Source organism: Diceros bicornis, chromosome 20 (genome assembly GCF_020826845.1).
Source record: "Diceros bicornis minor isolate mBicDic1 chromosome 20, mDicBic1.mat.cur, whole genome shotgun sequence".
NCBI classification, from domain to species: domain Eukaryota; kingdom Metazoa; phylum Chordata; class Mammalia; order Perissodactyla; family Rhinocerotidae; genus Diceros; species Diceros bicornis.
The window spans coordinates 5,970,993-6,040,219 of NC_080759.1; the positions used below are offsets into that span (position 1 = coordinate 5,970,993).

At 52.3% G+C, this 69,227-nt stretch overlaps 2 protein-coding genes across 8 annotated transcripts; both read left to right on the forward strand.

Moving 5' to 3' along the window:
* Nucleotides 1–8,988: 8,988 nt before the first annotated feature.
* On the forward strand, nt 8,989–38,238 carry PGPEP1 (pyroglutamyl-peptidase I). Of its 7 annotated transcripts, none has more exons than XM_058563774.1 (6): nt 8,999–9,076; nt 11,073–11,125; nt 26,532–26,648; nt 28,640–28,743; nt 35,919–36,151; nt 37,919–38,006. In XM_058563774.1, the coding sequence occupies exons 1-5, from the start codon at nt 9,043–9,045 to the stop codon at nt 36,127–36,129; spliced, it is 519 nt and encodes a 172-aa protein (XP_058419757.1). In that variant the 5' UTR covers nt 8,999–9,042; the 3' UTR covers nt 36,130–36,151; nt 37,919–38,006. The 7 variants fall into 7 exon arrangements, with proteins under 7 accessions (XP_058419761.1, XP_058419757.1, XP_058419755.1 ...); XM_058563777.1 differs by lacking the exons at nt 8,999–9,076; nt 11,073–11,125; nt 28,640–28,743 and adding exons at nt 12,845–12,898; nt 13,467–13,638; nt 14,150–14,200 and having other exon boundaries at nt 37,919–38,238; XM_058563772.1 differs by lacking the exon at nt 28,640–28,743 and having other exon boundaries at nt 37,919–38,238.
* Nucleotides 38,239–60,088: 21,850 nt separating this feature from the next.
* GDF15 (growth differentiation factor 15) lies at nt 60,089–68,979 on the forward strand. Its single transcript, XM_058563441.1, has 4 exons — nt 60,089–60,240; nt 61,499–61,768; nt 66,587–66,876; nt 68,079–68,979. Exons 1-4 carry the CDS (start codon nt 60,089–60,091, stop codon nt 68,720–68,722), a joined length of 1,356 nt encoding a protein of 451 aa, XP_058419424.1. The 3' UTR covers nt 68,723–68,979.
* Nucleotides 68,980–69,227: the final 248 nt, after the last annotated feature.

Below are 69,227 nucleotides of genomic sequence, written 5' to 3' on the forward strand. Positions count from 1 at the left end.
ATGTCAGGAGGTCATTAATAACAGTGTACCGATGTCAGTTTCTTAGTTGTGACAGATGCGCCCTGAGAATGTAAGACGTTCACATTCAGGGAAGCTGGGTGAGGAGCTTAGAAGACTCTCTGTATGGTCTTTGCAACTTTTCTGTAGATCTGAACTATTCTAATATAGAAAGCTTATTTTAAAAAATCACACGGGGGCCGGCCCGGTGGCGCAAGCGGCTAAGTGCGCGCGCTCCGCTGCGGCGGCCCAGGGGTTCGCTGGTTCGGATCCCGGGCGCGCACCGACGCCCTGCTTGGCAAGCCATGCTGTGGCGGCGTCCCATGTAAAGTGGAGGAAGATGGGCACAGATGTTAGCCCAGGGCCGTCTTCCTCAGCGAAAAAAAGGGAGGATTGGCGGATGTTAGCACAGGGCTGATCTCCTCACAAAAAAAAAAAAAAAAAAAAAAAAAATCACATGACGTACATGCTACATGTAAGACATGTTATGATGTTATGTTAGAGATGCATTGTACAAAATAATTGTGAGGAGGAGGAAGAGGAGGATGGGGATGGAGCCGTTTATGTGGGCTGAGGGCTCAGTTCCTCCTTGAACTCCGACATCTAACCTGTGAGACGCTTCCAGGGTTTTCCTCCACGTGACAGGCGGGGAAACTGAGGCACCACACATGCATCCCCATTAGTACCAGACTCTGGGTGTCAGATGCTCTGGCGGCACAAATGCCACCCGGGGAGACACGGGGGGCTGGGCTGGGCTACTCGGAGGTTAAGATTTCTCTTCCTAAATTTTGGTTTCTGCTGTTTTAAGCTGCAGGTGGAAACCCCCCTCAACGATGTCCACAGCCCCTGAGGATTGCTGCAGCCAACTGCAAAAGGAGGCAAGAAACAAAGAAAACTGCTAGAAAATTGTGTATCTCCTTTCAATCCAGCAAAGTACGCTCCTGCGTCCTGTGGAACATAAACCGATGTTTTTTCCCTGTAAGGTATAGAAATCTAAGTTCTTTTTTTTTTTTTTTTTGTGAGATTAGCCCTGTGCTAACATCTGCCAATCCTCCTCTTTTTTTTTTTTTTTTATTTATTTATTTTTTTTATTTATTTATTTTTTTTTTTGTGAGGAGATCAGCCCTGAGCTAACATCCGCCAATCCTCCTCCTTTTTTGCTGAGGAAGACGGCCCTGGGCTAACATCGGTGCCCATCTTCCTCCACTTTATATGGGACGCCGCCACAGCATGGCTTACCAAGCAGTGCGTCGGTGCGCGCCCGGGATCCGAACCAGCGAACCCCGGGCCGCCGCAGCGGAGCGCGCGCACTTAACCACTTGCGCCACCGGGCCGGCCCCCCTCCTCTTTTTTTTTTTGCTGAGGAAGACTGGCCCTGGGCTAACATCCATGCCCATCTTCCTCCACTTTATATGGGACACCGCAACAGCATGGCTTGCCAAGCAGTGCGTCGGTGCGTGCCCGGGATCCGAACCGGGGAACCCCGGGCCACCACAGTGGAGCACGCGCGCTTAAACGCTTGCGCCACCGGGCCGGCCCCTCTAAGTTCTTTGTTGAATATTGTGGATGGTAAAATATAATTTTGGATCTGAAACAAGTAACATCATAATGACATTCCTAACTAGAATTAGTATGTCCGTTTTTGTATCTTTATGCTGTATTTTAACGCTTTGTATTACTTAGCTTTTTTTTTGCTTTGGTTAAAAATAGCTCAAGTAGGGGCCGGCCCGGTGGCGCAAGCGGTTAAGTGCGCGCGCTCCGCTGCGGCGGCCCGGGGTTCGCTGGTTCGGATCCCGGGCGCGCACCGACGCACTGCTTGGTAAGCCATGCTGTGGCGGCGTCCCATATAAAGTGGAGGAAGATAGGCACAGATGTTAGCCCAGGGCCGTCTTCCTCAGCAAAAAAAAAGAGGAGAATTGGCAGATGTTAGCTCAGGGCTGATCTCCTCACAAAAAAAAAAAAAAAAAAATAGCTCAAGTAGATAAGTGGTCCCACTCATGAAAGACCGTGTACAGAAGGGTAAATAAAACGTGTCCAGGGAGTTGTCTTTTAGGCAAAAGAAAAGGGAGGGTGCCGAGGGTACAAACTCAGAACAAAAGTTTCCTGCCCGGCTGTGGGGAACAGGTTCAATGCCTTAGACATCTCCCCACAGAATCCTCAGGACTGTGGCCAGCTGGATCACCTCAGGGGTGCCGTCACTGCTCATCTTTGCCAAGCCTCCCTTTCTGTCCCCATCCTGGGCCTGGCTTGCTGATCGACATGTCTCCAGCCTTGGGGACACTCTGTTGAGGCCGGAGCCCCAGAGGCCACTGGGGAGGTTTTCCCAAGGACTTCCAGGTGTCTGTCTGTGTCTCTTCGGAGAAGCTAGACACCCAGACACCTTCAGGGGTCAAAGCCTCAGGCTCGGGGCATCGAGTGAGTCCTTCTTCCCTCCAGGAGACCGAGAGCCCCGGTGGGCCTGTCCTGGCCACTGGCAGCCTGACTGAAACAAAACACCATTTGTACTTTGGCCAGCACGCTCCTGGGGCGCAGGAGCCGAGGAACAGAGTATGGTTGTTTCAGCGGAGGACGGGGTGGTGGTTGGGGCCTCGACTTTGTTTTCATCTCCCAGAGTCAGAAGCAGCAGAGACTCCCCAGGAGGAGCGTGGAGAAGCTCATCCATCGTCCGCCGCGCTCTGCAGCGCAAGTTCCTTAGCTGGACACAGGGCCTGCTTGACCCAGCACTGTCCCCACCCCCACACATCCCCACTGCCAGCGCATGGATTGAGCACCTACTGTATGGAAGCCAAGTGCAGCCTCAACGTTCTTGCTGCCTGTGTGTGTGCGTGTGCGCGTGTGCGCGTGTGCGCGTGTACGTGTGTGCGTGTGAGGGGGGGAGGGCAAGGCAGTGGAGTTGTAAGGCCGGGGCAGGATGTGTGCTCAGGAGCCCTCCGCAGTGGCTGATCACCAAAAGCGCCTCCTCCATCTTTTTTTTTAATTTTGTGTGAGGAAGATCAGCCCTGAGCTAACATCTGCCAGTCCTCTTTTTGCTGAGGAAGACTGGCTCTGGGCTAACTTCTGTGCACATCCTCCTCCACTTTATATGGGACGCCGCCACAGCATGGCCCGACAAGTGGTGCGTCGGTGCGCGCCCAGGATCCCAACCGGCGAACCCCGGGCTGCCGCAGCAGAGCATGCACACTTAAGTGCTATGCCACGGGGCTGGCCCCCATCGCCCCCTCCATCTTTTAGCCTCAGCTCCCTAAAGGACTCGAACATCTCGAGACCACCTGGAGGAAAAAGAGGCATTCACCCTTTTAAAGGCGCCTGTCTGCCCAGATGTCCCTCTGCCTAACTCGGCCAGAAGACCCATCCAGTCCCCCAGGGGGGCCCGGTGTACCCTGACAGAGCCAAAAGGAAGGAGCCCCGAGAGGGAGCCGTGTGGTCCCCATGGGCTCCCATTCTCCCTGCCTCCCTCCCAAGGCCCCCTCAGTGGCAGCTGGCGATACTCAGAGAGCCTGGAGACCCGCCTGAAGAGGCGCACGGTGCTCGGCTCGCCGTGGTGGCGGGCCCCCAAACTCCCAGTGCTGTCGGGGTGGGAGCCCACAGAAAAATGCAGCTCCCCGCCACCCCCAAGCCAACCTCCAGCATGGTTGGTTTTGCTCTACTCAGCACATTTATTGAGCACTGACTGTGTGCTGGGCCCTGTGTGAGCAGTGACCTAGTCAGACGGGGTCCTGGCCCTCCCAGGGCTCACAGTCCAGAGGGAAGGGCAGTGGACAGCTACATGGTTGCATGAATACACGTGAAATTACCGCAGTGAGGCGTGTTAGGAGAGATTGGAGATGACATTGAGGGAGGGCACATGGAAGGGACTGGATACACTGGGTGTTTGTTGATTGACTAAGCAATACATCATGCTCATCTTTCCATGTGCAAACACATGGGCCCATTCTGTTGAAAAATGAAAAGATGCCCTATGAAGACATTCTGTGTGACCACATTGTTTTCTATGCAAATACTCTTTTTTTTTTCCTGAGGAAGATTCACCTTGAGCTAACATCCAAGCTGATCTTCCTGTATTTTTCAGTATGTGGGCTCCCAGCACAGCAGGGCTGCTAACAGAGGGGTGTAGGTCTGTGCCTGGAACGGAACCCGGGCCGCAGACGGAGACTGCACTGAACTTACCCACTGGGCCACTGGGGCCAGCCCCAGCATACTCTTCGTTCTAGACTTCACCCTCCGCACCAGGACTCCCTGGGGCCCCAGCACTCTCCGACTCCCGTTTCACAGATGAGGAAGCTGAGGCTGGGATGGGAATGTGACTCATCTGTGGGCGGGTCAGAGCAGCACAGGAAAAGCCAGGCAGAACCTGAACCCAGCTAGCTGGCTCCAACCATCGTGTTTTCTGTCCTCCATTCTCACCCTAAGAAAATTGCATAAAAATTTTAAAAGGAACAGTTCTTTTTTTTTTTGCTTGAGGAAGATTCGCCTTGAGCTAACATCTGTGCCCATCCTCCTCTATTTTGTGTGTGGGTTGCCGCCACAGCGTGGCTGCTGACGAGTGGTGTAGGCCCGAGCCTGGGACTGAGCCTGGGCCACCGAAGTGGAGCGCACCAAACTTAACCACTAGGCCGCAGGGCCAGCCCTGGAACAACTCTTTACAAGTGAATTTTTTTACAACTCTGGGAAATAAGGTGTGGTCCATTACATAGTACCAATGTCGATCTACTGGTTTTGACAGTGGTTTAGTGAGATAGACCATTTCACTGGGGGAAGCTGAGTTAAGGGTCCAGGGAAACTCTGTACTATTTTTGCAATTTTGTGTCAGTCTTAATTAAACTATTTCAAAATGAGAAGTTATAAAAGTCGAGTGGCCAAAAGAATTGAAAGCAGGGTTTCAAAGGGATACTTGTGCACCCACGTTCATAGCAGCTCTATTCATAATAGTCAAAAGGAGGAAGCAACCCAAGCGTCCACTGGTGGATAAATGGATAAACAAAATGTGGTCCATCCATACAGTGGAATATTATTCAGCCTTAAAAAGGAAGGAAATTCTGACACATATGACATGGATGAACTTTGAGGATGTTATGCTCAGAGAGACAAGCCAGTCACAAAAGGACAAATATTGCATGATTCCACTTATAAGAGGTGCCTAGAGTCATCAGATTCTCAAGGACAGAAAGTAGAATGGAGGGTGCCAGGGGCTGGGGGAGGGGGATGGCAAATTGTTGTTTAATAGGGACAGAGTTTCAGTTTTTTGACATGAAAAGAGATCTGGAGATGGATGGTGGTGATGGTTGAACAATAAGGTGAATGTCCTTAACACCACTGAACTGGACACTTACAAATGGTAAATTTTGTGTTGTGTATTTTGCCACAATTGAAAAACCCTCTAGTGGCGTGGGGTTTTTTTCTTTTTCTTTCTTTCTTTCTTTCTTTTTCTTTCTTTCTTTCCTTCCTTCTTTCTTTCCTTCTTCTTTCTTTCTTTCTTTCTTTCCTTCTTTCCTTCCTTCTTTCCTTCTTTCCTTCCTTCTTTCCTTCTTTCCTTCTTTCCTCCTTCCTTCCTTCCTTCCTTCCTTCCTTCCTTCCTTCCTTCCTTCCTTCCTTTCTTTGGTGAGGAAGATTGGCCCTGAGCTAACATCTGTTGCCAATCTCCCTCTTTTTGCTTGAGGAAGATTGTCGCTGGGCTAACATCTGTGACAGTCTTCCTCTATTTTGTATATGGGATGCCGCCACAGCGTGGCTTGATGAGTGGTGTGTAGGTCTGCACCCAGGATCTGAACCTCTGAACCCTGGGCCGCCAAAGCAGAGTGCATGAACTTAACCACTATGCCACTGGGCTGGTCCCCACTAGTGGCATCTTTGAAAAAGGAAAATGTCCATATCATATTTATTTCTGAGTTGTTGATGTATGTACATGGCACAAGATGTGTTGGGGTTGTCTCCCCTCCATCCTCACTTTCACACACTCCCATGCGGGTTTCCTCCCTGGAGGCCCCAGTGTTATCAATTTCTTGCTTTTCCTTCCTGAGATATTTTCTGCATTTGCAAACACATTTGTGTGTGTCTTTCTTTCGCTTACATTTGTTTTTCATTCCATAAACGCTTCCACACTTTTTTTTTAGTGATAAAATACACATAACATAAAACTTACCACTTAAGCCATTTTAAAGTATACAATTCAGTGGCATTAAATACATTCATCATGTTGTGCAACCATCACCTCTATCTAGTTCCGGAACATTTTCATTACCCAAAAAGGAAACCCTGTCCCCATGAGCAATCACTCCCCATCCCCCCACCCCCAGCCCCTGGCAACCACTAATCTGCTTTCACTAATCTATTAATCTACAGGATTTGCCTGTTCTGGACGTTTCATATAAATGGGATCACACACTATTTGTCCTTTTGTGTCTGGCTTCTCTCACTCAGCGTGAGGTTTTGAGGTTCATCCACGTTGTAGCGTGTGTCAGAGCTTCGTTCCTGTTTATGGCTGAGTACTATTCCATTGTGTGGATGGACCGCATTTTGTTTGTCCACTCATCCATCAATATCATCCATTGATGGACATTTGTTTTTTCCAACCTTTTGGCGTTTGTGAACAGTGCTGTCATGAACATTCACGTGCAAGTATTTGTTTGAACACCTACTTTCAATTATTTGGGGTTTATACCTAGGAGTGGAGTTTCTGGGGCCTATGGTAACTTGGTTTAACTTCTTGAGGAGCTGCCAAACTTTTGCACAGCAGGGGCACCACTTTATTGCACTTGGCTTGCCAGTGTAACCATCTTGCTTTTTTTTTTTAAGAGCCCTCCCCCCGCCACCGCAAGCTGCGTTGTTGATGACACTGTTGCTCCTCCTGGAGCACACATCTTGGCAGCTCGTTTTCTGAGTCTGCTTGTGCCCAGTACTGCTGCAAATCCTAGCCCCTCCCATGTGTGACTTGGGACATGTGGCTTAGCCGCTCTGGGCCTCAGTTTCCTCACTTGCAAAATGGGATAAGAATAGTTCCTCCCTCAAGGGTTTTGTGACATTAAAAAAGAGGACCCCAGGGGGCCAGCCCGGTGGCACGGCAGTTAAGTGCGCGCGCTCCGCTTCAGCAGCCCGGGGTTCACAGGCCCGGATCCGGGGCGCGCACCGACGCACTGCTTGTCAAGCCATGCTGTGGCGGCGTCCTGTATAAAGTAGAGGAAGATTAGCATCGGATGTTAGCCCAGGGCCAGTCTTCCTCAGGAGAAAAAAAGAAAGAGGACCCCAGTGATGGGCTTAAACAGGGCCGGCATGTGGTTTGGGCTCCTAGTGAACTCGAGCCTTTACTCCCAGTCTCTCTCGGCAGAAGCGTGTGACTCAGTTTCTCCCATCACTGCCGACTCTGGGCATTACCAGCTTCTCCCCTTTCTTCCAGTGCAAAGAGGGACAAACGAAACCGGCTGTGGCTTCCCTCTTTCTCTGCCTCCAGCTTCCAGCAACACGCGCCCTTTGCACCAGACACTTATTACACGTTTGAGCTATAAAACCTGATTCGTGGTAAGATTTTTGTTCTGTTCTCTTCTCCCACTTGGCGTGGGTCTCGCGCCCACGGCCGGCCCAGGCCGGCTCTCAGATTTTCTGAATTCTACCTGAAGCTGCCAGAGACCAAAATAGCGGCTGAGTGTGTGACCTCCGCTCTGAGCTTGTAAACAGGGCTCAGGCCAGTCCCGAGAACTCTGCCCTGGGTGTTCTGAGGCCTGCGCCCAAGGCAGATGACTCTTCCTCAGCACCCTGGCTAGTTGGGGGCCACGGCTGCCTGGAACGTGTTGTCACTAACCCAAGTCCAACGTCCAGCCCTGTTTCTGAGGATATGGCCAGAAACTCAACTCTACTTTTCTGGCTGTTTTTGGAGGAATTCCGGCCTCTGATTAACTTTGGTGGGGGACCAATTGTGTGCCAGGCACGTAGTGGGTGTAGGGAAATGACTGTAATGGAGCACACTCTCTGCCCTGGGAGTCCTAACCCCTATGTCAGAGGAAATGGGAAACAAACCAGAACAGCAGCGCTTCTACAGTAACGATTTCTGAACATGATTGCTGCTATTAGAGGATGAAACAAGGAAATGAGACGGATCTGCTGGGAGTAGGGGCAGGGAACAGTGTGGATTTCAGCCCGGGGTGGGGGGCAAGGAGGGCCCCAAGAGCTGGTGACAGTCAGGGAGGGCCCCTAGAAGGAGGTGAGCTTCCAGCTGAGCCCTGCAAGAGGAGCAGCAGCTAGGTTTGCATGTTCCAGGCAGCGAGAACAGCGAGTGCAAAGGCCCTGAGGTGGGACTGTGTGAGGCCCTTGGAAGACAGCCAGGGTTGGAGCAGGGTGAGTGTTGGGGAAATGGAGAGACGGGAGGCTGAGGTCTCTGGGGCCACATCGGCCTCCTTGGCAAAATAGGAGCCCGCAGAGAACCTTCGACACCTCCCAACTGTGGGTGCCAGCTTTTCACCTATTTGGTTCCCCCTCAACCTCCTGGCCTGAATGCTGCTTCTGCGACCCCAGGAGGCTCCAGCTGAGTGGCCTTCCGAACCTCGCCCTCCTCAGCCTCAGTTTCCTCATCTGTAAAACGGGGTGAGTAATGGAGCCTTGCTCACAGGGAGGTGCCCCCCCAGATAATTCACAGCAGTGCTCATACAGCAGGCGCGCAGTGAACACTTGCAGAATAAATGGCTCGTCCCCAGCGCCCGACTCAGTGAGTTCAAGCGGCCACACCCTAGAGGACGAGTTGTCCCCATCTTACAGGTGGGGAAACTGAGGCTGGAGGGCGGGGAGCCGGGCGCTCCTGGATCAAGCATCGCATTCGGGGCGCGCACCCAGCGTCCCGGGCCCGGGGGCGCGCACGCCGAGCGGCCGGGGCGGGGCGGGGCGGGGCCGGGGCGGGGCGGGGCGGGGCGGGGCCGGGGCGGGGCGGGGCCGGGGCGGGGCGGGGCCGGGGCCGGGGCGGGGCGGGGCCGGGGCGGGGCCGGGGCGGGGCCGGCGGCCAGAAGGCGGCGGCGGACGCTCCAGAGCCGGCAGCGCGGATCTGAGGCGCAGCCGGAGCGCGCCATGGAGCGGCCCAGGAAGGCGGTGGTGGTGACGGGTACGCGGGCGGCGCGCTGATGGCGGCCGCGGGCAGGGGCGGGGCGGGCGGCCGGAGGCGGCGGGCCGGGAGGGGCGAGCGCTAGAAGTCGTCCCAGGTTTGGACGATGTCACCGCCCGCGGGAGCCCAGCTCGGGCCGCGCCGCCGAGAGAGTGGAGAACGGGGCGCCCCTGTGGCCCCAGTGTCAGGGGTCGGGGCAGGCAGGGGCGTGGGGTCCGGGCAAGTGGCCCGCGCGGAGCAGGCCCCTCTGGCGTCCTTCCTTCCCCGGGTGGGGACATTGACCCTCCGGGCACCTGTCTGTTCTGGCTGCCCGACCGGCGGGCTGGACTGGACTCCTCCTCCCTGGCCCCCCGAGGTCGGGCCTGTCCCCACCCTCGGCCCCAGGGGACAAAGGCCGATTTGCGGGCAGGAAGCGCCTCGCTGACAAATGAACATCATGCCAGCCACTGCTCCGCGAGCCCTGGCTAATGGGGGCTGCTCCCCGCAGGCAAGGACAGGCGGAGGTCGGGGGACCTGAGGTGTGCGGCCGCGCCCCCGCTTCTCCCAGGGACTGTCTCGGTCAAGATCTTATCTGCCCGGGCTGGTGACCCGCCCCGCTTTCACCAACTCCCCGAAACTAACTGAAACGAACTGTTCCTCCTCGCGGAGGCTCCGCCTCAGGGCCACGTGGGTGTCAACTTCCGCCGGCCTCTGCTTGGGGGGGGTCATTTTGACTCTGTCTGCAGGGGTCAGAGTGGGAACTCCAGCTAAGGTTCACACAGGTGTTTTGTGGGCCCAGGAGGATGGGGCTGGTCCTGGAATTCCCAGGAAGATGGAAGAAGCTGCTCACCTGCCTAACAGGTGTGTGTAATTGGGCGGGAATCCCTGCCCCCTGCAGCCCCCCTGTGTATCTGGTTATTTATTACTCTGGTGCTGAGGATGTGGACAGCCACCCGACTGGGCATCTTCCTTGCATGAGCTCATTACATCTTCACTGTTTCCATTTTGCAAAAGGGGAAACTGAGGCTCATAGAGGTCCCCCTGTTTGTAAGTGGCTGAGCTGGGACTCATACTTAGTCTATGCAGGAGGAAGGAGGAAGCGGAGAGGTCCTGACCCTACTGGGGGCCTCTTGCTGTTCCAGGGCACAGCATCCCTCCCAGGGCCTTGACACCACTTGGGACCCTCAGCCCAGCAGGAGTGGCCCACGCTTCCATGGCAGCCTGTCTGGGAGATGTTTATGTTTTAGGCAGGGTGATAGGATGATTAGAAGAGGGAAGCTGTGGACTCTCCCAGGTCTGAGTTCGAATCCCTGCTGTTCCATCTTCTTGCTGTGTGACCTTGGGCAGCTGGCTTTCACCTCTCTGTGCCTCAGTTCCTGCTTCTGTGAAATGGACCCAGGAAACACCCTTGCCTGAAAGGGAATGCAGTGAGGCTGAATGCCACCGTGCACGCAGACCACTTAGCACATCCTCCGGTAACTGTCTCTGTTTGTAAGGGGGCCTGGAGTTTGAGCAAGTGGAGAGGAGGGTGGTGGGATTGTGTCCGGACAGCCTGGCCTCGGAGATACCCACATGCATCCCTCGAGGTCATTCCTCATTCAGTGGTGATTCACGGAATGCCTACGGCCCCGCATTTCCAGAGTTGGGAGAGGCCCCACACAGACAGTGATAAAATAATTGTAGGTTGGGTCAAGGATAGTGGAAGAATCGAGAAGGGAACAGGCCAGCCTTTTCTGGGGTAAAAGGAGGCCACTGGCCCCTTGCCCGGCAGGAAGGTCAGGTGAAGGTGAGGACAAGCACGGACCCACAGCTTCAGTTAGGAGCAGACAAGTGTGCTGGGGGGCTCTGAAGGGCCACTGGGTGTGCCCCAGCACTCGGGACCAGGCACTGACGTTGTCCTGGGTGGCAGCTGCTCCCTCAGCTCCCTGCTCCGTCCTCGGGTGGAGGTCGCGGCCTGGCCCTGGGCAGGCTGGGAAGGGCCACTCTGAGTGACACGCTGCCCTTGCTGTTTCCTCAGGGTTTGGCCCTTTTGGGGAACACACGGTGAACGCCAGCTGGATTGCAGTCCAGGTAACTCGAATCAGGAGGGCAGGGATCCGGCTCCGGCCTGGGCTCCCCTGGAAATATTTGGCACCAAAGAGAAGAAGGCATCTCCAAGGACATCTCCTGTGAAGCTTCCTGTGAAGCACTGAAGTCTGATGTCGGCATCTCCCCAGAGTGTAGCCACCATAGCCAGTGTTTGTTGAGTGCCAGCTCTGTGCTCTGAATTTGCCTAACCACCCTCGCAGGATTAGGAGCAGTTATTCTTGTGCCCACTTTATGGATGTGGAAACTGAGGCACGGAGAGAGTGTTCTGAGGTCACACAGCCAGGAAACAGAAGTGGCATTGCCTCAGAAGTGTCCCATGCCCCAGCCAGGTTTGGGGGGACCAGGCAGGGATACTGGGGGATGTATTAACCTTGTAGAGGGGGTTTAGTGACCCTCATTGCTGCCTTTTGGCGGCTGGGGGAGAAGAAGGCTGCATATTGGGGGGGAGGGGGAGGATCTTTACCGCTGTCCTGAGCAGGGTGTCCACCTGCAAAGCCTTCCAGTTTCTTTGTCAGATGGGGCATTTGGAGGGACAGACTGGGAACAATGGGTGGAGAGAAACGTTTTCTCCTGTGTAAATCAGATCTGCAGAGACCGGAGCCGAACTCACGTTAATCTGAGCCCATTAGCCGCTTGATTTAAAGCATCCCCTGCTTTCCACTGCAGAGCCCTGAATTTGGAGAAAAATCCAAGTTGACACCTCAACATGTCACCCATATTTGCCCCCTCCTTGTTATCACCTCTACTCCAGACCTCAAAGTCTTCGCCGCTTTCCTTTTTTTTTTTTTTTTTTTTTCCAATTTTCACCCCACTTTGCAAGCGGGCCAGAGGGCCGGGTCCCGGGACCCTGCAGATGGGCGCGTGTCCGAGGCGCTGCTGCAGTGCCCGCACCCCAGAGCCCCAGACAAAAAGGAAGCAGCGCGTTTCTGAGGACGTGTGTGTCTGGCTTTGTGGGAGCTTCAGACAGCAGCCTTCACGGGGCTGAGTGGACACAAAGCCGTGTGTCTGAATTCCTGGGCCCCAGACACTATGATCTGCATCTAAATAGGAGAAAAATCAATTAAACAATCTTTGGAAATCCCTGCGAGCTTTGGGACGCGTCAGCGGAGGAGAGCAGCTTTTCATCATGCTGCCGGAGGGGAGATGTCTCTTAGATTTTAGTCGCCCATCTCTCCAGACCTCTGAAGACCTTCAACTTCTTCCTCAAGTTACGAAACAAGAAGAGAGGATCCTCCACCATTCTGCAGCTAAGGACGCCAACCTCCCCAGATCTGATTGTTTCCGTTTTTAAGAAAACGGGAGGCGCACGTACATCCTGCGCGGAGCTCAGGAATTTTGCGCATGTGCACCTTCGCATCACCCGCGTCCAGATCGCGATCTAGAACATTCCTAGCCCTTCCCCGTTGTTCCTGGCTGCAGAAGCCCCTTGTGCTCCTTCCAAGCCTCCCACCCCCAGGTGTAAACCTTTCTGCCAACTCGATCGCTGCCATAGGTGTTTCACCTGTTCTAGAACTTGGCGTCCGAGGAGTGGCGCTCGGGCGGGTGCCGTCTGCAGGGGCCGCCGCGGTTGCTCGGTGCTCTTTAGCTGCCCTGGATGAAACCAATTTGCCCGTGAAAAGGGTGTAGCCATTGGATGGATCGAATCCATCCCTCAAGAAAATAGCCTCGGAGCGTTCCTGGTGTGCTCCGGGACGGGTGGCAGGAGGAGTTGATGTGTGTCACCTCAGGCTGAAGATGAGTGTTTTGTTCCGCAGAGTGAGTAGTGGTTACTTCCTGTCCCAACTGACTTTTCAGAAGTTGTCATCTGTGGAAGGAAGCCCTCCTCCTCTCCAGGACAGCTACCTTCTGTCTTCATCTCTTTGTCTCTTTTCTGCCTGTTTCTCTCTTTCAGTTTCTCTTGGCTTCTCTGGGTCTCTCGCAATCTGTCTCTCTCTCTCCTCCTCTTTCCATCTCTCTCTCCATCTCTGCATTTCCTCTGTCTCTCTCCCTTCTGTCTCTGTCTCTCTCGCTGTTTCTCTTGGCCTCTCTGAAAGTCTCTTGGGCTCTCCCCATCTCTCTCCTTCTATCTCCCTTCTTTTGCCATCTTTCTCTCTGCATCTCTAGGTGTCTCTCTTCTCTTTTATCTGACCCATCATGCCCTGAGTGAACCTGTGCCCCAGCGAAGAGTGAACTGGTTCCCACCGGCCACAATTGGAAGGTGGGAGTTCTGGGATGGAGGGGCGACCCCCACCCCTTCCTATTTCCCCAGGACAGCGCTGCTCCTCGGCACCTCTCACAGGAGGGACTGTTTTTTGCGTGTCTCATGATGTCTCGTCTCCCTCAGGTCTTGGGTGGTGGGTGTGCGGTGCTGCAGGTCTCTTCCTAGAAGACCCAGGTGGATGTCGAGGGGCGGGACCCCCTTGGCTCAGGGCCATCCGGAGCATTCCCTGCCCTATCAGGGTGAGGAGGAGCCGAGTCACAGGTCCTGGTGACACCAAGGGACAATTACTGCCACAGTGAGTCTAGACAGACCTGCTAAGGATATTAACCGGAGAACAAAAGGGGTCTTTGTTGTGGGGTCAAGGGAATCAGTCAGATGCGGCCTCGCGGTGGGGTCTTGTCAGGTAGACGGGGTGTAGACAATGCGCCGTCTGGGGCGCCTGAGCCCCATTCCTTTCACGGTGTGTGCTTGGTGGCTGCGCTCGCTGCAAAGTGTCATGGGACTTGGGGTGCACTGTCACCCCCCAGGGAAACAGGCTGGCCCTGTTGGAACAGCAAGTGTTCAGAGGCAAGGAATTGAGCTAGATTACAGGCCCCCCCTTCTCGTAAATCCAAATGAACTTGATAGCCGCTCCTCCCTCTGTTACGCTTTTGCAGAGTTGGGGAATAGTTTGCAAAAAGTGACACGTACACTTTTTCAGTGCCCCCATCACTTCGGTGAAAAGTATTTATGCCCGTGTCACCAATACTTGGGTCAAGATAAGGTTTCCGTCAACCCAGGATGTTCCCTCATGCCTCCTTCCCCAGCACTCCCTGTCCTGCCCGGAGCTGCTGCTGTCCTGAGCTCAGGCACCATAGGTGAGTTTTGCCTGGGCTCGAGCTGCGAATGAGTGGACGGCACAGCCTCTGTGTCCTCCGCGTGCTGGTGGCTTTTGCTCTTTTGTGTTGGTTTGGGGGCAACTGGCTCTTTTCCTGACTCACGCCCTCCTCTCATTAACACTGGCATTCAGGAGGCTTTGGGGTTTGCTCTCTGAGAATAAAGCAGCAGAGACACTCCTGTCGGGGTCTTTGGCGAATACTTGGACGCCTTGCTGTGGGGATGCTGGCCATGGGGTGTGTGTGTGTCTTTGATGCTGGTTTTCTTTTCTTTTCTTTTTTTTTTTTTTTTGAGGAAGATCAGCCCTGAGCTAACATCCAATGCCAATCCTCCTCTTTTTGCTGAGGAAGACTGGCTCTGAGCTAATATCCGTGCCCATCTTCCTCTACTTTATGTGGGACGCCGCCACAGCATGGCCTGATAAGTGGTGCGTCGGTGCACGCCCGGGATCCAAACCTGGGTCACCAGCAGCAGAGCATGCGCACTTAACTGCTATGCCGTGGGGCTGGCCCTGATGCTGGTTTTCTTAGTCTATATTTTTCCCCCAGTTGGGTCAAGAGGAGCAAAGGTTGGGTCAAGAAGGGGACTCACGTTGTGGCTCCCTGGTGACGCCAACTCATTTCCTATCACTAAGCGTCAACATGGGCGAGTGGCCATCCCACTAATGGAGAGGACCCACGGGGAGGGTCTGCCGCCTGCACCGGGCATCCAGGCTGGGCACATCCTGTGTCATAGTGGCCACTGGAGGGTTACTGTGCCCCATAGAGGGTCCCTTGGGTCGGTTACTAATCAGGTTAGCAGCATCCTCGGTGCCCCTGCCCAGGGAGGTGATGCCACCAAATTGACTTGCCTGGGCTTGTCCTCACTCAGCCTGAGAGGCAGATGCTTTTAATTCCTGACCTTTCAACATATTTTCTGTTGCCAGAAAGGGCTGCTGGGTTCATGGTAAAAAGATGCCAGGGGCAGGAAAATTTCAAGCAGCCGGGGACAGGAGGGTGAGAAAAAGTGGGGTGGTGGTTGGTAGGCTGTAAAGATGGATGCCATTATTCACCTCATGCTGAGATGAGGCCTTTGCTGGAGACCTCTCCTCCTGGCCCTGGGGGAGAGGAAGCAGCCATCTTTATCCCCATTCAAGTTTTTTAAAAATTTGACAAGTTATGAGAATAGTCCTAACAAGTCCTTTCTCCATTTTCCTCAAATGTTAATATTATATAACAATTGCTCTTTCTCTGTAGATAAATAGGTAGGTAGGTAGATAAATATAATTTAATAATTTTTTTCTTGACTTCTAAGTCATGTTTTTATTGTAGTAAAATATACATCACATAAAACTTTCCATTATAGCCATTTTTTAGTGTACAGTTCGATGGCGTTAAGTACATTCACATTGTTGTGGAACCATCCCCACTATCCATTTCCAGAACTTTCTCATCTTCCCAAACTGAACCTCTGTCCCCCCACTTTTTCTTTCTGTGAGGAAGATCAGCCCTGAGCTAACGTCCATGCCAATCCTCCTCTTTTTGCTGAGGAAGACTGGCTCTGAGCTAACATCTATTGCCAATCCTCCTCCTTTTTTTTTCCCCAAAGCCCCAGTAGATAGTTGTATGTCATAGCTGTACATCCTTCTAGTTGCTGTATGTGGGATGCGGCCTCAGCATGACCGGAGAAGCGGTGCGTCGGTGCGCGCCCGGGATCCGAACCTGGGCTGCCAGTAGCAGAGCGCGTGCACTTAACCACTAAGCCACGGGGCTGGCCCTCTGTCCCCTTTATTCACTAACTCCCCTCCCCCTCCTCCAGCCCCTGGCACCCACCATCCTACTTTCTGTCTCTGTGAATCTGACTCCTCTAGGGACCTCATAGAAATGGAATCATACAGTATTTGTTCTTTTGTTTCTGGCTTGTTTCATTCAGCATGTCCTCATGGTTCATACATGTAGCATGTGTCAGAATTTCCTTCCTCTTAATATTCTGTTGCATGTATATACCACGTTTTACTTATCCATTCATCAGCTGATGGACACTTGGGTTGCTTCTACATTTCAGCTATTGTGGATAACGCTGCTATGAACATGGGTGTGCAAATATCTCTTCAAGACCTTGATTTCAATTCTTGTGACTGTACACCCAGAAGTGGAATTGCTGGATCATATGATAATTCTGTTTAATATTTTGAGGAACTGTCATACTCTGAGTCATTTAAGAGTCGGTTGCAGACATGATACCCTTGCACCCCTGAATAAGTAACTGTGTGTTTCCTAAAACACAGCCTCAGCACTTAAAAATCAGGCTTATTTAACATTAATAAAATTTTGTAATCTATAGCCCTTATTCAGATTTTGTCAATCATCCTATTACCATCCTTCATGGCAAAAGAAAATTCCGGATCATGCATTCAGTTCAGTTGTCCCGTCTCTTTAATCCTCTGTAACCTGGAAAGTTCCTCAGTCTTACATTGTGTCTCTCAGCATGACACATTTGCTGAGAGCCGCTCAGTCCTTTGTAGAATGTCCCTCAGTTTGGTTTCTCCTGTTCCCTCATGATTAGACCAAGGCAATGTGTTTGGGCGGGAATCCCACAGAAGCGATGTTGTTCTCAGTGCGTCCTATCAGGAGGCACCAGATGTTGGTGAGTCTCCTGCTGGTATGTTGACTTTGGTCACTTGCTAAGAGTGAGGTCTGGTGAATGTCTCCCCTGCAAAGTTACTGTCTTGCCCCTTGTAATTAAGAAGTATCCTGTAGAGAGATACTTTGTGACCATAGAAACACTTCTCAGACTCCCACCCATTCCTGGTAGCGTCTCCTGGTGAGTCTCGCCTCAATCAGTTATTATTTTAGTCAGATGGTTGTCAAATGGTGGTTTTCTAATTCTTTCTTTCCTTTGACACTTTACGACCTTCTCTATGGAGTCTATTTGTATCCCTGTGGACTCATGGATACTTACTATTCTCACTAGGCGAAAATCTTACTCTCTTTCTTTATTTTGATGTTCAAATTGTCCCAAATTTGGCCAGTGCCAACCCCATCAGCCTGGCCCCTGTGTCCTTCTGCCATGTCCCCATCATTCTTTGAGCACATCCTTTATGGTTCTAGGTTCATTTTTTATAAGTAACCTTTTCATTTCAGAGTAATTTTAGATTTACAGAAAAATTGCAAAGGTAATACAAAGAGTTCCCATATGCCCGTCACTCAGTTTCCCCTGATGTTAACATCTTACATAACTACATGTCTCAAAATGAAGAAACCCACGTTGGTCCATTACTCTTAACTGAATTCCAGACTTTATTCAGGTTTCACGAGTTTTCCCATTAATGTCCTTTTTCTGTTCCAGGATCTCATCCAGGATCCATCACTACACTTAGCATCTTTTTTTTCTGATGTCTGCCTGAGTGTTGGATGTCAGATGCTTTGTATTCCTTGTTTTTAATTGAGATATAATTTTATTGATATAATCACATACCATAATATTCACTCTTTTTAAGTGTATAATTTAGTGGTTTTTAGTATATTCACAGAGTTGTACAACCATTGCCTCTATCTAATTCCAGAAAATTTTCATCACCCCAAAAAGAAACCCCATACCCATTAACTGTCACTCCTCATTTCTCCTTTTTCCTGATAACCAGTAATCAGGGTTATCAGCCCCTGATAACCATTAATTTACCTTCAGTCTCTAGGGATTTATCTATTCTGGACATTTTATAGAAATGGAATCCTACATGTGTGGCCTTTTGTGTCTGGGTTCTTCCACTGAGCATCATGGTTTTGAGGTCCCTCCATGTGGTATCGTGTGTCAGTGTTACATTACTTTTGATGGCTGAATAATATTCCATTGTATGGGTGGACCACATTTTGATTATCCATTCATTAGTTGATGGGCATTTGGGTTGTTTCCACCTTTGGTTATTATGAATAATGTTGCTATGGACATTCACATACAAGTTTTTGTGTGGGTGTAGGTGTTCATTTCTCTTAGATATACATATACCTAGGAGCACATTTAAGGTCGGCTGGGCTAAGCTGTGATGTTCCGTATGTTAGGTGTATTAAATGCATTTTCGATTTACGATATTTTCAACTTACAATGGTTTTATCCCGGAACTCCATCATAAGTTGAGGACGAGCTGTAGCTCTTTTTGTCTTTAGTCTGAGGGCAAAGAGTCCAAACACAGTGTTTGAAAAAGTTACTTGAGATAGTTTGAAAAGGAATAACTTAAAAACATTTTTGGAGAAAAAGAGAAGTGCTATACATTATTTTTGAAATATTTCATATATGGAAAGAATATATATGTACATATACACTATATAGGACAAACTGTAAAATTATGGTGGTTATGTATTTAATATAATGGGTTTTAGACAAAACATAAGTATGAACTATATAACTTCATGGATATTGTCACTAAGGGTGAGGCTTAATTTATTTAAGGGAAGCAATTAGGTGAATGAGTTTGAGGGAAATATTATGTAAATGTTAGCTCCAATGGGGAGACGGAGATGGACACCCCAGGACCTCCAGCCTGGGGCTTGGGGAAAGCTGTTCTCCACCTCCAAGCTCATGACATTCTGGAAAACTCATGTTTCTTAAAAATGAAAAATTTGGGGCCAGCACCAGTGGCCTGGTGGTTAGGTTCAGCATGCTCCGCTTTGGCAGCCCAGGTTTGGTTCCCGGGCATGAGACCTACACCACTTGTCCGTCAGTGGCCATGCTGTGGTGGCGGCTCACATACAGAATGAGGAAGATTGGCAGCGGGTGTTAGCTCAGGCGAATCTTCCTCAGCAAAAGAAAAAAAAAAGAAAAGTTTGTGCTCCCCTATTTTCCCACATGTTCAAGATCCTGATGAAGGCGGGGCCGGCCATGTGGCATAGCGGTTAAGTGCGCACGCTCCGCTGTGGCGGCCCAGGTTTGGATCCCGGGCGCGCACCGACCCACTGCTTGTCAGGCCACGCTGTGGTGGTTTCCCACATAAAGTGGAGGACGATGGGCATGGATGTTGGCTCAGGGCCAGTCTTCTCAGCAAAAAGAGGAAGATTGGCGTGGATGTTAGCTCAGGGCTGGTCTTCCTCACACACACACGCAAAAAAATCCTGATGAAGGGACAGGACTAATTATTGGAGTGAGCAGAGGAGGACCCCAGATTGTCTGCCTTCACACATCCAGGCCCTTCCTCCTGGCCAGGCTGTTGTGAGTTTGAAATTCCTGCAAATTGTGTGTGTGTGGAGGGCATGGAAGTGGGTGTTTACTCTGTAGAGTTTAGATTTCCCATCGGGATGGGGAGAAATGGCAGGGAGAGGAATTCCAGAAAGTTCTGGAGGATTTAAAATGGGAATCTGAATAGTTCCAGCTTTCAACAAATGCAGAAGTAGAGCTGGCAAAGAGTCAAACTGAAGCTCCAAGGGGGAGTCGGGCGCAGGGAGCAGCGTGCTCAGCTTCTGGGCCCAGGGCAGAAGCCGGGGCCGCTGTGCTAACAGGCTGTGTCCTGTTAGCAGGCTCCTGAGAGCTCCTGGGGTTGGCACAATAGCAGATGCCTTCAGTGCCCGTGCTCAGGAAGCCCTCCAAAGGTCAGGCGAGTAATACAGACCGTAGCTTCCTGCTTTTCTATTTTTAATTAAAATTTTGATAAAATATACATAAATTTAAATTTTAACCTTTTACCCAGGTTTAAGTGTACAGTTCAATGGCATTAAATACATTCACACTGTTGTGCAACCATCTCCAACATCCATCTCCAGAACTTTTTCATCTTCCCAAACTGAAACCCTGTCCCCATTAAACACTCACTCCCCTCCCCCTCCCCCAGCCCCGACCATTCTTTCTGTCGCTGTGAGTCTGACCCCTCTAGGGACCTCATATAATTGGAATCATACAGTATTTGTCCTTTTGTGACTGGCTTATTTCGCTGAACATAACGTCCTCAAGGTTCATCCATGTTGTAGCAGATGTCAGAATTTCCTTCCTTTTTAAGGCTGAATAATGTTCCATTGGTAGATGGACCACGTTGTGTTTATCCCTTCATCCATCGGTGGACACTTGTGTTGCTTCCACCTTTTGGCTGTTTGAATGATGCTGCTGTGAACATGGGTGTGCAAATATCTGTTCAAGTCCTTGCTTTCAATTCTTTCGACCCAAAAGTAGAGTTGCTGGATCATATGGTCATTCTATGTTTAACTTGCTGAGAAACTGCCAGACTGTTTTCCACAGTGGCTGCCCCAGTTTACATTCCCACCACTAGTGCACGAGGGCTCCAGTTTCTCCACAGTCACAGCAACAGTTTTGTTTTTTTTTCATAATAGCTACCCTAGTGGGTATGAAGTGGTATCACATTGTGGCATTGATTTGCATTTCCTTAATGACTAATAATATTGAGCATCTTTTCATGTGCTTATTGGCTATTTGCATATCTTCTTTGGAGAAATGTCTATTCAAGTCCTTTACCCATTTTAAAAATTGGGTGGTTAGTTGTTTTGTTATTGAGTTGTACATGTTGTTTATGTATTCTGGATGTCAATCCTTTGTCAGATTCATGATTTAGCAACATTTTCTCCCATTCAGTGGGCTGTCTGCACTCTGTTGATTGTGTTCTTTGATGCAGAAAAGTTTTTCATTTTGATGAAGTCTAATTTCTCAATTTTTATTGCTTGTGCTTTTGGTGTCATTGAATTTTGTTTTTAAGAGAGGGAAGAGCTCAGTGGGTCTCCTCTTGGGGATTAGGGGAAGATTCATTTATAAACCGTAAAGTTGTTCCCCTGCCTCTAGGATGTACTCGGTCTGAGGTCAGAAAAGGAGGCTTTGGTGTGCCGGTGTTATTCTCTAGTGAATGTGTGCTGAGCTGGCACTGAGCACGCCACTTCTTAGCGTTTATGCCTCACAGCTGGGTGTGAGAATGCACACAAGAATGTGCAGCGTGGCTCATCACTGAGGAAAATTGGAAACCCCTTAAATGTTCTAATATGGGGGAATGTTTAAGTCCGCGGCAGCCAGTTTCTGAGGTGGAATATTATGCATCAGGGAAAAGGGAAGGAAGAAGATCTACACGTAACAATGTAGCTAGATCTCTGAAACAAACTGCTGAGTGGAGAGAACACAGTTGCAGAAGGATAAAATTGATGGAAAAATAAACACTGTGTGTTTTCTAAGGTGTGTATAAGAGATGGAAATAGGTCTGCAGGGATGTGTGTGCTGTTAACAGTGGTTCCCCCTGAAAAGTGAGGATAGGACCCAGACTCCAGGTAGCGGGGCAGGCTTCAAACTTGATCCGTCTGGCTTTTTAAGAATATAGTAACTGGGGCCGGCCCCGTGGCTTAGCGGTTAAGTGCGTGCGCTCCGCTACTGGCGGCCCGGGTTCGGATCCCGGGCGCGCACCAATGCACTGCTTCTCCGGCCATGCTGAGGCCGTGTCCGTCGTACAGCAACTAGAAGGATGTGCAACTATGACATACAACTATCTACTGGGGCTTTGCGGGGGAAAAAGGAGGAGGATTGGCAATAGATGTTAGCTCAGAGCCGGTCTTCCTCAGCAAAAAGAGGAGGATTAGCACGGATGTTAGCTCACGGCTGATCTTCCTCACCAAAAAAAAAAAAAGGATATAGTAACTGTTTGAATGTCCTTATGTACTAGTTCTACCCTCTGTGTTGTTTCTGGGCCAGCTTCTATTGATTGATTTTCTCTTCATTGTGGGTGGTATTTTTCTGTTTCTTTGCAAGCCTAGTAAGTTTCAGTTGGTTGCCCCCTGAATTTTACCTTGTGGCAAGCTGGATACTTTTGTATTTCCTCTAAATGTTCTTGAGCTTTCTTCTGGGATACAGGTAAGTTACTGGAAACAGTTTGATCCTTTTGAGGCTTGCTGTTAAGTTTCGTTAGGCTGGACTAGTGCAGTGTTTATTCTTGGGCTGATTTTTCCCCATGTCCTTATGAAGTTTTCCACTCTGGATGGTGAGAACACCAAGTATTCCCAGCCCTGTGTGAGTTCTGAGGGGCGTTCCCTCTGCTCCTGTCAGGTGGCTCTACCCCTGGCCTCAGCACGCATGTGTGCCTGTCCGTCCTCAGACCCTTGAAGATCTCTGGATCAATATCTATCTATCTACCTACACACCTACCTACCTACTTACCTACCTAATCTCTCTCTCGCCCTCCCTCCCTTCCCTTTCCCTCTCCCCTCCCCCTCCCCATCTGCTCTCCAGGACTCCACCCTCCAAACTGTAGCCTTCTTACTGTTTTCAGAACCTCAGCTTTGACTCCTCAACTCATTGTCTGAAAACTTATTTTATATATTTTGTCTTTTGTTTTAATTGTTCCAGACAGGAGGGTAAATCTGATTCCTGTGGCTGCATTTTAGCCAGAAGTCACTTTGGTTTCTTTTAAAGGAAGCACTTTGATATTTTAAAATAGTTTAACATGTTTTGAGCCCTTATTAGACCCTATGCCTTTCATGTGTATTGTTTCGTTTTTCCTTCCTGTGACATGGGTACTATTGGGGTTTTTTTGTTGTTCTTGTTGTTTTTTGTGAGGAGATTGGCCCTGAGCTAACATCTGCCAATCCTCCTCTTTTTGCTGAGGAAGACTGGCCCTGGGCTAACATCCGTGCCCATCTTCCTCCACTTTATATGGGACGCCGCCACAGCATGGCTTGCCAAGCAGTGCGTCGGGGCACGCCTGGGATCAGAACCGGTGAACCCTGGGCTGCCGCAGCGGAGCGCGTGCATTTAACCGCTTGCGCCACCGGGCCAGCCCCTGGGTACTACTGTTAATCCCACTTGCAGATGAGGGAACTCAGGCACAGAGAGAGTGAGTGACTTGCCCAAGGTCACCCAGCCAGTGAGTGTGGGGAGGAAGGAACAAACCTGTTCACCAGCTCTGGAGGCTATGCCCCTGACTCCTACCCTCCACCATCCATGCAATTAAGAGCTATTTTTTTCTTTTCTCTCTCTCTCTTTAAGATGAAACTTACATAACTAAAATTATTTTAAATTCAGTGGCATTTATGACATTCACAGTGTTGTGCAACCATGTCCGTCTGGTTCCAGAGCATTTTCCTCACTCCAAAGGAAATGTTGTGCCCGTTAGCAGTCACTCCCTATTCCTGCCTCCCCCAGCCTCTGGCAAGGAGCAGTCTGCTGTCTGTCTCTATGGATTTGCCTGTTCTGGACATTTCAGATAAAGGGAATCATACAGCATGAGGCCTTTTGTGTCTGGCTTCTTTCACTCAGCATAATGTTTTCAAGGTTTATCCATGAATCTTGTGATACTGAACCTCTTAATCTCAAATTTGTGTGCCTGGTGCACAATAAGCCAATCACTGAGACACGTGCTTGGAGATGGAGAAAGGTTTATTCAAATTGGCCAAAATGAGAAGGTGGGAGGATAGGTTCTCTCAAATCCTCCTCAATGAAAGAAGGAAGCAGGGGGTCTTTTTAGAGCTAAGGGGCTGGGGGGAAGGAGTTTCAGAGAAACCAAGGGGAAACCTGAGTTTCTTTCACTCCAGATAAGCCCTTGGGCAACCAGACTTCTGGGCAGCTGGGGAGGTTATCTGGTGGTCATAACTTCCTTAAAGGCATTATTTTTCTTCTGCAAAACAAGCTTATAAATCCTGTGACCCTTGAGTCACCCCTCAGGTTAAACAAGAAAACAGCAAATTAACAAGATTAACTTCATCTGTGTCTGGTAGCATGTAGCAGCACTTCATTCCTCTTTATGGCTGAATAATATTCCATTGTGTGGATGGACCGCATTCTGTTTATTTATCCTTTTATCCATTGAGGGACACTTGGCTGTCTCTACCTGTTGGCTATTGTGAATAATGAGGAGCTGCTTTTAACTGGAGGACAGGGTGAAAAGGAAAGAGGGGTCGCAGGCAGCAGCTAGTCCAAACCACCATTTGCAGTCAGGGAGGTCGAGGTGCCTGCGGGAGGGTCTGGTGCACACCCAGCGTCACGTGGGTGTGCGTTCTCAGTCTAAGCTTGAGCTGCTCAGATGGCATTCACAAGCTCCTGCTGTGTGCACGTCCTGCACCGTGGCAAGGACATCAACCCATGGGGCCGAGAGAGTGTGTAAAGAGGGCTGGGCATCGGAGGGTCTTCTTGGGAGGCTGAGACATGAAGGCTGAGGAGGAGTCGACTGACCAGAAAGCGAGAGGAAGAGCATTCCAAGCAGAGGGAACAGCCAGTGCAAAGGCCCCGAGGCAGGAGTGAGCCTGATGTGTGGGAGGCCGTATGACTGGAGAGGAGTAAGCAAAGGGGGATGAAAGGAGAGGAGGGCAAGGAGGTCGGCGGGTCCGGACTCCGCAGGGCCTGGTGGGCCGTGGTGGGAGGTGGGGTTTTATTCTGAGCATGTAGGGAGCCACAGCAGGGCGGGAGCAGGGAAAGGGTGTGATGTGATTTTAGATTCTGCCTTGGAGGCAGGAGGCTGGGCAGTGTGGGGCGGGAGATGGTCGGGTCTGGTATGCCAAAAAATGAACTTGCCAAGCAAGACTCCAGTGTATCCAGCAAACCACAAGCAAACGGTGGCCTGTGTGTGTTGGCGTGGTTGTTCAAAGAAACTGGGCCGGAAGCGCAGCGAGCAGACGCCGGGCGCACGTGTATGATATCGGCGGCGTGGGAGCAGGGATCACAGAGGGAAGGCCACTAGCGCTTCTTGGAGTTTGACGGCCTGCGGGCAGTGCAGTCAAGTGGGAATCGCCTGTGCGCTGTCCGGCTCTCTGCCTGCCGCATCTCCGGGTCCTGAAGCCCTGTGAAGAGTGTCCTCTCCCTCCCGCTGCACAGTCGGGGAAGTTGAAGCTCAGTTGAAAAGGGATCATGAATGACCGAGAAAAATGATTGTGGGAGAAATAAAATAGTTTACAGAGTTTTCTCCTTAGCATATTTCAGATGTTTCATAGTCGGTTTCGCCTGTGTCGGGGCAGCAGGTTTGCACTCTGCCTTCCCTGTCCAGCCGTGGGATTTCTCGAGGGGCCCTTCCTGATCGCACGTGTCACCGGGCTTGGCGAGAGGGACAGGGCCCCGGTTCTCAGTGTTGGTGTTGGAGACCCCTCACCCCCACAGGCCCCACCTACCGCCCAGGGGTTCTCGTCTCCGGGTGACCTGGACGCATCCTCTTTGGGGAGCACTTTGGAGTTATCTGTTGGTGAGGAGGGGCCTGCCTTCCAGGCGTCGGATACTCCAGAGGAAGTGCGTGGACTGGGCGCAGAGTGGGGACAGCATGGACAGCCAAGTCAAGGCCACCGGATAAAGAAATCCTGCAGCTGCTGCAAGAGATGCAAGCGCTCGCCAGGGAAGCTCAGCGAGGCCAGAGACGACATCCCCGCCTGGCCCCCGGAACTCTAACAGCGCGGGGCGTCCTCAGGCCGCTGCTCGGGAGCTGAGAATGTGGCACAGCCCTGCCGGTGACCATTGTTCCGAGTACTAATTTTACTATGAAAAATGCTCAGGTTTTCTGTTGAGCCGAAACCTTCGTCCCCAGACAGGTGCCAGGATTGGTGAGAGCACTGTTCTTCCAGCAGAGTTGGTTCTGGGCCTGCTGCGCGCTGTGCCTTGGGCTGGCTGGGGAAGGAGGCCTGGTTGTGGGCTCTGCCTGCAAGGAGCTAACAGGCGGGTCCTTAGCGGACCGCACTGAGAATCCGGGGAAAGCCTTGACATTTCCCCAGAAAAGTGCAGACACTTTTCCCCAGAAAAGTTCACGGTCCATTTTTGTGCATAATTCATGATATCCTAAAACCCTCTTGTGCCCGAGACGGTTAGAGGCTCCTCAAGGAGCTGGGCCCCTCTGTAAATGGATACTGAGACCCTGCCATGTACCATGTACCAAGTCTATAAACAGTTCTTCTCAGGTATGACAAGGGGGAAAAGGTAATAACCAACAACAGCAGCAGTAGTAGTGGCGTAGCCAACATGATTTGAGCACTTAGAATGTGCCGAGCATTGCTTGGAGTGCTTAGTGTGAATTCTTTCATTTAATTCTTATAACCATCTTGTGAGGTGAGTACTTTCTCATCCCCATTTTGCAGATGAGAAAACTGAGGCTCAGAGAGGTTAAGTAACTTGCCCAAGGTCACATGGGCAGGGCTCAAACCCGGGAGCCTTGCTCCAGAGGCCACAGCGTCACACCATGGCCCATGGAGATGCAGAGAGAGTTCGAGACAAGTGGGAGGGGAAGGGACGCAGAGGAGCTCTGGGGTAGGCCAGCACACATGCCTTCTGGCTCTGCTCGGGGAGTCGAGAGCTTCCCTGTTCTCTGAGGATGAGTCAGTTTATCCCCGGGGAGCACACTATCCCCGCAGCCCTCACCTACTGCCATGACACTCCCTCTCCTCTCGCTTCCAGGAGCTGGAGAAGCTGGGGCTTGGCGACAGCGTGGACCTGCATGTGTATGAGATTCCAGTTGAGTACAAGACTGTCCAGAGGCTCATCCCCGCCCTGTGGGAGAAGCACAGCCCACAGGTGAGTGGGGCGGAAGTAGGTGCTTCCTCATCAGGACCTGCAGGTGGGCGGCCCACACGTGGATGATTTGTCTGGCTTTGTTCCTGCTCCAGTCACATGGCTAATGCCATGGCCTTATCCCCCAAAGGGACACACTTTCCTGGTTACCCTTAGAGGTAAGGGAGGAAGGCAAATGTCTGGAACTTCACAGAGCCTGGCTCTGTTCCACTGGAGTTCTGTATCAGTTACGACATGTTTGGTTATAAGTGACAGTCAAAACACACCTCAACCCAGCTTGAGCACAAACGTTTGTGTGCTTCAGGCATAGCTTGATCCAGGCACTCACCTAGTCAGCATCCTCTCATGGCTACTCTGCTTTGCTTTGCGTTTTGCTCTTGCTTTGGCAAAGGTAGGTGGCTGCTGGCTGATATCCTCCCAATTCAGCCCCTCAACAGAAAGAGAACATCTTTCCTCCAAATAGTTCCCCAAAGTCCAGGGCTGACTCTCACTGGCCAGCTTGGATCACGTGCCAGTCCCTGACCTGATCACTGTGGCTGGTGGGGAAGAAGAAATGCTCTGATTTGTGAGGCCTGTGTCACATGCCCACTCTAGTGGCCATGGGGTGGTGTCACCTCTCTCCAGACCTTGTGGAATGAGAACAGGGAGTGGACGTTTCCACCAAGGGAAAAAGGTGTGGGAGGGAGCTTCGGCTGTTCCCAGACTCGGTGGAACGGAGGCCGGGCAGGCAGGAACCACACCCTCCCACCACAGGTACATGAGGTCCGGCCAAGACCGTGGCTCAGGGGTCAGGAGCGAGAGCCACCGGGGAACTTACCTGGGCTGGCGGCTCTGCTGGTGAGGTCCTGGTCCCCTGCGGGGGCCCCACCCAGCTGCCCGCCCCAGCCTCTGTTTTGGATTCTCCAGGGCTGGCCAGAGGAATCTTCCTTTCTAACGAACTCTCCTGTCGCATCTCAAGTGGAATTTGCCCCTTTTCACAGATGAGGACCTGGAGGCTTAGCGAGGTGTTGCTGAAGGTTCTGCCAGTGGACTTTTTCTTCTGCTGCAGCTATGCAGTCCTGCCTGATTCTAGTTTTTTTTTAAAAAAAACAACGAACCCTAATGCATGAACATCTTTTAAAAACATTTCACACCATATGGAAAGGGATAAAGAAAAAGGATTTTGGAGTCAGGCTGCTGCTGACGAGCTGTGAGGTCTCAGGCAAACTCCCTGGGCTCCCGTGCCTCAGTTTCCTCCTGTGACAGGTGGGAATACTAATGGTACTAAGAGTCTACCACCCAATTCGTGTGTGTGTGTGTATGTGTGTATGTAGGGGGGGTTGGTGTCCCCACGCCAGCAATTCTCCGACACCAGCTGCGTGTCCTGCAATTCAGCTCCGTTCTGACGCTATCTACCCTGAGATCGAGTCAGATCCCACAGGGTGAGGGCTCAGTCCCACAGAGTGCCCCCCGCCTCAGACGACAACCCCAAGTCCAGGCCGTCACCTGTGCCTCTTACCGACGTGCTGTGAATGAGAGGCTCCCCTGGCCCCTCCTTGGGTTCGATTAATCTGCTAGAGCGGCTCTCAGAACTCGGGCAGCCCGTTGGCTGACCAGCTTCCGGGGTTATGATGAGAGGCTGCAGCTCAGGAACAGCCAGATGGAGGAGGTGCAGAGGGCGCGGGGTGGGGGGGGCCGGGACCTCCCGTGCCCTCTCCGGGTGCCCACCCTCCCAGCACCTCCGCGTGCTCACCGTCTTGGAAGCTCTCAGACCCCGCGGTTTGGGTTTTTGTGGAGGCTTCGTGACACGAACGTGCTGGATTAAATCATCGGCGGTTGGCTATTGAGCTCAACCTCCAGCCCCTCCCCTCCTCGGAGGCCAGGGGGCAGGACTGAAAGTTCCAACCCTCTGACCACGTGGCTGGTTCCCCTGGCAACCAGCCCCCATCCATAGGGGCTTTCCAAAAGTCACCTCACTAACCTAACAAGATACTTTTATCGCTCTCATCACTTAGGAAGTTCCAAGGGTTTTAGGAGTTCTGTGCCGGGAACAGCGGACTAAGAACACATGTTTCTTATTACAAACCAGAGTATCAGAAGCCCACATCCTGAGTCCACGGTGAGGACGAGCGAGATGAGGCCAGTAGGGTGATCGACAGTTCTCAGCCTACCCCAGAGATTCCCAGCCAAGCATCCTTCTCAACTGGGGCCGGATCATCCTCTGTGGGGGGACTGCCCTGGGCACTGTAGGATGTTAAGCAGCGTCCCTGGCCTCCACCCACCAGATGCCAGGAGCACTGTTTCTCTGGTGTTGACCTCCCAGAATGTCTTCAGACATCGTCAACATCCCCTGGAGCGAGGCGGCCCTGGTTGAGAACTCCTGGTCTGTAGTAGTAAGCTCTTAGTAACAGTTAACTGGTACCACGAATAATGTTTTGTTATCACTCACACATTCTTCATGCACACACATCTGCCTCATACGTGTGCGTGGACGTGCCCGTGCACGCATGCTGTTTAAGTAGCGCACTGCGTGAATGAGGTCCTGGGGCTGCCATCCAAATGACCACAAACTGGATGTCTCAACACAACAGGAATTTATTCTCTTACAGTCTGGAGGCCAGAAGTCCAAGATCCAGGTGTCACAGGGCCGTGTCCCTCTGACAGCTCTAGCGGAGGATTCTGCCTTGTCTCTTCCAGCTCTGGGGGCCCCAGTGTTCCTCGGCTTGTGGCCGCATCACGTCACCCCAGTCTCTGCCTCTGTCTCCACATGGCCTTCTCCTCCTCTCTCTATCTCTCCTCTGTGTGTCTCTTTTAGGGACATTTGTCACTGGATTTCAGGCCCACTCAGAGAATCTAGGATGACCTCGAGATCCTTAATGACGTCTGCAAAGACCCTTTTCCCAGTAAGGTCTCAGTCACAGTTTCCAGGCTTAGGACAGGGACATATATCTTTTTTCGTGTTGGTGGGGTCACCATTCAACCGTCTGTACTGGAGTTGCTGTTTTACTTTTGCGTTACCAGTATTCAGTTTGTGGAGCACCAGATAACACAGTGCCAGAGGCCAGGCATCCCGCAGAGAAGAAAGCAGCCCAGCTGCTGCTCCCGGAGAGTCAGGCTCTTGAGGAACGTGCCAGCTCCATGGGACAGTGGAAACTTTTTAGCAGCCACATTTAAAAAGCATAAAAAGAAATAGCCGAAATTAATTTTAATCATATCTTAAATATAACTCCATATATCTAAAATATTATCATTTCAACATGTAATCAATATTAAAAAATTATTAACGAGACATTTTACATTCCTTTTTTGTGCCCAGGCTCCGAAATCCAGTGTGTGTTTTACACTCCCTACACATCTCGATTTGTACCAGCCACGTGTCGAGTGCTCAGTAGGCACGTGGGGCCCGAGGCACCATGTGGCCAGCATGCTCATCAGCCTGTGCTTGAAATGCTCACGTGTCTTCTTACATTGCTCCTCCTGTGTACAAGCATGCACACAACTCAGTAGTAGTTGAAGTTAAACTGTATTCAATTTGGCATTCTGCCTTTTATAAATATGTTATCATGAGCATTTAATCACTTAGGTCATTAGAAATTCTCCCTCGGCTGGCCCCGTGGCTTAGCGGTTGAGTGCGCGCGCTCCGCTACTGGCAGCCCGGGTTCGGATCCCAGGCACGCACCGACGCACCGCTCCTCCGGCCATGCTGAGGCCACGTCCCACATACAGCAACTAGAAGGATGTGCAGCTATGACATACAGCTGTCTACCGGGGCTTTGGGGGAGAAAAAGGAGGAGGATTGGCAATAGATGTCAGCTCAGAGCCGGTCTTCCTCAGCAAAAAGGGGAGGATTGGCATGGATGTTAGCTCAGGGCTGATCTTCCTCACAAAAAAAAAAGAAAAAGAAATTCTCCCTAAGTTATTTATTTATTTAATTTCATTGAAGTCGTATTGGTTTATAACATTGTATAATTTCAGGTGTACATTATTATATATCAGTTTTTGTATAGAGTGTGTCATGCTCACCACCAATAGTCTAGTTTTTATCCATCACCATATAAATGTGCCCCTTTGCCCCTTTTGCCCACCCCCCAGCCCCCTCCCTCTGGTAACCACTAATCTGTTCTCTTTGTCCCTGTGTTTATCTTCCACACATGAGTGAAATCATGTGGTATTTGTCTTTCTCTGTCTGGCTTATTTCGCTTAGCATAATACCCTGAAGGTCCATCCATGTTGTTGTAAATAGGACGATTTTGTCTTTTTTTATGGCTGAGTATTCCATTGTATATAGATACCACATCTTCTTTATCCATTCATCAGTCGATGGGCCCTTGGGTTGCTTCCACATCTTGGCTATGGTGAATAATGCTGCAGTGAACACAGGGGTGCATAAGTCTCTTTGAATTGTTGATTTCATGTTCTTTGGATAATACCCAGTAGTGGGATAGCTGGATCGTATGGTATGTCTATTTTTAATTTTTTGAGGAATCTCCATACTGTTTTCCATAGTGGCTGCAGCAGTTTGCATTCCCACCAGCAGCGTATGAGGGTTCCCGTTTCTCTACATCCTCTCCAACGTTTGTTGTTTTTTGTCTTGGTGATTATAGCTGTTCTAACCGGTGCAAGGTGATATCTTATTGTAGTTTTGATTTGCATTTCCCTGATGATTAGTGATATTGAACATCTTTTCATGTGCCTGTTGGCCATCTGTGTATCTTCTTTGGAAAAATGTCTGTTCACATCCTCTGCCCATTTTTCAATCGGGTTGTTTGGTTTTTTGTTGTTGAGTTATATGAGTTCTTTGTATATTTTGGAAATTAACCTCTTGTCAGACATATGATTTGCAAATATTTTCTCCCAGTTGCTGGGTTGTCTTTTCATTTTGTTCATGGTTTCCTTTGCCTTGCAGAAGCTTTTTAGTCTGAAGTAGTCCCATTTGTTTATTTTTTCTTTTGTTTCCCTTGCTTGAGTAGACATGGTATTCGAAAAGATGCTTCTGAGACTGATGTCAAAGAGTGTATTGCCTATATTTTCTTCTAGGAGTTTTATGGTTTCAGGTTTTACATTCAAGTCTTTAATCCGTTTTAAGTTAATTTTTGTGTAGGGTGAAAGATAGTGGTCTACCTTCATTCTTTTGCATGTGGCTGTCCAGTTCTCCCAACACCATTTATTGAAGAAACTTTCCTTTCTCAATTTTATGTTCTTGCCTCATTTGTCGAAGATTATTTGTCCATAGGTGTGTGGTTTTATTTCTGGACTTTGAGTTCTGTTCCATTGATCTGTGTGTCTGTTATTGTGCCAGTACCATGCTGTTTTGATTACTATAGCTTTGTAGTACATTTTGAAGTCAGGAGGATTCTGGTTGGGATTGCATTGAATCTGTAGATTGCTTTAGGTAATATGGACATTTTAACTGTGTTTATTCTTCCAATCCATAAGTGTGGAATATATTTCCATTTCTTTATGTTGTCTTCGATTTCTTTCAATAATGTCTTATAGTTTTCAGTGTATAGGTATTTCACCTCCTTGGTTAAGTTTACGCCTAGATATTTTATTCTTTTTGTTGCAGTTATAAATGGGATTATTCTTGACTTCTCTTTCTACTAGTTCGTTATTAGTGTGTAGAAATGCAACTGACTTTTGTAGGTTGATTTTGTACCCTGAAACTTTGCTGTAGTTGTTGATTGTTTCTAATAGTTTTCTGGTGGATTCTTTAGGGTTTTCTATATATAGAATCATGTTGTCTGAAAAGAGTGAGAGTTTTATGTCTTCCTTTCCAATTTGGATTCCTTTTATTCCTTTTCTTGCCTAATTGCTCTGGCCAAAAGCTCCAGTACTATGTTGAATAGGAGTGGTGAGAGTGGGCAGCCTTGTCTTGTTCCTGTTCTCAGAGGGATGGCTTTTAGTTTTTCACCATTGAGGATGATATTAGCTGTGGGTTTGTCATATATGGGCTTTATTCTCTTGAGGTACTTTCCTTCTATACCCGTTTTATTGGGAGTTTTTATCATAAATGGATGGTGGATCTTGTCAAATGCTTTCTCTGCATCTACCGAGATGATCATATGGTTTTTATTCCTCATTCTGTTAATGTGGTGTATCACATTGATTGATTCGTGGATGTTGAACCATCCCTGCGTCCCTGGTATAAATCCCACCTGATCACGGTGTATGATCCTTTTAATGTATTGCTGTATTCGGTTTACCAATATTTTGTTGACGGTTTTTGCATCTATGTTCATCAGCAATATTCTCCTGTAATTTTCCTTCTTTGTGTTGTCCTTGTCTGGTTTTGGTATCAGGGTGATGTTGGCCTCATAGAATGAGTTAGCAAGTCTTGCACATTCTTCAATTTTTTGGAATAGTTTGAGAAGGATAGGTATTAAATCTTCTTTGAATGTTTGGTAGAATTCTCCAGAGAAGTCATCTGATCCTGGACTTTTGTTTTTGGGGAGGTTTTGATTACTGTTTCAATCTCTTTACTTGTGATTGGTCTATTCAGATTCTCTATTTCTAATTCTTTTCTTTTTTTGCTGGGAAAGATTCGCCCTGAGCTAACATCTATTGCCAATCTTCCTCTCTCTTTTTTTTTTTTCCCTCCCCAAAGCCCCAGTATGTAGTTGGATATATTCTAGCTGTAAGTCCTTCTAGTTCTGCTATGTGAGCTGCCACCACAGCATGGCTACTGACAGACGAGTGGTGTGGTTCCGCACTCGGGAACCAAACCCAGGCTGCCGAAGCAGAACATGCCGAACTTTAATCACTAGGCTGGCTGTCTCTGTTTCTTCTTGATTTAGTTTTGGGAGGTTGCATGAGTCTAAGAATTTATCCATTTCTTCTAAGAGGCTGTCCAATTTGTTGGCATATGGTTTTTCGTAGTATTCTCTTAGTCCTGTATTTATTTATTTATTTGTTTATTTATTTATTTTGTGCTGAGGAAGATTGCCCTGGGCTGACATCCGTGCCCATCTTCCTCCACTTTATATGGCATGCTGCCACAGCGTGGCCTGACAAGCGGTGCGTCAGTGTGCGCCCAGGATCCAAACCCATGAACCCTGGGCCGCCACAGCAGAGCGTGAGCCCTTAAGCGCTGTGCCGCTGGGCCGGCCCCATGGTACTCTCTCATAATCCTTTGTATTGCTGTGGTGTCTGTTGTAATTTCTCCTCTCTCATTTTTAATTTTATTTATTTGAGCCTCCTCTCTTTTTTCTTAGTGAGTCTGGCTAAGGGTTTGTCAGTTTTTTGTTTGTTTGTTTGTTTTGTGTGAGGAAGACCAGCTCTGAGCTAACATCTATTGCCAATCCTCCTCCTTTTTCCCCCAAAGCCCCAGTAGATAGTTGTGTGTCATAGCTGCACATCCTTCTAGTTGCTGTATGTGGGACGCGGCCTCTGCCTGGCGGGAGAAGCGGTGCGTGTTGGTGCGCGCCCAGGATCTGAACCCAGGCCGCCAGCAGCGGAGCGCATGCGCTTAACTGCTAAGCCACGGGGCCGGCCCCAGTTGTGTTCTGGATATCCAGAATTTGTTTGGTTTTTTTGGGGGGGGAGTTTCAGTCTCTATGATGAAGAATTCCTTCTGCTTATTAATTTTGTTCCTGAGCTCATTGAGCTGTCTTTGTTTTCTTGTAACTCATTGAGTTTCTTTATGACAGCTATTTTGAGTTCTCTGTCGTTTAGATTGTAAATTTCTGTGACTTCAGGATTGATTTCTGGAGACTTGTCGTTTTCCTTCTGCTCCGAAGTGTTACTGTAGTTCTTCATGGCGTTTGATGAATTGATCCTTTGCTGGTGCATTTGTGGTAGCATCAGGTCGCAGATTCCACCTGCCACCACTGGAGGGGAGCAGGAGCTGTGTTTTCTGATCCTGCCGCGTCTGCTGGAAGTTGTGCCAGTTGGGCTGCCCTATGGTTGTGCATTGGCTGCAGCCACTTGGCGGGTCACACACGCATGTGCGCTAGGGTCCTCTGTGTTCCGTTGGCAGGTCATTCTGGTATGGGACCACTGCACTCGGCAGGGGACCAGCAGAGCTGTTGTGCTAGGCGGGAGGGGAGGGGCGCTTTCTTTCGTGCACACAGGCCAGCTCTGCACTCATGGGCAGTTCAGCTGAGCCACTGCACTTGGTGGGGGCTCCACCACAGGGGCTGAGCTGCGGCACTCAGTGGGGAGTGGACCCATGGACAGGGCTGTCGCGGCACAGTGGGTGCTCCTGCAGGCCAGGCTACCACTCTGAAAGCGCTCGCACTCAGGCCAGGCTGCTCCCACCTCCTCTTACAGTCGCCCCAGCCGCCATGTGAGGACCCAAGACCTAGATCACTGCCACCGGAGGGGTGGGGGGGCGGAGGGGTCCACTCACCTAGTTCCACTGCCTCCCGGGAATCCAGTCCCCCCACCTTCAGACATATGGCTGCGTGGATCTCTCAGGCATATCGTTGTGCTGTGCAGGGAATCCTCTGCTGGTTAATGAATGTCCGTTTAGCTGTAACTTAGAGGGGAGAGACAAAGGGGACAACTCACTCTGCCGTGATGCTGATGTCTAAACATCATTTTAGTAGCTGGGTAATTTTTAGTAATTAATGTAACCATTTTCCTATTATTGGGTATGCCAGTCATTTCCACATGTTTTCTTACATTTATGAGTAACACGGAAGTGATCGTTGACAGATTATTACCTCTTGGATTATTATTATTATTTCTTTTTGGCAAGGAGGAGTCTCCCTGAGCTAACATCTGTTGCCAATCTTCCTCTAGTTTGTATGTGGGTCACCACCTCAGCATGGCTGACAAGTGGTGTAGGACCACGCCTGGGATCCGAACCTGTGAACCCCGGCCACTGAAGTGGAGTGTGCCAAACCCAACCACTATGCCATGGGGCTGGCCCCACCTCATGGGTTGTTTTTAAGCTGTATTCCTGGAAGTTGTACCTTGCCTTTTGCATTTGGCAGTATGTCTTGAAGAACTTGCCTTGGGCATTTTAACAGCTACATACATAGTAGTTCATAATTTATTTAGCCAACGCCTCCCACCACCACCCCGCCCCCATGAATGGCTAATTAGGTTGTTTCCAGTATTTGATTGTAATGACAAAGCTGCAGTGAACATCTCTGCATGTTTCACCATTCTTGCACGTTTCACTTGGCATACCTTTCTGCAAGAGTGACTGTAGGGTCTATTCCAGCAGCACGAGGTCAGAAACAATGTAACCCCAGGCAGAACCCAGCCAGGATACTGCCCTTCCCTTGGCCTGAGGGTACCGCCAGTCTCATGGCCAGATCCCATTAAGCCCTGCCCATCTGTCCACAGCTGGTGGTGCATGTTGGGGTGTCGGGGATGGCGACGGCAGTCACGCTGGAGAAGTGCGGGCACAACAAGGGCTACAAGGGGCTGGACAACTGCCGCTTCTGCCCCGGCTCCCAGTGCTGCGTGGAGGACGGGCCTGAAAGCATTGACTCCATCATCGACATGGACGCTGTGTGTAAGAGGGTCACTACGCTGGGCCTGGATGTGTCGGTGACCATCTCACAGGATGCTGGCAGGTAGGCCACCATGGGGCCATCTGGGGTGGGTGTGGGCAGGCTTCCCTCTTCTGCTGCCCCCGCTGGTCTACAACAAGCTGAGTGTGTTGACTTGGATCTCTTTGGGCCAAGCATTCACTTTTTTTTTTTTTTTTTTTTACTTTTTAAAACTTCATTGATTTACCACCTGATTAAAGCATGGGATATTTTAATAGTATTATCCATAATATTTTTGTGTAGAAAACTTTACACAGCATTTCATATGATAGAATTCTCACCATGCGTGATGCACAGAGCTAAGCATGTATACATACCAGGCCCCACTGATTCCGCTTCTGGAGCTCGTTGTGTGGGGCCTGCCCACTTCTCCCCACCCAGGCCCCTGGCATCTCCCCTGGACACTGCCCAGCCACCTCCGTGGCGTCCTTCCTGCCGTCTCTTCCCCAGCCCTGCCAGTCCTTCTCCCTAAGCAGTGGTTTCTATATTAGTGTCCTGTGGCTGCTGTGACAGATTACCACATGGGTGGCTTGGGACGACAGAAGTTGATTCTCTCGCAGTTGCAGAGACTCTGAGGGAGGATCTGTCCCAGGCCTCTCTCCTGGCTTCTGGTGGCTGCTGGCACCCTTGCTGCTCCTTGCCTTGTAGACGCATCCCTCCCATCTCTGCCTCCATCTCCACGTGGCCTTCTCTCTGTGTGTGTCTTCACATGGCCTTCTCATAAGGACACCTGTCTTTGGGTTTAGCACCCACCCTAGTCCAGTATGACCTCATCTTAACTAATTACATCTGCGGAAGCCCTCTATCCAAATAAAGTCACATTCTGAGGTTCCAGGTGAACTAGAATTTTGAGGAGAAACTATTCAGCCTATTACGAGGTCTTTTATAAATTCAAGTCAGATGATATCCCTTCCTTGCTTAATCCCTCCTACAGCTCCCACTGCACCAAGAATCAAATCCCAACCTCTCCCCACCACCCACAGGTTCTGTGTGGTCTGGCCCCTGCCCACCTCTCCACCCTCATCTGCCTCCACTCTCCCCTCACCCACTGCATTCCAGACACACAAACCAGCCTTCTCCTGTTCCTCAAACACACCAAGCTCTCTCTAGCCTCAGGGCCTTTGCACATGCTGTGGCACCTGCCCAGCATTCACCCCCCTCTGATAATGCCTCTTCCAGGTCTTAGCTCCAACTCGTTGCCTCCTTGGGGAGGCCTCCCCAGCCTCCCAGACAAGTTACGTCCTCTCGGTTCTATGCCCTCTCAGTACCAGGTGCCTCCATTTCTCAACCCTTCATACCCTTCTCCAGCCCAAAGGCAGCAGGTGGCAAATTCAGTTGAGTGAAAGAATGAAGGAGTGACTGAATTTACCATCAGTCTCATTTTAAAACTAATTTTAAGATAGACAGATAATTCTGGAATATATTCTTACATTCCTGTTGTGATAAATTCTTTTGCCCTCTCCTCCCCCTCATCCCTCTGTTGAATCAGAGACTTAAATTGGAGCCCTCCTGGTCCCTGCATTTCCCGTCCGTCTGCAGACCCTTGGCTCGCTGCCTTAGGGTTTGTCCTGTTGTGTTCTTACCTTGCACTGCTGACGCCCCACGTGTACACCTCACTGGGAGATACCGGGGTTTTCATTTCCACCAGCCTCGGGAGAGGGGCCATCTTCCCTCTTTCGGATTTCTAGTGAGGTTGGGGTCTTCCGGTGGATTTAGACGGAGGGGTCCTGTTGATCAGTGGACTGACTCTGACCCCTTTGTGGTCTCCCTGCCCCCACGCCCTGGGCTTAGGTACCTCTGCGACTTCACCTACTACACCTCCCTGTACCAGAGCCACGGCCGCTCGGCCTTCGTCCACGTGCCCCCCCTGGGCAAGCCGTACAACGCAGACCAGCTGGGCAGGGCGCTGAGGGCCATCATCGAGGAGATGCTGGACGTCCTGGAGCAGTCGGAAGGCAAGATCAGCTGTCGCCACAAACACTGAGAGCCACTCAGGCCTCCCCGGACCTCGTCCCACCGGGGACCCTGGGAGAGACGTCCGCGCTCGGGGCCTGGCTGGGAAGAACAAGCTCATCAGCTGGGATCGGATTTGGATCAAATGTCTTGACTTAGACCTGCTCTCCCTTTTTCTCTGCACAAGTGCTGGTGGGTGTGATGGAGGCGGCTGCAGATTGTTTCTCTATTTCCCTTTGCATCTGGGGACACGGCCACGATGGCGGGGAGGCTGGGGGTCCTGGTTTCTGCAGAGAATCCTGGTCGAGTGCGTCTCCTGCTGGGGTCCCACAGCGGGGGCCGCCTGTGCACTTTTCTAAGTCTCTGTGAAGGGATACCCGAGCTCCCTCCACCTGGGATGGGTTTTTCCCGAATTTAACAGCCTCTCAGACAGCCTCTGCCCTGATCTGTGTCCAGACAGCTTGGACAGCCTCGGAAAGGGCAGCCTTGGCGTATGGCCTGGGGTTTTTTTTCTTTCTTTCTTATTCTCTTTTTTAAAACAATAGTGCTAGTTTGGGCACCGAGTAATTTATATTTCCTTTGGTTCAAAAGCGGACTTGAGCCAACAACAAAAGTGTCTTTTATTTTTCAAAAGTGGGATGCGGCCCCTTCTGCCTCCTGACCCCAAAACTGGACCTACATCTTTGTCGTGAGGCTGACCTGGAGGTCTCCTTGCTGGGCGGGGCAGGGCCCGGCCACGGGGAGGGTGCCTGCCGCCCCGGTAGGTGGAGAGGGTGGCTGACCCTCTCAGCACCTGAGCCGCGAGCCGCGCCCGGGGGCTGCAGGAGCGGCCGCCAGCTGGAAAGCAGACCCTGCCACTGCAACGTGCACATGGATTTGTTTTTTAATGTGGAAGAATTTGTAGCGGCTGCAGGCCCGCCCCACATCTGGCCTGGACGGTCGCAGTCTTGAGCTGGGGTCAGCTGCTTCTGCTCCTTCAGGGGCCCCAAATGGGGCCTGGGGGTGGGGTTTGCCGGCTCCGTGTGTGCTGACGTGTTCCGGCGGGAGGGCAGCGGGGCTGCCAGCGGGCTTTTGTGTAGACGGTTTTTGGAGAGGCGCCCAGGACTCAGGGGTAAATTTTTATTTCCCTCCCTGGTGACTTTGAACTTACTAGCCAGAGAATGACATCCCCTAGGAGGTGACTCAGTTCAGCTGGACCTTGACACCCGTCTGTCCGAGGGAGCGGGCGGCTGCAGTTACCGTGAAGGCGGTCGAGGAGCAGGCGCGCTCTGGCAGCCGTCCTATGTTTTCTGGAGAGCGTGCGGTCCCATCGTGGAGTGTGCTGGGGTGTGAGGCCGTGTGGGACCGCGGCGGTGCCTCCCAGCGCACAGTTCTTTCTAAAACGGCTGAGCTTTTCGTCTTCTCAAACATCCACCCTCCCCTTCCTGTCCCGCTGGCCGGGGTGGTCCTGGCTCTACTGAGCTGCTGTGTTACTTGGGACATGGGTTGATGGGTTTCTGAGTTAAACGCGGTTTCTGAGTCCTGGGCTTTCTCCGGAGGGAAAGTGAGTGCAGGTGGGTGGCTTGGGGTCAGCACTGGGCAGTGGGTGTGGACAGTGGCCAGCAGGTTGAAATGATCTGGACTCTGCTCCCCTCTCCGGGCCAGCCCTCGCTCTGCCAGAGGTGCCCCTCCAGGTCTCCAGTCCAGGCTTGCAGCCTCCAGAGAAATCCCGAGTGTGGGACGTCCTTGCGTCCACTCACTCAGCCAGCTTCTGCGAGCAGAGGTTGTGACTCTTTTGAATGTGAGGAGCTCAAGGCCAGGGGTCCCCCAGAGGTCTTATTCAGCACAACATCAAGCCCAGTGTAGCTCTGTTTCCCAAAGATCTGATCTGCAGGGCTCTGAGGAGAAAATGGGTCGAGGCAAGATGAAGGGCAGAGGGCTGGAGGTGAGCCAGGTCTGAGCTCAGCCGGGCAGCCCCTGGAACCCAGACACACCACCCTCAAATTCCACATTTCATCTTTCTTTTGTCCTCGTCTCGCTTCTCTGTTTAAAGCACCATGTGAGTTAGCAACTTAGAGATATAACTTATTGTCCGGCCATTGTCGAGTGTGTGTGTGTCATTTTTGTGTTCCTGCAATGGTTTCAGATTTCCTCATCGAGTCCAGCTGGAATCCTGTCTTTGTCCACAATGCAGAGCATTTAGCTCATTTTTATTTAATCAGACAGCCATTAAACATTTCACTTGCTCCCTGCCAGCTTTGTATTTTTCTCTTTTAAATTTTTTTATCTTTTTCTTTTGGGAGAACTCATCCATTCACTCCATGGCGTGTCTGTCTGCATTTGTTGGGTCTCAGACTAAAATGTCCTTGTGTGTGGAGGGGGGACCAAGTCCCATTCCTTCTCCCTTGTCATTTTCAGAGTCTCGGAGCAGCGAGCGCAGAATGGGGCAGAAGGGATGGGTCTGTGAAGTGGGTGTGGCGTGGCAGGTGTGGAGGAGAGCAATGCCAGAAGTGGGGGCAGCGAGTGGTTACGGTGGAAAGATGGGCTGAGAGATGTGATGGGAAGGCTGGAGGGGCGAACATGAGAGGGGATGTGGGAGGGGTCTTGTAGGAGAGAGGAGGGGGATCCCTCCCTGCTGGGATGGGGAATAAGGGGCAGGGACAGTGATCTAGGTGTCTGGTGATGGCATCTCCTTTAAGATGCTGGAGCCTCTGTACCTTGTGTGTTTCTTCTTCTCCAGCTCCCGTGGCTCCCCTCCCCACCAAAAAGCAGATCAGTGGTATGTGCATGAGGATGTGGCTTGAAAAAGAAATAAGAGTGGACAGAAAGAAAGGTGGGAAGAAGCAGGAATTCGAGTTGGTGGACGGGGCTTGGTGCCGCCTGGCCCAAGCAAGGAACAGCCACCAGGAGACAGGGCCAGGCGGGGGCAGGAATCACGGCTTCCCAATCGGTGCTAGGTCTTTGGGAAGATGTCAGAATTTAATCATTTCAGCCAGGAAAATAGTTTTCAGCTGCTCTATTCTTTGCTGGCATGGAAACTTCTAGAACAGAAAGGGCCTGCTCAGGGGGATGGCTGGAAAAGTAGATTCGAGATGCCTTTTTGTCATCGTAGAAGTTTCTTCCAGGAAGCCAGGCCGGCTGGTGTGTGTGCACACGTGCACGCCTGTGCCCCCCGGGTGACCAGGCGGGGAGGGCGGCTGCCCGTGGAAATCTGCCCACTACACTGGCCTCTTTTTTTGCTGCCGCTGTCTAGACTGTTGACCTTTGACCTCTGCACCCCTTGGAGTGTCTGAACCCAGAAGTCCCCATCAGGGATGGTGGGACAAAGCCCCATTCTTCTCTGAGGGCCCAGCCTCCACCCCTAGACTGTGGGGAGCCCTCGGGAGCCTGCAGCCAGCGTAGGGCACTGGTGGCAGGGGCACAGGCAGAGGCAGGCCACCTCATGCCAGGTCGTGCCCCTGGTCATGAATCCCACGGCATCCACGGACTTGGAGGCACCAAAAAGGGCTTTGTGTTTATATCCTAGATTAAATTTCCTTTCTCCAGGCACAGGTGCCTCATAAGGGCCTGGGCTGTGGCGGAAGGGAACACATTTCTCTTTTTGCAGTGACGAGGCACATTGGAGGACGGGGTCCCCTTCAGACCCAGGGCAGAATGGCTATTTGGGAAGAGGGGGCATTTGCTGACTCAACATCTTGAAAGTTAATTCCTGGATGGACGCTGAACATGCCGGCCCAGAAACTCAGTCCTCTGGTTTGGAGGCAGTTGTCACAAGCCGAGTGTCGGGGTCTCCCAGGCCTCGAGGGGCTCCTGTCCAGCCCTGAGCTGCTCCCCCGACAAAAATCGTTTCTCCTCGTCTCTGCTCACCCGAGCCTTCCTTTCAGCTGCCCAGGGACCCACAGAAGTGCCTGCCGCTCCAGGACACGTGGGCCCAGAGAGAGGGGACAGGACGGGCAGAGAAGCCAGTGTCGGCTCCCGGAGGTGGCCCTGGTCCCACTGCCCAGGCCTGGCTCACCCGAGCCGTTCTCGGGGTGAGCCTGGGGCCAGGGCCCCTGTGTCCTGCACACTCTCTGGGGCACATCCCAGAGGAGCCGGGGTGGAATTGCTCTCTGCCCCCGAGGCCTGCGGTGTCCCCGCATCCCCAGGAGGCCCCGTCTGGGGCCTGGGAAGCGGAATGGCTTTCTGCCTGCCCCGGGGTCCCTGCCGTGTTTCCGGGGCTCCCCCACCAGCTCAGGTTTCTATCTGGTCCTAAATCTCTCTAGGGAAAGCCTCTCCTGCCGGAGGTGGCTGTGGCTTCTGTCCCCAGAGGTGGCCCGGCCCCTGCAGCCTCAGGTGGCTCCTTGCTGGGCCCCAGAAGTCCCGTGAGTGCCTTGTCTGCAGCCCCCGTGCCTGGGGCCCCAGGCCGGAGCGGGGTCTGCTGCGCTTTGCTGGGGGCTGGGCTCTGGGAGACCCCAAACTGGACACCCCAGAAAGCAAATAAAACAGTTCAAATATGGGGTTTCTTGCGTGTCTTTGTGAGAAGTTGGCGTCCACCAGGGTCATCCTCAGCCTGGGGTCGTCGGCAGGCAGAGGGGCCCCGAATGACCGAGATCTCCATCCTCGGTGTGACCTGGGCTTGGTCTGTGGTGGCTGCCGTGCGTGTGCCGAATGAAGAAGGACGGGAGGATTTCCGCACTGAGCGCGCTCCCTCCTCACAGCCCACTGCCTTTGTTCTGATGCACAGAGAGGTTGAGTAACTTGCCTGTGGTCACACAGCAAGGGGGTGGGCGCTGGGAATTGAATCATCATCGTGTTGACCCCCAGTGTGTGCAGAATTCCCCCTCACACGACCCTGTGAGAAACTGAGGCTTTGGGGAAACTGAGGCTCTGCCAGTTGAAGCCCCTTGTGCCACATGTCACAGCCATGGAGAGGAGGGGCGAGGCGGTGAACCCAGGGCGGCTCCTCTGCAGCTGAGCAGCCTGGAGACTGGACACAGGACTCAGTCATTCCCCTGTGTCAGTCCTCAGTGTGAATGAGGACACTCCAGGGTCAGTGGCTTTCAAAGAATAAACCTTTGAAACCACAGGGGCTTCAGCAAGAAGGAAAATGTCTTGGGGAACGTGGGTCCCAGGGAGGAGGTGCTTCCTCGAGGTCCCAGGGATCCAGGGTCCTGGCACCCCCAGAGGAGGTGTCCATGGCTCCGTGGCGTTGCTCCCAAGGCCAGCTCTTTCTGTGGCCCCGGGTGTGGGCCGCAGTCCCAGGTGGACCTTCTAGATGCTCCTGTGGCTGCTGGAAGGGGCGGTGGCATTCTGTGTCCCTTTTAGATGGAAATCCTTTTCACAAATCCTGGAAACCTCCCCTCGCCCCCTTGACTGGAAGGGAACCCCTGCCTCCTTCTGGCTACTCTGCCCAGAGGAAAGCCTTCTGACCACAGCTGCACCCCGGAAGTTGCAGGCCAGGAGGCGAGGCCGTGTGGGGAGGGGAGTGGGTGATCCAGGTGGAGGGGGGTGTGGATGGGTGTGGGAGAGGTGCAGGGCCTCGAGGCCTGAGGAGGGGTCAGGGTGTTATTCTAAGGGCCATGAGAAGCCAGGGTGGGGAGGGGGAGACGCCCTGAGCCCCACTTTGCTTCCTTGAGCCTCAGTTTCCCCATACTCATGGGACTTTTGTGAGAATTCAGTGAGATTCTGTTTTTACAGCTCTTAACTGGGTGCCTGGCACATAGAAGTTGCTTAATAAATACAATTATTATGACTTCCTCCTCCAGGAAGCCCTCCTGGCTGTCCAGGCCCCTCCTCTGGTTCCCACAGGTGCCTGGGCAGCCCCCCCTCACATACTCTGGGTAGTAACCAACTGGTTTCATGGGATCTGGGGAGGGCGAGCGGGTCTGCCTGGGGTCCCTTGCGTCCCCTGCACCCAGCGCAGCGCTGGGCGCATAATGGGCGTGCAATAAACTACAGAAGGAAGGAAAGTGCTGAGTGCTGGGTGTTCCGTCCTGAGGCCAGCAGGGGGCGCGGGGAGGTGCCCGAGGCTCCCGGAGCGGAAGACCCGCTCCGCCTGCAGCTGCGGCCCCCGCGGCGCCTCTTCCCCGCCCCTAGAGGCTCATCTCTCAGTGGCTGCACCAGGCGCGGATGAAGTGCCTCACGAGTGCTGGGTTTAGGGGCTGAGGACACAGCAGGGACCCAGCAGCGCCCAGGCTGGGAGTAGAGAGCAGAGCTGCCAGCTGTGATGGGGGCCGCGCAGGTGGCCGAAAGCTCCAAGGCAGATGCGAGGAGGTTTATTCGAGGGTAAGGCTTGGAGAGGCGTGCTTGGCCCCCTTCAGCGGTTTCCCTCAGCGCTAGCCTGGGCATTCTCAGCCCCACTCGGGGTGAGGGTCTCCACCCTTCCAGTCCACATCCCTTTCAGTGATCTGCCTGGGCCACTCCGCCCTTCTCACACCTTCAGTGGCTCTCTTTTGCCCACAGGAGAAAACCAGACTCCCCTGCTGGGCGTTTGAACCCCTGTTCCCTTGTCTCTACTGACCCCAGGCTGTCTCCTCTGCCTGGAAGCCCCTCTCCCCCATTTTATGCTTGGAGAACTCCTATGCATCCCTCAAAACTCAAAGTTGGGGGGAAGATGCTGAGGTCATTTTGGGGCACATTGAGTGTGGCAGGCCTGGGTCGGGGTAAGGGGGGCAAAGTACCGTCCCGGAAATCCCAAAGGAGTCCATCCCCCACCCCCTCTTCAACTTTCCTACCCGCTCCTTCCTGCACTGGCGGCTTGCCACGAGACATTAAGCAGTTTCTGCAAGGAGTGCCTGAGACTTGCCCGGACTTGTCCGAGTCCCCCGGAAGGGGGGAGGGGCTGGCTCAGGCTGCCCCCCCCCCCTCGTGCTGATGGGGATGGGAGTGGGGAAGCTGAGACAGACAGAGACAGGAGACTGAAAAGCAGGAATGCAGAGAGCAAGGGAGAGACAGACAGACAGGCAAAGTGAGAAAAAGTGGAAACTTTCTAGATGTGTTCTCTTCCAAGATCCCGTGTTTAGCGTGAGGACTCCGAGGGGCAGAGAGGCCCCCAGCCAGTCCAGGGTGAGGATTTGAGATGTTAGGTGACCCGGGCTCCGGGCTGTGTGACGCATGCACAGGGCTGCCCCGCTCTGGGCCTCAGTTTCCCCCTGTGACAGGGAGCTGACCCCCGCACCCACCTGCCAGGGCGGTGTGTCCATGCTCAGCCAGAGCCTGGCACACAGCATGCGCTTCATAAATGCGCGCTGTGGTCAGTGGAACCATTACAGAAGCGCGCGTGCCAGCCGGGGCGCTGGGGCGGGGTGTGCGGAGGCGGGGGGAGGCTGGCGGTCACCCGGCGGACGCCTTCCGGGCAGCGACCACGTGGGGCCCTGAAGCCTGACGCCTCAGCTGACCCACTTCCTGCCCGGCCAGGCTGTCGGGTGGCCGTCCCCCCCGCGGCCGGGAACCCGCACGGCCGGTCCCAGGGGCTGAGCCGACCGCTTCCGCCCCCCGCAGCCGGCCCTGCTGACTCACTGGGCCGCCCCCACCCGCCGCCACTGAGCGCCGATGGGGGAGCCCCGAGCCCAGACCGCGGGGAGGTCGCCCCGGAGGAGGGCGTGCCGCAGCCTGCACCGCCTGGCAAAGGAAAAGCATCATTGACAAGGGAAACTGGAACAGTTGGAGGGGTTTTGGTATGTTACACTCAATAACAATGGCAAACTGTGGACACCATTAAATCCATAAAAAAATGGAAAAGACAAGCCAGGGACTGAGGGAAGATATATGCAATGCGTTTAATTGATCGAGGAATAGCTTCCAGAACATACGAAGGCCTCCCAGACACAATAGACGGAAGGAAAAAACACCAGACAGAAAAATGGACAAACGGCGTGGTTTTCTGGGGCTGCCGTTGCAATAACTGTGAACTAGGGGGCTTAAAACAGCAGAAATGTATTCTCTCACGGTTCTGGAGGCCAGAAGTCCGCAGTGAAGTTGTCAACGGGGCTGGACACTGTGAGGCAGAATTGGTCCCAGCCCTCTCTGCCGGCTTCCGGTGGCTTCTGGCAGTTTGTCACCCCTGGTGTCCTCCACTTGTGGCTGCGTCACTCCAATCTCTGCTTCTGTCTCCACACAGCCTTCTTATAAGGACACCAGTCATTGGATTTAGGGCCCTCTCAAGTGTGACCTCATCTTAACGTAAATAATTACATCTGCAAAGACCCTAAAGGTCGAAATCTGAGGTTCCGGGTGGACATGAATTTGGGAACGCACTATTCAACGCCGTACGGGCACGAACAGGCAATTCAGAGAAGACGAACCTGGCACAACCAATAAATACAAACTCAACCTGAGCTGTCAAGGAACGAAAATCACTCTGAGACCCCTCTTCACCCCTAGGGAGGTGTGCAGGCAGGGGCTGGGGCAGTGAGGTGGCTGTGAGCACACTGGTGATGGACGTGGGAATTGGTCTGACCGTGTTGCAGAACAATTTGGCCATGCGAGTGCAGTTGAGGATGGCTGGACCCTCCCACCTGGCCATTCTGCTCCTGGTCTGAACCCCAGAGAGACCCAATGTGCATGTCTTCCTGATAGCATGGTTCATAATAATGAGGAGCTGGAGCCCAGAGAAATGTCAGGGTATGGTTGTACCAAGGAGTACTATACAGCAGTGAAAAGGGATGAGCCAGACTTGCTGGCAAAAATCCCCAAACCAGAACATTGAGTGAAAATAAGCAGGTTGCAGAAGGGAACAGAGAGTGTGATAATGTTTTTATAATTTTTTTTATTTAAATTTTTGTATTGTGGTGAAATATATATATATACACCAGAAAATTTGCCATTTTAACCATTTTTAAGTGTACCATTCAGTGGCATTAAGTACATTCACAGTGTTGAGCACACACACAATACATTACCACTATCTACTTCCAAAACTTTTCCATCACCCCCAAATAGAAACTCTGTAACCATTGGGCAATAAATTCCTCATTCCTTTCCCTCCTCCAACAGCCCCTGGCAACCCCTAATCTACTTTCTGTCTCTGAATTTGCATTTTCAAGCATTTCATGTAAGTGGAATCATATAATGTTTGTCTGTGTCTGGCTTCTCTCTCTCAGCATGATGTTTTCAAGGTTCATCCACATTGTAGCGTGTCAGAGCTTCATTCCTATTTATGGCTGAGTAATATTCCACTGTGTGGATTGACCACATTGTGTTCATCCGTTCATTTGCTGATGGACACTTGGGCTCTTTCCACCTCTTGGCGACTGTGAACAGTGCTGCTGTGAATTGTTGGTGTACAAGCTCAGCTCGAGTCCCTGCTTTGAATTCTTTTAGATATGTAACCAGAAGTGGAATTGCTGGATCATGTGGTCATTCTACGTTTAGCTTTTTGAGGAACTACCAAACTGTTTTCCACAGCAGCTGCGCCATTTCACAGTCCCGCCGGGGGTGCAAGAGGGTTCCAATTTCTCCACACCAACACTTGCTATCTTGATAACAGCCATGCTAATGGATGTGAAGTGGTATCTCATTGTAGTTTTCATTTGCTTTTCTCTAATGACCAGTGATGTTGAGCCTCTTTTCATGTGCTTATTGGCCATATGCCTATCTTCCTTGGAGAAACATCTGTTCAAGTCCTTTGCCCATTTTTGAATTGGGTTGCTTGACTTTTTGTTGTTGAGTTGTAAGAGTTCTTTATATAGTCTGGATATTAAACCCTCATGAGATATATGATTTGCAAATATTTTCTAGCTTTCTTGTGAATGGGGTTTTCTATACATAGGGTCATGTCATCTGCAAATAAAGATAGTCTTACTTCTTCCTTTCCAATAGATGCCTTTTTTTTTTTTGTCTACTTGCTTTGGTCAGCACTTCCAGTGTGATGCTGAATAGCAGTGGTGAAGGTGTGCATTCTTGTCTTGTTCCTAACCCCGAGCCCAGGGCAAGCTTTCAGCCTCTCACCATTGAGTATGAAGTTAGTTGTGAGTATTTCATCCACGTCCTCTATCAGGTGTAAGAAGTTCCTTCTATTCTTAGTTTTATGAGAGTTTTTATCATAAAACAATATTGGATTTTGTCAAATGCCGTTAATGCATCAACTGAGATGCTCGTGTGTTTTTTTTGTCTTCCTTCTATTACTATGATGTGTTATGTTGATTAGTTTTCTTACGTTGACCTCGCTTGCGTTCCTGGGATCAGTCCCACTTGGTTATGGTTGGTAATCCTTTTACCACGCTTTGGATTCAGTTGCTAGCAGTTAGCTCAGGAATTTCGCATCTGTGTTCATATGGGTGTTGATCTGTGTCTTAGGAAAAGCCTCCGTCCTCCTGCATCCCTTTTTCATGGCACTGCCGCACTCACAGCGCTGCTGGCACAGAACAGCACTGTGTTTGCCCCGCAACAAGCAGTTCTCTGCGACGTCAGCTAGGTGTCTGGCAGCTTAACTCAATTCTAACACGATCTAACTGGAGACAGCGTCAGATCCCCGGATTAAGGGCTCAGTCCTACAAGACTGCCCCCCCTTCAGATGCCAGTGACAAGTTCAGGTCGTCAGCTGTGCTTCTGACCCATCACCTGTAAATCAGGAGGTCCCAGGGCACCCTCTTTGGGTTCAATTAATTTGCTAGAGCGGCTCACAGAACTCAGGACAACAGTTTATTTACTGTTTACCTGTTTATTACAAAAGGGTCTGATGGAGGATGTGGATGAAGATCCAGATGGGAGAGGTGTGTGGAGCAAGGTCTGTGGGAAGGGGTGGAGGCTTCTGTGCCCAATCCCAGCGCCCCCACATGTTCACCAGCCCAGAAGCTGCTCACGTAGGCGTGATCAGTCATTAACTCCATTTCCAGCCCCTCTCCCCTCTCTGGAGGATGGGGGGCAGGGCTGAAAATCCCGGACTTCTCACCATGGCTTGGTCTTTCTGGACACCAGCCCCCATCCAGGAGTCACCCCATTAGAACAAAAGACACTCCTATCACCCACGGAATTTCAGGCCTTAGGAGCTCTGCCAGGAATCGGGATCCAAGGCCAAATGTTAGAACAGAAGATGCTCCTGGTGCTCTTATCACGGGGAATTCTACGGGTTTCAGGAGCTCTGTGCCGGGCACTGGGGCAGAGCCAACATCTATTTTCTATGCCCTCCCCGTCTGTGACTGTCTCTTCTTGTGGCACCTCTGTCCGTCTGTCTGCCACCAGGGTAATCCTGGCCTTTAGAAGTGCCTCGTCCTGGTCTTTGGAAAAGTTAGGTAGGAATTGGTGTTAATTATTCTATAAATGTTTAGTAGAATTCACTGCTACGGCTGTCTGGTCCTAGACTTTTCTTTGTTGGAAGGTTTTTAATTACTGATTCCATCCCTTTATTTGTTATAGGTCTATTGAGATTTTCTGTTTTCTCCTGAGGAAATTTAGGTAATTTGTGTGTTTCTAGGCATTTGTCCATTTCTTCTAGGTTATCTAATTTGGTGTATAATTTGTTATAGTATTCTCTTATTATCTTTTTTATTTCTATACAGTCAGCAGTAATGTCCCCATTTTTATTTCTGATTAGTTATTTGTATCTTCTCTTTTTTCTTTGTCAGTCTAGCTAAAAGTTTGTTGATTTGTTGATCTTTTCAAAGAAGCAACTTTTGGTTTCATTGATTCCAATGATTCTATTATTTCTCTAGTCTCTATTTTATTTATCTTTGCTCTAATCTTTCTTTCCTTCCTTCTACTAGCTGTGATTTTAGTTTACTCTTTTCTTCTACTTCCTTGAAGTGTAAAGTTAGGTTATTGATTTGAGATCTTTCTTTTTCAAAGTAGCCACTTACAGTGGTCAGTTTCCCCATGCACACTGCCTTTGCCACATCCCATCACTGTTAGTATGTTGGGTTTTTGTTTTCATCCATCTCTGAGTATTTTCCAACTTCCTTTGTGATTTCTACTTTGACGCACTGATGCTTTGAGTGTGTTGTTTAATATCCACATATTTGTAAGCGTTCCAGTTTTCCTTCTGTTACTGATTTCTAGCTTCATTCCATTGTAGTTGAAGATACTTTGTATGATCTCAATCTTTTTAAATTTATTGAGACTTGTTTTTGTGCCTAACATATGGTCTACACTGGAGGATGTTCTATGTGCACTTGATACAAATGTGTATTCTGCTGTTGTTGAATGGAGTGTTCTTTATATGTCTGTTAGGTCTAGTTGGTTTATAGTACTTTATAATACTTTATGTACTTAAATCCTTTATATACTTAATCTTCTGTCTGGATGTTCTGTCCATTATTAAGAGTGGGGTATTGAGGTCTCTAACTGTTATTGTAAACCTATTTATTTCTCCCTTCAATTCTGCAGTGTTTGCCCACTGGATCTGGGCTCTGTTATTTGATGCATATATGTTTACATACAGTTTTGAGTTACTGTCTGGTGTTCTGCCTGTGGGACTCCTTTTAGCATTTCTTGCAGGGAAGATATAATGGCAACAAACTCCCTCAGCTTTTGTGTGTCTGAGAATGTCTTGATTTCTCCCTCATTTTTGAAGAGCAGCTTTGCTGGATATAGAATTCTTGGTCAACAGTTTTTTTCCTTTTTCTTTCTTTCTCTCTCTCCCCCCTCCCCCCCTCCCCCTCCCCCCTCCCCCTCTCCCCTCCCCCTCTCCCCTCCCCCTCCCCTTCTCCCCCCTCCCCCCCTCTCTCTCCCCCCTCCCTCCTCCTCTCTCTCCCCCTCCCCCCCTCTCTCCCCCCTCCCCCCTCTCTCCCCCCCCCACCTCCCCCCTCTCTCCCCCCCTCTCCCTGCTCTCTCTCCCCCTCTCTCCCTCCCTCCCTTCCCTTCCTTCCCTTCCTTTCTTTCCTTCTTTCTTTCTTTTTCTTTCTTTCTGCCAAGTAATATTCGCCCTGAGCTAATAACTGTTGCCAGTCTTCCTCTTTGTTTTTTTTGCTTGAGGAAGATCAGCCCTGAGCTAACATCTGTGCCAGTCTTCCTCTATTTTGTATGTGGGACGCCACCACAGCATGGCTGACGAGTGGTGTAGGTCCATGCCCAGGATCCGAACCCACAAACCCAGGCTGTCAAAGCAGAGTGTGCAAACTTAACCAGTACGCCACAGGGCTGGTCCCAGCGGTTTCTTTTCCCTCAGCGCTTTATGTCATCCCACTGCCTGCTGTCTTCCAGGGTTTCTGACTGGCTGCTAACCTGAGTGAGGACAGCTTGTACAGGATGAGTAGCTTTCTCTTGCTGCTTTCAAGTTCCCCTCTTTCTCTTTGGCTTTCAACAGTTTGGTTACATTGTGTCGCAGTGTGGGTCTCATTAAGTACATTCTACTTGGAGGTCATTGAGCTGCTTAGATGTGTAGATTTATACCTTTCCGCAAATTTGGGAAGTTTTTGGCCATTATTTCTTCAAATATTCTTTCTACCCCCTCTCCTTCTCCTCCTTCTGGACCCCATGACGTGTGTGTTGGTGCTCTTGTTGGTGTCCCATGGGTCCTTTACACTCAGTGCACTTCTCTTCTGTCTTTTTTCTTTCTGCTCTTCAGACTGAATAATTTCAATTGTCCTCTCTCCGTGTTTGCTGATTCTCTCTTCTGCCTGCTCAAATCCTCTGTTGGACCCGTCTAGTGAATTTTTCATTTCAGTTGTTGTACTCTTCAGATCCAGACTTTCTGTGTGGTTTTTCAAAATAATTTCTGTCTCTTATTGATAATCTCGTTTTGTTCATACATCATTTTCCTGGCTTCCTTTAGTTTTTTTTCCATGTTTTCCTTTACCTCTTTGAGCATGTTTAAGACAGTCGTTTAGAAGTCTTTGGGCTTCCTTAGGGATGATTTCTGTCAATTTATTTTGTTCCTTTGAGTGGGCCATACTTTCATGTTTCTTTTTATGCCTTGTGATTTTTTGTTGAAAACTAGGCATTTGAATATTATAATGTGCTAACTCTGAAAATCAGATTCTCCTACTTCCTGAGGGTTTGCTGTTTTTGTTTTTGAATTGTTGAAGGCTGTAGTATTCCATTTGTTGAGGTACTTTTCCAAACTATTTTTGTAGAGACTGTATTTCTTTTCATGTGTGGTCACTGAAGTCTCTGTTTCTTTAGCTCAGGTTCAGCTAATATCATGACAGAGATTTCCTTGAATGCCAGGAGCTAAAAAAGAAAAACCAAAACCACAAACCAAACAAAAAAAATCCACCTCTCCTGGTCTTTTCAGATTGGTTCTGTGCCGGGGCCCTCCTTCAGTGGTAAGACAGGCTTGTGCTGAGTCCAGGGGTCAGGCTGAGGTGAAAGCTTAGGGTCTTCTCGGGTCTTTTCTGAGCAAAAGTCTTGCTCTGGGCACGCACATGGATTTCTGAATTTCCTCCCTATACATGATGCTTTTAAATGTCCTAATTTCCCAAAGAATCTCCCCCAGCTTTTCCTCCCAGGGTCAAGGTTGATAATATATGTTGAACATAATGTTTTGCCCCAGGGAGTCTACAGGTTGTTGGATCAGCTTGCAGTATTTTTGAGCAGTGCCCACTGCTTTTCCAGCCTGAGCTCAGAGTTAGGCAATTCAGGGATGAGCACCTCGTGTCAGTCCCTCAGAAGGTCCCCAGACATGTTAGAACGGACCTACACAGTAATGTGTGGATAAGATCTGCTTTGCTCCCTCCAGAACCAGGGACCAGGGTCCAGCACTGGGACCACAGGTTGCCTCTGCTACACGGCTGCCCAGCCAGGGAGGGAGTGGGGCAGGGACAAGTAAAAATGCCACAAGGCTTTGCTACCATTTTCAAGTTGCTGTTTTCTTGCTTCAACATTTGCTTAGTTGCTGCAAAACTTGGGCTGTTCTCCAGAGTCCTGACAGAGTTGGTGCTGAGAGTGTTGGCTTGTTTGATGTTCCTGTTGGGAAAGAGAGGTTGGAGCTGCCTACCCCACCGTTTTGTTGATAAAATTTTAAATATGCCCATCTCCTAAATATAGATATCATGTTATAAAATATGCACAGGGATGGTCAAACCCCAGTTTCGGACAGAGGCTTCCCTGAGACTGGGGAGAAGAGCATGGTGGGTGGAGGGGCTGGCTGTACAGGGGCTTTACCTCTCCTGGGAATGTTCCTTTCTTTGGTGGGATTCTGGGTGGGTGAGTGTTTGTTATTTTATTGTTGATACTTTTGTATATGCCTGAAATATTTCATCATGGAAAATAAAATGACAGGAGAAGGTTTGACAGTTTCTCACCAGTTTAAACCTAAAATTACCACATGACTCAGCAATCCACTCCTCAGTATAGACCCAAGGGAGCTGAAAACAGGTGTGCAAACAAAAACACGTACACGCAGGTTTATAGCAGCACTGTTCACAATTGCCAAACGACAATACAAATACTGGCCACACCAATTCCCCTTCCCTCCAACAGTGCACAAAGTGTGCCTTTCTCCATCCTCTCCAACACTAGTTCTCTTTTGTCTTTTTGATGACAGCCATTCTGACAGGTGTGAGATGGTATCTCATCGTGGTTCTGATTGATGAGTGATGTTGAGCATCTTTTCATGAGCCTGTTGGCCATCTGTACTCTTCTTTAGAAAAATGTCTATTCAAGTCCTCTGCCCATTTTTTAATCAGGTTGTTTGCTTTTTTGATATTAAGTTGTATAAGTCCTTTATATATATATATATACATATATATATATATTTTTTTTTTTTTTTTTTTTGTGAGGAGGTCAGCCCTGTGCTAACATTTGCCAATCCTCCTCTTTTTGCTGAGGAAGACGGCCCTGGGCTAACATCCGTGCCCATCTTCCTCCACTTTATGTGGGACGCCGCCACACATGGCTTGACAAGTGGTGCGTCGGTGCGCGCCCGGGATCCGAACCAGCGAACCCCGGGCCACCGCGGTGGAGCGCGCGCACCTAACCGCTTGCGCCACCGGGCCGGCCCCAAGTCCTTTATATTTTTTGAATATTAACTCCTTATCAGATTTATGATTTGAAAATATCTTCTCCCATTCAATAGGTTGCCTTTTCATTTGGTTGATAGTTTCCTTTGCTGGAATTGCACATTTTTAAATGGCTAAAAATTATACATTTTATGTGCGTTTTACCACAGTAAAAGAATTAAAAATAAATAAATGAAATTGTCTTTGCTCAAGAAGTAACCCCGGCCATCGACTGGGCACTTTTTGCGGTGTGTTTACATGCTCACAGACTTTTTCACCTCTCCTTGACCCTGAAGAGGCCCAGATGAACCTCTGCAGGTGAGGAAGACTGCCCTCGACAAGGAAAAGATTCAGGATGTGAGGCCCTCACTTGCCCAGGCCACAGAGCCTCGGAGAAGCCAAACCAGGGTTTGAACCCCATCTGCTTCCAAGTTCATCAGCCAGCCTGGCACCTGGAGTTGCCTTTCTGACCTCAGGGCCTTTGAACATACTGTGTTCCCTGCCAGGAGCACCCTTCCCACTGCTCCTCCCATGCCTAGAACCTTCTTTTCCTTTGCCACTTGAAAGGAAGCCTGGCACATAATAGATGTTAAAGAAGTATTTGAAATGAATGAATGAGTTAAAAAAATTCAATCGAGTAAATTTAAAGATCTAACTGGCTTTATTCAATGATTCATGAACCAGGCAGCATCCCATCTAGCAGATGGAAAGGAGCTCGAGGAGCTGTATGGAATGGACGGATTGGACGGATTTTCAAGGCAGAGAGGGGGTGGGACAAGGAAGTCACAAACGAAAGAAGATCGTCTCAGGCAAGGTCGCCTTCCTTTGGTGGAAGGCGGAGTCTGCCAGGCAAATGACCTCACTAGTGCTGCCCAGGAAATTCCAGACCAACTGGTAAAGGTCACCTTCCTGGGCGAGGCTGAAACTGCAGTTAGGTCTTGGTTTGCTGACATGGGACTTGGCACAAGGGACCCCATGTTGGGCCTGTTGTTTCTTTTTTTCTTAACAGGGTGAATGAATGAATAGATGCATTCCTATAAAGCATCTTTCGTGTGAGCAAAAAGGAGAAAGAGCTGTGGATCCTCACAGCTCTTGCTGTCAAGCGCTTAGGACATCGAAGAAGGAGCCTGGCACAGAGGCCAAGCCACCCACCCAAGGTGACACAGCCAGGAATTGGTAGGACCAGGATTTGAAGCTGGGTCTCCCTTCCCCGAGCCTGGGTTCTTCCCACGATGCACAGGTATTGAAAGCCCATCGTATGCCCCACATTGCATGTGCATCATACCCATCTGAAGAGTGGCAGGAGATGCCACTCCAGAAAGCGCCTCTTTGGCATAAGGATCAATTATTTTGAGAAACTGGAGACACGGGAGAAGCTCTGAAAACAGAGTAGAAGTTACCCTTTTGTAAGGGAAATTTACATTTATAAAGAAAATCTCCATTTGTAGGGGTGTCTCCCTCTCCCTACGGAAGAGAAAGATGGCTGTAAACAACAAGAGGGCCTTATGGTGGCGAAGCGCAGACTCAAATCTCCATACACCCTTGTGCACAGAGCTTCTCCTGGTCTCCTCCCGTAACCAGCCTCCACGTCCCCCAGCATCTCTCTGTTGTCTTTAGTTGAAGCTGGTGCTTAAGGTGGAGGCTCGGCCGTCTGGAGCCTGGCTCGGCTGCTCTGGGTATCTCCCGTGTTTACAGTCGGGCGCACGTGCCCAGAAGGGCGTGTTGGGTGACCTCGTCGCTGTGAGAACATCATAGCGTGTGCTTTCCCGCAGCCGGACGGCACAAACTCCTGCACACCTGGGCTGTGTGGTGCTGGTCTTATGGGACCACCATCGTCTGTGCGGCCCTTCGTTGACCTGAATGTCGTTGTGTGGCACGTGGCTGTACTTGAGGTATGCATGTTAAACCTCTGTTTGTTTTTCTCTTTTAACCTGTCCTTTATTACAGGGGGTCTCAGCCAAGAATTCAGGAGGGCAGAGGGAGGATTGTTCCCCCTACACGTCTCACACTCACCCCTCAGGGCGGCCATACCCCCTCCTCTTAGAGGCTCCGAGGGAGATGGAGCTCCAACCCTAGCCCCCTGGCTTCTGGCCGTGCAGCCTTGGCCAGCCCGCCTCTCCAGCCTCAGTCTGTCACCTGTGAAATGGAGATCATGCGTCCATCCCATTGGGTTTTATGGAGAACGTGTCTTAGGCCTGACACACAGTAGGTCCTCAGACTCCTTCTCCTGGCATGGCTGTCTTTGCTCCACACTCAGCTGTAGAAGTAGGCATCCCCGCATTCACCGCTGGGAATGTCTTTCAGGGGGTTCCATGGCCTTTCTCTGGACCACAAATTCCTGTGACAGTCTGATCTCCTAACGTCAGTCCCTGTGAATATGGTGTTATTTGGAAAAATATATTTATTTGCAGGTATAATTAAGTTAAGGATCCTGGAATGAGATCGCTCTGGATTCACGGTGGGCCCTAAATCTAATGGCAGGTGTCCTTCGAGAGAGAAGGGAGACAGACAGAGACGAGGAGAAGCCATGTGAGGACGGAGGCAGAGACCGGAGTGATGCAGCCACACGCCAAGGGCGCCTGGAGCCCCCAGAGCTGAGGGAGGCCCGGAAGCCTCCTCCCCTAGAGCCTCCGGAGGGAGCGCGGCCCTGCCACACCTTGGTTTTGGACTTCTGGGCTCCAGACTGTGAGACAATGAATTTCTGTTGTTTTAAGCCCCCCAGTTAGTGGTCATTTGTTACAGCAGCCCCAGGAAATTAGTATAGTGACCCTGTGGCTTGGTCCTTGAGACAACCCTGGTCTGCAGGCACACAAACCCAGACATAGACGCTCCAGCCCTGTGTCATCAGGATGGGGCCAGAGGGAGGCCCCTCAGCCAGAGAACATGGGGAGAGAACAGGAAAGGCTGAGTGGAAGATGGGTCATGAAAGCTGGGGTTTAAGAGATAAATAGGAGTTTGCCAGTGGGGCCGTTCTTTCTAAGCAAACTTACCCAGGCCTCTCTGAACCCAACTCTGGCTGAAGCTGAGACCTCATTGCCCAACCCCCTATAATAATAATGGTTATTAGTTCTAGAATATTGGGATTGTAGCTCTCATCAAGTCTGCTCAGTGCTGCCCTGTAAGGGGGGTACTGAGATCCTGAGGTTTGGAGAGATTATTCATGCTCCCAAATCTGCTGGGCATCTCAGGGGCTTAGCCAGGATTGCTACCCAGGGCGGGCAGTGGAAGCCGTCTGGTGACTCGGGCACGTGCTGGCCCGGAGGGACGTTCACATGATGGGTCAGCTGTTCTCTTTGTCTTGTGAACTCGGAGGAGATTTGAAAATAATCTGCTTTTCCTCCTCTTCCAGATCTCCTGCCGTGACCTTGTTGGCCTCATGGCATGAGAAACAGCAATAAAAGTGGGTTTGCGTGCTTTCTGGTGTGCTGTGTGTATTTGACAAGGGTGTCTGTGCCCAAGAGCAGGTGGTGAGGGAAAATTCTGGGAGGTTTGGGGCCGAGCCAGGTGGAGGGAACGGCCTGACCCCTGGTCTCCGTGTTCTGTTTGCCTTTGCCCTGGATCAGCCTCGGGCACCTGTGGACGCTGCCAGGGAGGAATGCAGGATCCCGGTCCGCTGAGTTCATTGCTGGCCAGCTGCCTGCTGCCTGCCCCACCGCGCCTCCCGGCTTGGCCACAGGGCTTGCCATGAGGTCATCGGCTAAAGATATTTCAAAGCGGGACCAGATCAGCCTGGCTGCCAGCATTCCAGAATTTGGTGAAGTGGAAACCGCCATGGACCTAAGGTCCCCCTTTCCTGTCCCCAGGGATCCCCGAGGCCCTCGTTAGTGCTGTGTCCCTTTGAGAAGATCCACAATTAAACTGAACAAACGGGGCCGGCCCCGTGGCTTAGTGGTTAAGTGCACGCGCTCCGCTGCTGACGGCCCGGGTTCGGATCCCGGGCACGCACCGACACACCGCTTCTCCGGCCATGCTGAGGCCGCGTCCCACATACAGCAACTAGAAGGATGTGCAGCTATGACATACAACTATCTACTGGGGCTTTGGGGAGAAAAAAGAGGAGGAGGATTGGCAATAGATGTCAGCTCAGAGCCAGTCTTCCTCAGCAAAAAGAGGAGGATTAGCATGGATGTTAGCTCAGGGCTGATCTTCCTCACAAAAAAAAAAACTGAACAAATTACTGGTCCTGCTTGTGAAGTGACAGGCGCCCACTCATGAGCCAGCAGCTCCCTTCCTGGATATGCACAGTGGAATACTGTACAGCAAAGAAAAAGAACAGACCACCCAGTAGATAACAAAGAACATGGTGACTCCTGGACATGGTGTTCAGTGACAGACACCGGACAGAGAAGACACGCTGGCTGGTTCCGTTTACATCAAGTTGGAAAACAGGCAAACTCATCCGTATTAATAGAGGCGGGCACAGCTGTTATCCATGAGTAGGGAGAGTGATGGGAGGGGGCCCAGGGTGTTCCTGGGGATGGGAATGTTCTGGAACCTCATCTGGGAAGCAGTCCCATGGGCATACTGTCTGTGAGATGTCATCGAACTGAACACCTAAGATTAGTCCTTTTTACTTTATGTAAGTCATATGTTGATAAAAGTTTAAAAATAAAAAGGCAGAGGCTGTGGAAGACATTCTGGTGACTCCTCAGAAAGTTAAACATAGAATGACCATGTGACCTGGTGATTCCACTTCTGGGTATAGCCCACAAAAACTGAAGACAGGTCCTCAAATCTTTGTACCTGAATATTCACAGCAGCACTGGTCACAATTGTCAGAAGGTGGAAACAACCCCAGTGTCCATCAACGGATGAGAAGATGAACAAAACGTGGTCCGTCCATACAGTGGACTAGTACTCGGCTGTAAACAGGAGTGAAGCTCTGACACACGCTACAACCTTGAAAGCCTCATGCTGAGTGAGAGAAGCCAGACACAGATGGCCGCATGTTCTATGATCCCATTTCTATGTGTGATATCATGACTTATGATGAGAAATATATATTTGGTCTTCAACTGGTTTCTGGCACAGAGCTGCTAAAACCCTTGGAATTTCCTGTGATGAGAGCAATAGGGTGTCTTCCGTTGTATTAGTGACATGACTTTTGGAGAGCACCTGAGGACGGGACTGGTTGCCAGGGGAAGCATGTGATCAGAGGATTGGAGCTTTCAGCCCCACCCCCCACCCTCTGGGGAGAGGAGAGGGCAGGAGATGGAGTTCAGTCATTGATGGCCGGTGATGTCATCAACTGTGCCTGTGTCATGAAGCCTCCATGAAAACCCAGAAGGACAGGATGTGGAGAGCTGGGTTGGTGAGCACGTGGAGGTGCCGGGAGGGTGGTGCTCCCAGAGAAGGCACGGAAGCTCCACGCCTTTCCCCGACCTCACCCTCTGCATCTCCTCAGATGGCTGTTGATATGTTTCCTTTAATATCCTTTGTACCGAATCAGTGATCTAGGGAGTAAACGGGTTTCCTGAGTTCTGTGAGCCACTCTTGCAGACATCAAACCCACAGAGAGGCCATGGGCCTCTCATTTATAGCAGGTCGGTAAGAGGCACAGGTGACGGCCTGGACTTGGGATTGTTGTCTGAGGCGGGGGGCACTCTGTGGAACTGAGCCCTCACCTTGTGGGATCTGACGAGACCTCAGGGTAGATAGTGTCAGAACGGAGCTGAATTGCAGGACACGCAGCTGGTGTCGGAGAATTCTTGGTGTGGGGAAAAATCCACACAGCCACATTGGAAATTGGGTGCAGAATTTGATATGAAACGTCCGGAACAGGCAAATCCACAGAGACAGAAAGCAGATTAGTGGGTGCCAGGGGCTGGGGGACGGGGATGCAGAGTGACTGCTCATGGGGACCGAGTCTCCTTTTGGGGTGATAAGCACATTCTGGAATTAGATAGAGGTGATGGTTGCACAATATTGTGAATGTGCTAAATGCCACTGAATTGTTCACTTTAAACTATTGAATTTTCTGTTAATTGTTTGTGGAGCCTCATACTGGGAGGCATGCGAAGCCATCTGTGACAGCCTCCCAGGAGAGGTAGGGGTGAGTGGCGATGGCTTCCGGGACACTCCCCCAGGAGACACTACCCGGGCCTCCAGCCTCAGCACTGCCAGAACCCAGGCATTCCGACTTGAGGCCTGTGGGCCGAGGACGTGAGCGGACCCCATGGCGGACACCCCTATGCCGCTGCTCACCTCCTCACGCCTCCACTGGGGCTATGATTCCCTGTCCCTGGAGAGGGAGCAGGGCCGAATGGAAAGAGGCTGGCCCAGCTCTGAGCAGCCCAGTCAGGCTGGAAGGGATGGGGGCGGCAGCAGGTGTGTTACTGCGCTCTTGAGCGCCTCTGGACGCCCCGAAGCCAGGCCATAATCCCACCGCACAGAGGCTGAGCCGGCGGGGGGCGGGGCGGGGCTCAGCTGGGCACACACAGCCAGGGGGTGTGCGCTGGGGGCGGGGGAGGCCTAGGGCCCGTTCCTCCAGTGGGGGCCTTGCTGTGTCACCCTGTGAGTCCTTGCACCTCTTGCCTACACGTGCCCGTCACACTTTACACCCCCCACGAGCTCCCTCGCACAGCTGCCCATCCTCTCTGCGGCCGGAAGCTGGAAGCAGGCACAGGGGCCGGTTGGTGCCTGGGCCGGGAGTGCTGAGCAGTGGAGGGAGGTCTGGGTGCCCCGGGGCGGAAGGATGTTCCTGGGGCATCTCCTGGCCCTCCAGCATCTGGTGGCTGGACCTGACACCAGCCCTGCCTGCCCTAAACCCAAGCACCCCAACTCCCTGCCACCTCCTCTCTGGGCCCAGCCCAGAGAAGGACAGGGGCCCAGAGCAGCTTCATCCCTGCCCAACCCTTCAAGGAGCCCCCAGTCTGGGGCAGCTAGAGCCAAGCACAGACACTCCCATGCTGTGGAGTCAGGCTGGGCTGGGGGAAAGGATGGGAATTGGCGGTACCCAGCTGAGCCTGGAAAGGTAATGTCAGGGAAGGCTTCCTGGAGGAGGGACTTTTCAAGTAGGATTTTGAAGAACGAATAGAAGTTCTGTAGATGAGGTTGAGTAACTGCAGAAACACCCAGTTTATCACACAGCTGCTCTGTACCTTGCCCTGTCCTTGACGCCTCATTTGACCTTCTCTCCAGGGAAAGTCTCAGCCCTCATTTTCCAGATGAAGAAACAGGTGTGATGGAGAGGAATGACTTGTCCAAGGTTGCTCTTTCTGGCCCTTTCGCGTCTGCTTCCTTTGTTTTCCAACATCTTCAGCCTTTGATCCTAACCAGAGAGGGTAGAGAAGGCATCCCATGGGGGAAGAAGGCCCCCTCTTAAGCTCTTGCTATGGAATTTAGCACATAGTAGGTGACTAATAAGTCTTTCTTGAAAAAGACTTTTTCTCTCCACAAACCCACCAGGCTGGGATGATCTCATTTTGTGGGAGAGGATACTGGGACTCAAAGTGGTGCCCCAGCTTCGTCAGGAGCACGTCCCAGGGAGCAGGCCTGGCTATGACCTTGCACATGGGTGGGCAGGAGATCCTGGGCGGGCCGGGTGCGTGGGTTCTGACTATCAAGGTCGGTCCCGCGGTGTCAGTTCCAGCTCGGAACGCAGCTGGCCCAGCCATGCCCGGCTGGAGCCGCACGGCCGCTGCTCGCTGATGCTGCTGACGCTCTTGGGGATGCGCCCGGGGTGCACCTACCACCCGCCCCGGAGGCGCTCCCGGCCTGCCTGGGCCCCTCAGACCTGCAGTCCTGTCTGGATGTCCCGGAGGCCAGGAGCTGCAGAGACGCCACAGGGACCCGCCAACCAGGCCTCGGGCGAGCCAGGACTCGAGAGACTTGAACACCGACCTCGTCCTCAAGTGTGAGGGAACCAAGACCCCCCGGGCAGCCCCCCAATCTAACCAGTAGTTCCGTGTCATAACGGCCCAGGCCTGCTGCTGAACCTCAGTTTCCCCGTCTGTGAACCTGGCGGGAATCCCGACCCCGCCGGGGCTGATGGGGGAGCTAGCGGCCTCATTTGTGGCTGGACAGGGTGGTGCTCAGCCCCACAGGATTGTTATAACCCCTTCCCAGATCGCAGATTGGGAAACTGAGGCCCAGAGAGGCCAGCGACTCTCCTGAAGGCGCACAGCACCTGGAGAACCCAGAGAGGTAGTTGCCAGGAGAGCCGGTTCCTGCCCTGGGCTGGGGGAGGGGGAATTCAGGAGGAGGGTCTAGGGGTGCACGTGGGGTGGGGGTGGGGAGGACGGGCAGAAGTGCCCAGGCGGTTCCGGATTTGACCCAGTCTCCGGCCAAACACTGCTCAAGTCGCTCGCAGCAGGTACCCTCGAGAATTTTCCCCAACTCCTGTGCTCCATGGAGGCTCAGGGGTGGGGGAGCTCTGGGCTGCACTAGGATCTGAGAGGACTTGTTGTGTGTGGGGGGGTGTCAGGCCAGGGAGAGAGCTCTGGTCCCTCCCTAATCTCACTGTGCTGTGTGACTGAGTAAACCTCTGTCCTCTCTGAGCCTAGCCACTAGGCTGTGGGCGCTAAACCACAGCCCCACCCCTCCATTGTCCCCAAGACCTGGACCACTCTGGGTGGGTGACGGGTCTGAGAATCCTGGGGGCCCAGGATTCTGGAAACTGGGCAACCCGTGTCGTCTGGTACATTTCGTTTCTCAGATATGGAAACTGAGACCCGGAGAGTTGCAAACACAGTAGCTGTTTGCTGTCTCCCCAGCCCCGGGCACTTAGTAGGGCTTCAGTAAAATGTTTCTGACTGCCAGCAGGAGGAGACAGAGACAGCATTCGAATCTCAGCCTCTAAATACCGGCTATACATTCCCTCCTGCAAGTATTTACTAAGCGCCTACTGTGTGCCAGGCATGGTGGTGACAAGTAGACAAAAATCTCTCCTGAGATTCTAGTAGGGAGACGAATGATACACAACCAGGTAAAGGAGGGCAGTGCCGATGTCAGGCAGGCTGGAAGGATGGCAGCCCAGGCTCAGGTTTAAGGGATGGAGTGTGCCCGGTAGAGGAGGCAGCTTGTGCAAAGGCCCCAAGGTGGCATCCAGCTTGGCGTGTGGGAGGAAATGGGCACCCTGTGCCCGGCACACAGTAGGTCCAAGGGTGACTGGCTTCTCTTTCCCTCCCCGCAGGGAACCTCCAGCCTAGCGTCCCGCTTGCCCGTGAAAAACCCTGCTTTTTCCATGCCCTGCTCCTGCTGACCCTAATGGTGCAAAGCCCACAACATGGAGGTTATGTCCTGGCCCCTGAAAGACTGGATCAGCCAGGAAGGGAACCCACCGTCCAGCCAGAGTGCTTGTCAGCCCCTGGGCTGACACAACAACGCCATTTGAGGGCCTGAGGTGACACTAGGCCCACAGGCCAGAATGGCAGCATTTAGGGTGAGGGGGCGTTTGCCAAGGTCCACGTTGTGAAACTGAATTCCTAACTGATGCTGAGCGCCCGTTCCAACAGACCTGTCCCCCGATTCCCTCCCTCCCTATGCGTCCTCCCCACAACCATGTGAGGGGGTGCCTTACACCCTTTTACAGACGGGGAAACTGAGGCTCAGTTGTCACAAGCCGAGTGTCGGGGTCTCCCAGGTCTCGAGGGGCTCCTGTCCAGCCCTGAGCTGCTCCCCCGACAAAAATCGTTTCTCCTCGTCTCTGCTCACCCGAGCCTTCCTTTCAGCTGCCCAGGGACCCACAGAAGTGCCTGCCGCTCCAGGACACGTGGGCCCAGAGAGAGGGGACAGGACGGGCAGAGAAGCCAGTGTCGGCTCCCGGAGGTGGCCCTGGTCCCACTGCCCAGGCCTGGCTCACCCGAGCCGTTCTCGGGGTGAGCCTGGGGCCAGGGCCCCTGTGTCCTGCACACTCTCTGGGGCACATCCCAGAGGAGCCGGGGTGGAATTGCTCTCTGCCCCCGAGGCCTGCGGTGTCCCCGCATCCCCAGGAGGCCCCGTCTGGGGCCTGGGAAGCGGAATGGCTTTCTGCCTGCCCCGGGGTCCCTGCCGTGTTTCCGGGGCTCCCCCACCAGCTCAGGTTTCTATCTGGTCCTAAATCTCTCTAGGGAAAGCCTCTCCTGCCGGAGGTGGCTGTGGCTTCTGTCCCCAGAGGTGGCCCGGCCCCTGCAGCCTCAGGTGGCTCCTTGCTGGGCCCCAGAAGTCCCGTGAGTGCCTTGTCTGCAGCCCCCGTGCCTGGGGCCCCAGGCCGGAGCGGGGTCTGCTGCGCTTTGCTGGGGGCTGGGCTCTGGGAGACCCCAAACTGGACACCCCAGAAAGCAAATAAAACAGTTCAAATATGGGGTTTCTTGCGTGTCTTTGTGAGAAGTTGGCGTCCACCAGGGTCATCCTCAGCCTGGGGTCGTCGGCAGGCAGAGGGGCCCCGAATGACCGAGATCTCCATCCTCGGTGTGACCTGGGCTTGGTCTGTGGTGGCTGCCGTGCGTGTGCCGAATGAAGAAGGACGGGAGGATTTCCGCACTGAGCGCGCTCCCTCCTCACAGCCCACTGCCTTTGTTCTGATGCACAGAGAGGTTGAGTAACTTGCCTGTGGTCACACAGCAAGGGGGTGGGCGCTGGGAATTGAATCATCATCGTGTTGACCCCCAGTGTGTGCAGAATTCCCCCTCACACGACCCTGTGAGAAACTGAGGCTTTGGGGAAACTGAGGCTCTGCCAGTTGAAGCCCCTTGTGCCACATGTCACAGCCATGGAGAGGAGGGGCGAGACTGTGAACCCAGGGCGGCTCCTCTGCAGCTGACAGCTGTCTAGGCTGTTGGGACACGGATTAGGGCAAACTCTTCATGAGGCTTTTAAATTTGGGAAAAACCAGTCACAGACTGAGGGACCTTCAGAATCCCCTCACACACCTAGAAATGTCAGGGAGACGGGTGGCTCAGCCGAAGGCTGGCCGCGTGATGGGTCCCCGTCGTGGAGTTGCCCCCAGAACCCTCCTCACCCACTTGCCCCCTGGGGGTGGTTCCCGTGCACACTCCCGGAAGGTGGTCCCACAGGGGCCGCAGCCAGGAGATCAGTGAGAGCGCCGGCTCCCCATCATCGATCTTGTGGGAGCGCCAGCGCGGAGAGCAGCCGGGTCCGTCCACCCCCGGGTCAGGCCTGGGACTCGGAGGCCTTGCTGCCCTGCCCGGCCATGTGAGGATTACTCAACCACCTGGCTGTCCTGGGGCTGGCTCCCCAGGGCAGGGCGTGTGGCTGCGGGGCGGCCGCACTCCTCACTGACCCTCACTGTGTGTCCTGAGCTGGGGGGGGCGAGAGGCCCAGCTCTGAGCAGCCCAGTCAGGCTGGAAGGGATGGGGGCGGCAGCAGGTGTGTTACTGCGCTCTTGAGCGCCTCTGGACGCCCCGCAGCCAGGCCATAATCCCACCGCACAGAGGCTGAGCCGGCGGGGACGGGGGGGGGGGGGGGGCTCAGCTGGGCACACACAGCCAGTGGGTGTGCGCTGGGGGCGGGGGAGGCCTAGGGCCCGTTCCTCCAGTGGGGGCCTTGCCGTGTCACCCTGTGAGTCCTTGCACCTCTTGCCTACACGTGCCCGTCACACTTTACGCCCCCCACGAGCTCCCTCGCACAGCTGCCCATCCTCTCTGCGGCCGGAAGCTGGAAGCAGGCACAGGGGCCGGTTGGTGCCTGGGCCAGGAGTGCTGAGCAGTGGAGGGAGGTCTGGGTGCCCCGGGGGGGAAGGATGTTCCTGGGGCATCTCCTGGCCCTCCAGCATCTGGTGGCTGGACCTGACACCAGCCCTGCCTGCCCTAAACCCAAGCACCCCAACTCCCTGCCACCTCCTCTCTGGGCCCAGCCCAGAGAAGGACAGGGGCCCAGAGCAGCTTCATCCCTGCCCAACCCTTCAAGGAGCCCCCAGTCTGGGGCAGCTAGAGCCAAGCACAGACATTTCCATGCTGTGGAGTCAGGCTGGGCTGGGGGAAAGGATGGGAATTGGCGGTACCCAGCTGAGCCTGAAAAGGTAATGTCAGGGAAGGCTTCCTGGAGGAGGGGCTTTTCAAGTAGGGTTTTGAAGAACGAGTAGAAGTTCCGTAGATGAGGTTGAGTAACTGCAGAAACACCCAGTTTATCACACAGCTGCTCTGTACCTTGCCCTGTCCTTGACGCCTCATTTGACCTTCTCTCCAGGGAAAGTCTCAGCCCTCATTTTCCAGATGAAGAAACAGAGGTGTGATGGAGAGGAATGACTTGTCCAAGGTTGCTCTTTCTGGCCCTTTCGCGTCTGCTTCCTTTGTTTTCCAACATCTTCAGCCTTTGATCCTAACCAGAGAGGGTAGAGAAGGCATCCCATGGGGGAAGAAGGCCCCCTCTTAAGCTCTTGCTATGAAATTTAGCACATAGTAATAAGTCTTTTTTTGACAAAATCATTCTATTCTACCCTCCAGGACACCAAGCTGGGATGATGTCTCCATTTCATGGAAGAGGATGCTGAGGCTCAGAGAGGTTCCCAGGGGGCGGTGGGCGGGGGTGGATGGCCCAGCTTCTCCCGGAGCCCCCCTCCCCAAGCACCTCCCCGTGAAAAGCAGCCCAAGATCCCGCCCAACTGTGGTCCCTGGAGTGTTTACTTTGCACCCACGGCGGGCGGGACCAGGCAGGCGGGGGCGGACAAAGTCCGGGGGACTTATAAAGGCCAGTCCCGCGCCGTCCCGTCAGTCCCCGCTCAGAGCTGAACCAGCACCGCTGTGCGCCGGCCAGCGCTGACGCCCCCGTGCGGCTCCCCGATGCTGCCGCTGCTGCTGCTGCTCTGGTGGCCGCCCCCGGGAGGCGCCCTACCTCCGGCCCGGGAGCACTCCCCGGCCTTCCCGGGACCCTCAGACATGCACTCCAGTCCCGACGTGTCCAGAGTCCGCGAGTTGCGGACACGCTACGAGCACCTGCAGACCAGGCTGCTGTTGAACCAGACCTGGGAAGACTCGAACCCCGACCTCATCACCGCTGCTCAAGTCCGGATACTCACCCCAAAGCGTGAGTGAAATCTCAGAGACAACCCCCCCCCCCCCCCGGGCAGCTCCCATCATCATAAGCAGTGATTGGGCCATAGAACCTGCCGCGGAGCCTCAGTTTTCCCATCTGTGGACCCGGCAAGAACGTAACCCCTCGGGGCTGATGGGGGAGCTGGCGGACCCGTTTGCGTGGGAATCAGGCGAGGCTTAGCCAACGTGAGATGTTACCACACCTCCTCGCATGGCAGATGGGGAGACTGAGGCCTCGAGAAGCTCTCACAGAGCCTGGAGAGCCCAGAGACAAGGTCGGGCCGGGGGACGGGGTCCCTGTCCTTGGATGTAGCTGGGGTTGAGGTGGGGGTTGGGGGGATCCAGGAGGAAGGATGCCGGGACGGGAGGAGAAGGGGAGGGAGCGAGCGGTGCGCAGCAAGGGCAGAACCTGCCCGGGCGGGTTCCGAATCTGATGCAATCGCTCTAGGAGGCTCTACTCAAGCCGCACGTGACAGGTGCCTTGAGGGAGGAAGGGAGGAGGGTATTCTCGCGCCCTCCACGGAGGCTCCGGGGGTTGGGGAGGGCAGAAGAAGAGCTGGGCTGCGCTGGGAACTGGGAGGGGTTGGGGGCGGTGTCAGGCCAGAAGGGAGCGCTCTTATCCCGCCCCAATCGCACTTGTGCTGTGACACTCCAGGTAAACCTCTTGCCCTCTCTGAGCCTAGCGACTGGGTCGAGGGTCCTCAAACCCCAGTCCCCCCGTATCCCCAACACCTGCACCAGCCTCGGGGTCTGAGAATCCTGTGGAGCCGTACCCTTCATTCCTCAGATATAGGGCTTCATTAACACGTTTCTGACTGCCAGAAGGGGAAGGCGGAGCCAGCGTTTGAATCTCAGCCTCTAAATGTGGGCTATACATTCCCTCCTGCAAGTATTTACTAAGTGCCTACTGTGTGCCAGGTATGCTGGTGACAAGCCGACAGAAATCCCCTCTGAGATTCTAGTAGGGAGACGAATGATACACAACCAGGTAAAGGAGGGCGGTGCCGATGTCAGGCAGGCTGGAAGGATGGCAGCCAGGCTGAGGTTCAGGGGAGGAGTGTGCCCAGTAGAGGAGGCAGCTTGTGCAAAGGCCCCGAGGTAGGATCCAGCTTGGTGAGTGGGACGAAATGGGCACCCCGCACCCGGCACACAGTAGGCCCGTGGGTGACTGTCCTTCCCCTCTCTCTCCCACAGTGAGACTTGGGCCCGATGGCCACCTGCGCCTGCGCATCCTCCGGGCCAACCTGACGGAGGGGCTCCCCGCAGGCTCCCGTCTGCACCAGGCCCTGCTCCGGCTGTCCCCGAGGGCGCCACGCTCGTGGGACGTGACGCAGCAGCTGCAGCGGCAGCTCAGCCTTGGAGCCTTCAGGGCTCCCGCACTCCGCCTGCGCCTGCCGCCGCCGTCGGACGGGTTACTGGAGGCACTGCCTTCTGCACGGCCCCAGCTCGAGCTGCGCTGGCGGTCCCCCGCCGCCAGGGGGCGCCGCGGAGCGCATGCGCACCCCCAAGACAAGTGCCCGCTTGGGGCGGGGCGCTGCTGCCGCCTGCTGAGCCTGCGCGCGTCGCTCGAAGACCTCGGCTGGGCCGACTGGGTGGTGGCGCCGCGCGAGCTGGACGTGCGCATGTGCGTCGGCGCGTGCCCGAGCCACTTCCGGTCGGCGAGCAGGCACGCGGAGGTGCTGGCGCGGCTGCACGGCCTGAGTCCTGACGCCGCGCCCGCGCCGTGCTGCGTGCCGTCCAGCTACGAGCCCGTGGTGCTCCTGCACCAGGACAGCGATGGCCGCGTGACGCTCACGCCCTTCGACGACCTCGTGGCCGGCGGCTGCCACTGCCAGTGAGCGGCCTACTCCTCCACTTGCGGCACGTGCGCCGTGGAAGTGACCTCGGTGGTCCTGGCCTGCCGAATGGGCTTGCGGGTCCTGGACTATCTCGTTCCTAACCCCTGCTGTCTGCCCCTCCTGCCCAGACCTCTGTATTTATGTTTGTATTTATTATTAATTTATTGGGGCAGTCTGCCTGGGGACTGGAGGGCTGGTCCGACCGGGTGTGCATTTATTTAAAACTCAGGAAATAAAAATGAAGCTGTCTGACCTGACCCCTGTGGTGGTGACCTAGGGAAGATCTCGCCCCTCCCTGGCCTCAGTTTCCACAGGGGACCTGGTACAGGGGTGAGTGGACCCGTTCAGGGAATGGATGGCAGGGCGTTGTTGGATGCTGGGCATTGGCTGGCTCCCATGACACTAATGGGCCTGAAGGGCAGCCGAGGACATCTCTCTCTGTCTTGGTGCTGCTCTATCTCCCTGTTCCTGTTTCCATTTGAGACCCTTCTGGGGCTCAGTAACC

Coding starts and splice junctions, on each gene's coding strand:
- PGPEP1 (XM_058563772.1), top strand. CDS start 9,043: ATGGAGCGGCCCAGGAAGGCGGTGGTGGTGACGG. Junction 9,077..11,072: donor GAAGGCGGTGGTGGTGACGG/GTACGCGGGCGG, acceptor CTGTTTCCTCAG/GGTTTGGCCCTTTTGGGGAA. Junction 36,152..37,918: donor ATCTCACAGGATGCTGGCAG/GTAGGCCACCAT, acceptor CCCTGGGCTTAG/GTACCTCTGCGACTTCACCT.
- GDF15 (XM_058563441.1), top strand. CDS start 60,089: ATGGCGGACACCCCTATGCCGCTGCTCACCTCCTCACGCCTCCACTGG. Junction 61,769..66,586: donor CACCGACCTCGTCCTCAAGT/GTGAGGGAACCA, acceptor GAGCTGAACCAG/CACCGCTGTGCGCCGGCCAG. Junction 66,877..68,078: donor CCGGATACTCACCCCAAAGC/GTGAGTGAAATC, acceptor TCTCTCCCACAG/TGAGACTTGGGCCCGATGGC.